Source organism: Sciurus carolinensis, chromosome 19 (assembly GCF_902686445.1).
Source record: "Sciurus carolinensis chromosome 19, mSciCar1.2, whole genome shotgun sequence".
In the NCBI taxonomy this organism is placed as follows: Eukaryota; Metazoa; Chordata; class Mammalia; order Rodentia; family Sciuridae; genus Sciurus; species Sciurus carolinensis.
In genome coordinates, this window is record NC_062231.1 from 3,162,224 (window position 1) to 3,234,129 (window position 71,906).

The window sequence follows — 71,906 nt, forward strand, 5'->3', positions numbered from 1 at the left end:
GATTTATGGGTGTTGATTTTATATCCTGCTACTTGCTGAATTCATTTATTCTAGAAGTTTTCTGGTGGAATTTTTTTGGATCTTCTAAATATAGAATCATGTCGATGGCAAATAGTGATAGTTTGAGTTCTTTTCCTATTCATATCCCTTTAATTTCTTTCATCTGTCTAATTGCTCGGGCTAGGGTTTCAAGGACAAGGTTGAATAGAAATGGTGAAAGAGGTCATCCTTGTCTTGTTCCAGTTTTTAGAGAGAATGGTTTCAATTTTTCTCCATTTAGAATGATGTTGGCCTTGGGTTTAGCATATATAGCTTTTACGATGTTGAGGTATGTTCTTCTGTTCCTAATTTTTCTAGTGTTTTGAACATGAAGGGGTATTCTGTCAAATGCTTTTTCTGCATCTATTGAGATGATCATATGATTCTTGTCTTTAAGTCTATTGACATGATGAACTATGTTTATTGATTTCCATATGTTGAACCAACCTTGCATTCCTGGGATGAACCCCATTTGATTGTGGTGCACTATCTTTTTTTATATGTTTTTGTATGCAATTTGACAGAATTTTATTGAGACTTTTTACATCTATGTTTATCAGGAAGTTTACTTTCCTTGATGTGTCTCTGTCTGGTTTTGGTATGGGATAATCAATATCTTATTGTTTGATTTGCCCTTACCACTCTTATGTGTTGCTTGAGGTTTTTTGTTTTTTCTTTTTGAAAAAAAAAAAGCACAAAGCATGCGTTATTTTGCGATATAAATCTTTATTTTATAAAAGGAAACAAAAGATAAATGGGGGTTGGGGTTGTAGCTCAGTGGTAGAGCCCTTGCCTTATATATGTGAGGCATTGGGTTCCATCCTCAGCATCACATTAAAAAAAAAGATAAATGGGTTAAATTCAACTTAAGGAATGGGAAAAATGCAAATGACTCCAAGAAAATAAAACAAAGGAACTACCAGTTAAAAGCAGAAATTTGTAAGTTAGAAAACCTGTGGATTTGATCAATAAAGTGGAAAAAAATTCCCTGAAAAAGATAAATAAAAGACAACTCTCTGGTACACAATGATTAAGAGACAAGATACCAATACCTAACAATACGAGAAAGAAATGGGAAGCTCTCTGGCCTCCCACCCAAATAATGGACATAGGATTCTTCTTCTGGCAGGCTGGTTTTAGAGTCTCCAGAATTCTATGCAGTTGGGAAGTGAGGGGTTTTCGGAACTTCATCTTAATACTGCATTACGATAGGATAGGCAGTGATTTTGTGTGTGATTCAAACTTTAAAAAATACCAGTCTTTCCTAAAGATGGGTTTATTCAAACTTCCCAAAGTGAAATAGAGTCATCTGTCCTTCCTGTAGACTATGTACTATATTAAGGTCGCTGGAGGAGGCAGGTGGAGAGTATTAGAAGGAAAGGTTCTGCACAGAGGCCATCTCTCGGTGGCATCACCCAAACCCGGCGGTCCCGGGATGCGCACACATCAAGACAGTAGGAGGACAAAGACTTCAACCAGCGCATTCATCAAGGGCTGCAGACTTGCGCCCCGGCTGACAGGCGGCCTACTCCGCATGCGCAGGTCAGGAGCGGGGCGGGGCGGGGCGGGGCGGACCCGGGAGGAGGGGCGAGGGCGGCCCCTGGCTGGTGGCCTAGTCCGCATGCGCAGGCCAGGGGCGGGGTGGGCCGGGAGGCAGGCCAGGCCTGGGGGCGGGGCGAGAGCGGCCAGGGGGCGGGGCGAACGGCCGACCCTGGGGCTAGTGGTCACAGCGGGGCTTGTGGCGCTCTGGCCTCGTTCGCCGCAGTTCGGCTACCGCCGCCGCCTTCGTCCAGGTTCCTAAGCAGGCCTGGCCCGGCCCAGCCGGGAGTAGAACGAGGCCCTGGAGCAGCCACGGTCCCCGCCGCCGCCGGCATCGGCCAAGGCGCAGATGTCGCCGAGGATGGGGAAAGTGGGAGCCGCCCCCAACCGTCGCCTAGCCAGCGTCCGCGGTGTGCCCGCGTCCTCGCCTCCCGGGCGCCGCGCTCGTCTGTCGTCTCCTGGGACCAGCCACCAGCCCTCGGAGGCGCGGGAGGAGATGCGGCGCCGCCTCCGGAACCTCATCGAGGGAAACCGGGTGATGATCTTCAGCAAGACCTACTGTCCTCACAGCACGCGGGTAGGCGGGCGGGCGAGGGTCCCGCTCCCCGGAGCCGCCCTGGAGCTCCGCCTGGTTCTTGCGCCCCACCTCCCCGCAGGGCCCGGGTCCTCAGGGCGACCCCGGGTGCGGGCACTCGGGCCTCCGGAGCAGGGTGCAAGGCGAGGCTGCGCCCGGGGACCTGGGACCTGGGACCTGGGACCTGGGACCTGGGACCCGGGACAGCCGACTGACCTTTAATCGGATGTTGGCTTGTTACAAAAAGTTTATCAAGGCAGAAAAAATAAATTTTTTGCAAGTTTCGTCTTTGATCAAACGGTAGTGCCAACATGGGCTACTGACTTCTTCGGAGTCGGTAGAACCGGATTCAGATCCCACTTCTTAACTGGGCGACCTTGACCAGCTTCCAGAACTGGGCAGCAGCTTCCTTTCCACATCTTATAAAAGGAAGGTAAAGGAAGGTTGTGAAGAGGGTTAGAAAGTCAGGGGTACTTTTAAACTCTTGTGCACGTTACCCTAACTTTGGAGGCTGGGTAGGCATTCAGCATTATTTCCAGAGATAAGTGTACTCTGAGTTTTAAGGGTAACCCACTCAGACATGGACCTTTGGAAGATAATTCACCTGTAAAATGGGGACTTTGAATACTTTGGAATTTATTTCACATTAGCAGAAAGATGAAATAATGAAACTTGGAAGATAATATGCAGAGCTATGAACTGTTGGGTCAGCTCATGAAATGATAGGCCGTTTTTCAAATTTGAGGCTACATTGAGATATTATAATATATAGATATTGTATATCTATAGTTTGTTAGACCCTGTATTCATACATATTAATTTTAAAGAGTAATAAAGTGATGTTAGTAGTTTGGTTAACCCATCCCCAGGTTAACCACTGTCCAAAATTGCTTACCCTTCTTTCTTGGCCTGTTTTGGGACCTTAAGTAAGCAGAATCACATGCCTATTCTTTTACAGTTCTTCTCTTTGAAGTGTCTTTTCAAGATTCATGCATGTTACTACCTGCACCTGTGATTCATTAATTTTTATTACTGATAGTCCATAGGGTGAATCATACCACAGAATTTGATTATGCTGTTTATGTTCTTAAAAACAATATGACTGTATGCCTCTTCTTGGTCATACCTCCTGTGCACATATGTAAGGCTTAACTCTAGGGTGTCTTGAAGCTGAATTGGAGAATGCATGAAATCAGCCATATTACCAAGATAATGTGCAATTGCTTTTCCAAGTGGTTATACCGGCTTGCCCTCTTGGTAGTGTATAATAGTTCCTTTCAGTCTATATCTTTGCTAACAAGTGATATTTAAGATTCTTGCTATTCCAGCAGTTATAAAGTAGCTTCAATTTTACATTTCCTTGATGAAGTTCATATGTTTATGGTTCATTTGAATTTCCTCTTCTAGGAAATAATCAGATCTTTTGTTTATTTTTCTATAGAATTGTTTTGTTGTGCAGATTTGTTGACATTTATTGTATATTTTGTATACTAATCCTTTGGTTGTATATATACGTATAAATATGACTTTTTATTTTTATCTCTTCATAGGATGTTTTGGTCAAGTGAAGTTTGCAAGTTTAATGTAGTTGAACCTATCACTCTTTTTCCCCGTTATAGTTTGTTCTTTTTGTGTCTTTTTATTTTGCTTTGTTTTTGTTTTTGGCACCAGGGATTGAACCCAGGGGTGCTTTTACCACTGAGCCCCAGCTCCAGCACTTTTATGTTTTATTTTGAAACAGGGTCTTGCTAAGTTACTTAGGGCCTCGCTGAGTTGCTGAGGCTGCCTTTGAACTTTAAATCCTCCTGCCTCAACCTCCCAACCCACTGGGATTGCAGGTGTGCACCACCAAAATCTTTCTATTCTCTCTTGTCATAAAGATCTTTTTTTTACTTAGCTCCTAAAAGTTTTATAAGCGTGCTTTTCACACTTTCTTATTCTTCTGTACTTTCTTTAGTCCAATGATATTGGTAATGTAAGTGAAAATTTAGTTTGTTTCTTTATGACCTAGTTGCCTGTGATCATTAATTCCTTTCCATCTGTCTTAAATGGTCATGTGTGATTGATCAGGCCCTTATACATGTATTGATCTGTTTCTGGGGTCTGTTTTCTATTTATATATTTTTAGAGTTGTCCTTTGGAGTTTGTAGAAGAATCAAGAGTTCAGATTCATGTCTGTCCACTGTATCACTGGGGTGTAGAATAGCATCACATAGGATAGGTTGAAGGAATAGATAGCCTTAGAGCATTCTAGCCAAATCTTTGCTGATGCAGAGAATCTTAGGGTACTTGAACCTCTATTCTGTGTGTGTCAATTCTTCTGGTAATATAAGTCACCACTTTGAGTCCCCTTACATAGTTGGACAGTTCAAATTATTGGAATTTTTAAAGTGAACCAAAATCAGCCTTCCTGAAACATTAACTCTCTCTTGTGGGTGAGCATTTCTGAAGTGGACAGATTTATGAACCTTTCTTCTTCTTCCTGGAGGGCAGATTTTCCAGTACTTTGCCAGAGTGTTTTTCTCACATGGCCAAGCAGTCTGCTTTCTTCTAAATCCAACTTTACACATGACCATTCACTGCCTTGATTTTGCCCATCATTTGCTCCTGAGCCACCTAAATGTGTCACCACAGTTAGATGTTATATTCCAAGTATGCCCTTGCAGAATCTAGAGTTTTCCTTGATCTGACTCCTAATATCATCAATAAGCATTCTTTATTGGTTGTTCAGCTTTTGGTATACCTTTGGTCTTGCCTCATAAGAACTTAGTCTACTTGAGTTGTACCAACCAGCTCAGTCGTATAGGAAGAAGAAACTACGAAAACCAAGTGCTGGGAACGAGGAATACCATAATGTCTCTTTGGAGGATCAGAACAGTCTAAGAAGATGATATGTTAGCTGGTCCTTGTGGGATGTCTGTAGGTGAGGAGGAGCATCTAGCTAAGGGATTCATATTCATATGAACAAAGGAGGTGATAATAAAAGGAAAATAGTATGGCTGAAACATAGGGTATGTGGAAAGAAACCACGACAGTTCATTGGAAGATAACTGGAAGTTTAGTTTTGGGAGTTGAACTGAGGAGGTCTTGAAATGCTCACTGATAAGTGTGAATTTAATAGTGTGGCAAAGAAAAGTCTTCTTAGGATCTGACCTGGGATTAAAAATCTGGCCCTTGGACAAATCTGGGCAGAGAGTACGGAGTCAGCTAGGCTAGTTGGGAACTCACCCTTATTAAAGGACACACTGAAGATAACAATCTAAACTAAATTGTGAAGAAAATTCCCTAAATTTTGAAACATCATTAATTTTTAGAAAAATTTTAGTTGTATGTATTTATTTATGTGGTGCTGAGTATGGAACCCAGTGCCACATGCATTCGAGGCAAATACTCTACCACCGAGCCACCACCTCAGCCCTCCTGCATTGATTTTTTTAAAAAATATTTTTAGTTGTAGATGGACACAATACCTTTATTTTATTTATTTTTTCATGTGGTGCTGAAGATCAAACTCAGGGCCTCACATAGTGCTTAGCAAGTGCTCTACCACTGAGCTACCACCCCAGCCCTCCTGCATGAATTTTAATCCATGTTTCTTTACTCTTGAATTCATACACTTTTTGATTAAATTTTTTTATTCTCTTAGTTAGCTTTTAAAACATATTGTGACAAAATGCGTGCTACATAAAATTTATAGTTGTAACCATTTTTAGGAGTCGAATTCAGTGACATTAAGAACAATGACTGCCTGCCAGGCACTGTGTCACACACCAGTAATCCCAGCAGCTTGGGAGGCTGAGACAGGAGGATGGCGAGTTGGAGGCCAAGCACAGCAACTCAGTGAGGCTGTAAGTGACTCAGCAAGACCCTGTGTCTAAATAAGATATTAAAAGGGCTGGGAATGTGGCTCAGTGGTTAAGCACCCCTGAGTTCAATACCAGGTACCAAAAAAAAAAAAAAAAAAATTCACATTGTTGTACAACGATCACCATCTCCATCTCCAACTTTCGTTACCTCATCTGACTGAATCATGCTGCATTTGTTTTGTGTCTGACTCACTTAGCGTAATATTCTCAATATGTCAGAATACCCAACCCACAAAACTCCACATCGTGTCCAATCACAAGAATGGGATCTTAATTAGGATAAATTATACTCCATATATGTATAATATGCCAAAATACACTCTGCTCTCATGGATATCTAGAAAGAGCAAACAAATTTTAAAATGAAATTTTCTTCCCTTTTTAAGACCGAATAATATTCCATTGTAAAAAATCACATTTTGTTTCTCCATTGAAGCATCAGTGGACAACCTAAGTTGCTTCCACCTTTTGGCTACAGTTGATAATGTGACAGTGAACATGAGTGTATAAATGCCTGTTTGAGTCACTACTTTCATTCTTTTAAGTATATGCCCAGAAATGGAATGGCGGAGTCCTAAGGTATTTTCATCTTCAATGAGCTGTTACTGTTTCCCACAGTGGCTACACTGTTTTGCATTCCTACCAACAGTGCAAACGGGTTCCAATCTTGACATATTTTCATTAACACTTGTCATTGTTTGCTTTTTAAAAAATAATAGTTCTCATGATATATGAGGTGGTACCTCATCGTGGTTTTGATTTTTATTTCCCTAAAGATCATCGATGTTGAACATTCTGTGCTTATTTTCTATTGGTATATTTTCTTGGGAGAGCTATCTATTCAAGTGCTTTGTTCAAGTGCTCCATATTTTTTTTTTTTTTTTTTTTTTTGGTGCTGGGGATTGAACCCAGGGCCTTGTGCATGCAAGGCAGGCACTCTACCAACTGAGCTATATCCCCAGCCCCAAAGTGCTCCATTTTTAATTGTGTTTTAAAGTTCTTTTTGTTATTGAATTTTAGAAGTTCTGTATATCATATAGGTTGAAATCCTTGAGGAATGTGATTTGCAAATGATTGGTCCTGTTCCTTGAAGTGCCTTTTTACTTAGTTGATAGTGTCCTTGGATGCACAAAACCTTTTGTGTTTGGCGACATCAAATTTGTCTGTTTTCTCTTTTGTTCCTTGTGCCTTTGATGTTCTATCCAAATCCAACATCATTGCCTTATGTCTTTTTTTTACTTTTATTTTTTTGTCACAGGGATTGAACCCAGGGGTGCTTCACCACTGAGCCACATCCCCAGCCCTTTTTATATTTCATTTAGAGACAGGGTCTCACTGAGTTGCTTAGGACCTTGCTAAGTTGCTGAGGCTGGCCTCCAACTTGTGATCCTCCTGCCTCAGCCTCCCTAGCTGCTGGGATTACAGGCGTGGGCCGTAATGCCCGGCCTTTAATGGTATTTTTAAACATACCTGTGTATTTGAAGCATAGTAAGGGGAGTTCGGTGTGCCCCTCCCTAATCCCATTATTCATGTTACATTAGTCACAAGGAGTGAACCAATAATGACCTGTTATTAATTATGAATTGCTCAAGTCTAGACTTGGTTCAATGTCCTCAGTTCTCCTAAGGTCCCTTCTCTGCTCCAGGTTCCATCTAGGATGTCACGTGACATTTAGTTGTTGGGTTGCCTTAGGACAACCTGAGTTGCTTCCACCTTTTGACTACAGTTGATAATGTGACTGAACATGAATGTATAAATGCCTTAGGACAACCCACAGTTTCTCAGGCCTTCTTTGATGACCTGGACAGTTGGAAGAGGACTGGCTAGGTGTTTTGAGGAGTGTTCCTCACGGGTTTGTAGAATGTTGTTCTCATGGTTAGATCACAGTTTCTGGGTTTGGAGGGGAGGCCCCCAGAGATGAAGTTTTTTTTTTTTTTTATTGTACCAGGGATTGAACCCAGGAGTACTTAACCACTGAGCTACACCCCCAGCCCCTTTTTATTTTTTATTTAGAGATAGGCTCTCCTGAGTTGCTTAGGGCCTTGCTAAGTTGCTGAGGCTGGCCTCCAACTCTCAATCCTCCTGCCTCAGCCTCCCAAGCCACTGGGATAACAGGCATATGCCACTGTGCCCAGCTGCCCTGTCTTTTTCTAAGAGTCATGGTTTTCAGGTCTTACATTTAGATCTTTGACCCATTTTGAGTTAGTTCCTGTGCACGGCTTTGACATGGGTCCAGTTTCATTGTTTTGTATGTGGATAGCCAGTTTTTCAGGCACCATTTGTCGATTGTTCTTTCCCTTTTAGGTGGTCTTAGCACCTTTGCCAAAAGTCAAGGCTCAGCCTGGGGCTGTAGCTCAGTGGCAGAGTGCTTACCTAACATGTACAAGGCCCTGGGTTCAATCCTTAACACCACATAAAAATATACAAAGAAAATAAAGGCATGCTATCCATCTATAAAAAAAAAATCAAGGCTCTATTTCAGAACTCTCCATTCTCTTCTATTTCTCTTTATATCTGTATTTATGCCAGTCATTTTCTGCTTACTGTAGCTTTGTAGTAAGTTTTGAAATCAAGAAGCACAAGATGTCCAATTTTGTTCATTTTCAAGATTTTTTTGGGGGGGGGCTATTTAGAACTCCCTGAGATTCCATCTGAATTTTAGGAAAGGTTTTTCAATTTCTGAAAAAAAATTATTGAATTTTGATAGGGATTGCTTTGAATCTGTAGATTGCTTTGTATATTATTGACAACAACATAAAGTTTTCTAATCCATGAACATAAGATGTCTTTCCACTTATTGGTATCCTCTTTTATTTCTTTCAGCAGTAGTTTGTAGTTTTTAGTGTTTAAGTCTTTACCTTCCTCTGTTCAGTTTATTCCTAAGCAATTTAATTCTTTTCATGCTATCATTAATGGAATTCTTTCTTAATTTCCTGTTGAATCATTCATCATTAGTATATGGAAAAGCAATTAATTTTCATGTGCTTTTTTGGTACTCTGCAACTTTGCCGATTTTGTACATTTTAACAGTTTTGATATGTATGTGTCTTTGAAATCTTCAGAGTTTTCTACATCTAAGATCATGCTGCCTGTGAACAGAGACAATTTTACTTCTTTTCCAATTTAGACAAGAGTTTGTCCAATTCCTTTTTCTTGTCTTATTGCTGTGGCTTGGATTTTCCATGCTATGTTGAAATGGAGTGGTGAAAACTGGCTTCCTTCCTGATCTTGAAGGAAAAATTATCAATATTAAGTATGATGCTGCTCATGGGAAGAGATCTGGCTTCTAAGGTCTTGTTTAAGAGCTGGAAGTGGAGATAGTGACCTGATGAGCAGGGCTCTGTGTGGGGATGTCTTTTTGACTTGCCTTTCTCAGCCTGGAACTTGGCCTTACAGGTTGGGGTGATGGTGGTCATGGTCCCATTATTTTCCACCTGCTGCAGCTGGGGTATTTAGCTTTTGACCTAACTGGGGCTGGGTGGAGCTCGGGAGCCTCAGTGACTCAGAGGGGGAGGTGGGAGGGTGAGAGATGCTGGTGGCCTGCCATTCTGAAAGATATTGTTTTAGGAGCTTGTTTTCTAGGCCACACTTTAAGTTGGGTTCCCTCCAGACTGATCTCAGGTAGGGGAGGGAGGGACGAGGGTGTATATAGCTCAGGGGCCAGACTGTTCCTGCTGTTACTGAGATCTAATTGATTTTCTTGCATAAATGTTTCTTCATTTGTTGAATGATCTTAGGAAATTTCCAGAACCTGTGAAAATAATGTTCACAGTTGCACATGTGTTACCAATAGGGTAAGAGCTCTTATGCTCAATTCAGATAGAAATCACAAACGGGCAAAGTACAGTTCCCTTACTTTTAGCAGCTCTGATCTTCAAGGGCCACTTTCTCTCGAAGTGTTAGCAGCTCTCCCCATTGCTCTTCTAGCAGCTGGAACTAACAGCTCCCCCTGCAGCCAGAGCTAGCAGCTCACCCAACAGCTTTACCTGCAGCTTCCAGAAGCTGTACTTCTGTTAGTGACCCTCAGTGTTACCAGTTCCTGCTTCTGGCCTTTTCCAATGGCAGCAGCCTTTAGTGTTAACAACTCTTACTGTAACTAGATCAGCCTACTCTGTTCAAGGTGGAAATCATGAATGGGCAAAATAAAACCATCTGAAAGATGTTTTGTTAGGACTTAGGCTACAGCATAAAGGGAAGCAGTACATAGACTGAGCCCATTAAGGGTGGGAGGAGGGCTGTGTATATGGACAAAAAGGACAAAGTCATGAATGTATACAGTGTCCTGCCTGCTATTTTTTGCTTAACCACGTGTAGGGGGACTGGCTGCTCTCAAACCAGAGTGAGGACATCGGAAGCAGCTGCAGAGGGGTGCAGTCATCCACAGTGTCCGCAGGGTCTCTAGAGCTGCCACCACCAAAGCATGTTCTTCTGGAACAGTCATGGGGCGTCTGATGTAGCATGACTACATCACAATAAAAAATATTGTATTTAGAGACAGGGTCTCACTGAGTTGCTTAGTGCCTTGCTTTCGCTGAGGCAGACTTTGAACTTGTGTTCCTCCTACGTTGGCCTCCTGAGCCGCTGGGATTATAGGCATGTACCACCACACCCAGCTGTACTAAAGGGTTGGAAAAGGCTACTTTGACTGCAATTTGGAGAACTGAAAGGGACAAAGTTGATGCAGGGAGAACTCTTGGGATGTTACTGAGAAATTCTGTTAGTAAATTGGTGTCTCAAATTTAAGGTGTCAACTGTGGGGAACTAGGTGGATTAACCAGTTCAAGACAAAGACTTAAGACTTAATAATTGCTATAATTGAATGGATGGGAGTTAGTTTGGGGCTGGAAGATATTGCCTGAGAGGGAAGTATTACAGTGACTCCTAGTCAGACCTTTGCAAAGTTATTACAGTGCCAGTTTTGCTCCAGGTCCTGATCCTGGGTGTCTAGGTGATACCCGAGCTGTTGCTCTTCTGTCCCCTGTTTCTGTAGCAAGGCTTTGGGGTTTCCTACTTAAACAAATGATGGACCATACTGTAGTGAAATGGTCAACGTGCCTGTTTCCCCTCCTGGAGGGCAGAGATGGTGTCTTGTTTGTCTGTTTATCTCGGTGACTTAGAACAGCAGATGTGAGCAAAAGTTTTAGATTTGGGACTTGTTATGGTTTGGATGTTCCACCCCCAAAGTCTCCCGCGGTGCAGGAAGGTTCAGAAGAGATGCGATCGGGTCCTGAGAGCCTCAACCTGGTCAGTGCCTTGCTCCCTGGGGGATCCGTTGGGGGCACCTGGAGGCAGGTGGTGTGGTGAGGAGGTGGCACTGGGGCCTGGCTGTGGGGACACATGTGCATCTGGGAATGGAGTCTCTCTCTGCCTCCTTGTCCCCAGGGGAGCTGCTTCCCTGCACCACACTCTTCCTTCATGATGTTCAGCCTCCCCTCAGGCCCGAGGAATGGAGCCGGCCGTCTGTGGACTGAGCCCTCTGCCGCCACGAGCCCCAAATGCTCTTCTCCTCCTGTACAATTGTTCTGGTCGAGTCTTTTAGTCATAGCTTTGAAAAACCTGACTAAAACAGGAGTCATAAGGAAACAGGTCAAAAGAAGACATAGGGAAGGTGGATTATTGTGGGAAATCATTTAGCAGTAAGGGTAAAAAACAGTAGATCAGATCCCATGTTCCTAAAGAACATTATTTTGAACATCCCTTATTATTCTGCCATATTGTGTAACTGTTGAAACTTTTGTGAGAGTGAAACAGGTGAATTTTTGTTACAGGTTAAAGAACTCTTTTCTTCTTTGGGAGTTGACTATAATGTCTTGGAACTTGATCGGGTTGGTAAGTAGACAGTTAGTATACAGTATTGTTTGTAGCAAATGCCAACAAGATTGACTTCTTCCCTTGCACTTTTGTTCAATTCAATTTACTCTTGTCTCTTCGGATTAGATGAACCATTTTTGTCTGTATTCAACCATGCAGAAAATGAACCCTTATGTGACAAATCATTTGGTGTAGATTTTCTTATTATATGTTTTTCATATTTGAGGAAAGGGAGTGGGAGGAAAATATATAAGCTGCTTACTTGGAATATTTGAAGTATTTCAGATGTATCTGCCAACTCGCTAGCAAAATAGCTGAAGCTGTAATGAATGAAAGAAACAGACTTCCTACTTCCTGATTGTGTTTCCCATGGAGGAGAGCATATTACGTTTTTAATTTTATACTTCAGACTCCTTGGCATCCATGCATCTGATGCATGGGACACTTTGCACATAGGTTGGGGACCACCATGATCAGAAAGTACTTGACACTGGCTGTTTCCTTCATGTCACTACAGGAAGCGAAATATTCTTGAATCTTTTTTTTTGGCGGTGCTGGGGATCGAACCCAGGACCCTGTACCTGCAAGGCAGGCACTTTACCAACCGAGCTATCTCCCCAGCCCTATTCTTGAATCTTTAGGCTCCTCTGCAGAGTTCACCAAATGTGACAATCTTAGGTGTCCAGTTTTATTTTCAGCATTGGAGAGTAAATTTTCCTTAATGCTTGTACACATTTCTCAAATATAATTATAGGAAGTGTTTCCCGAGTTGGAGTAATAGAGAAGATTCTTATAATTGTTGAATTATAAATCAAAAGATAATTTAGGGGCCGGGGTTGTAGCTCAGTGGTAGAGCACTTGCCTAGCACATGTGTGGCACTGGGTTCCATCCTCAGCACCACATAAAAATAAATCATGTTATTTTAAAAAAGAGTTAAAAAACAAAAGCTCATTTAGAAGGTTCTGTTTTGAAAGGAATCAGTAGATTGATCTTTAGTGTTTTAAGGTTTCTTCTGAAAGCAGGGGTGTTTTTCCATCTTGAGTCATTATTTCATAAAGGTATAAACACGTGACAGGTGTGTCGAGTATTCCAGGTGTGTCCATATGAGCATTGTAGTGTTGTAACACTTCAGTTTAACTTTCCAAAGACTTGGAGCCATTGACACAAGGCCTCTATTTAATTTTGTTTCTTTAGATGACGGGCCCCGTGTTCAAGACATGCTGACAGAAATCACTAATCAGAAAACTGTGCCCAATATTTTTGTGAATAAAGTGCATGTGGGGGGATGTGACCGAACTTTCCAGGTAATCGTAGTACCTGTTCTTCGATACCATTTCTTCATGTTTCGTTTTCAAAAGCATTTAAAAGAGGAGGAAATGATTTTCAGAAGTTATTTTTATTTGTCCTTTTGAAGTCAGAAAGTGGAAAATCATTTAGGATGGTTATCAGCTAATCTTGATTGCTTTACAGGAAATTAGCTTTTCTACCAACCTGAACTTCAGAAGTTAAGAAGGAGAACCTTTTTGAATGAGGTTACCAGGCCAAATAGGCCACTCTGGGGCCAAGACAGGTCTGTTCCTCCTAATGAGGAGAGAAAGGAAGGCTGTTCCCCAGTAAAATGAGGTCAGCACAAACATTCTCGTCTAGGGTAATTAGAATTCTTGTCAAGGTTGCTAACCCATTGATTTCGATTGATTTGTAGGGCTGAGGTTGTAGCTCAGTGGTAGAGCACTTGCCTCGCATGTGTGAGGCACTGGGTTTGATTCTCAACACCACATATAAGTAAATAAATAAAATAAAGGTATTGTGTCCATCTACAACTCAAAAATATATATAATATAAATTTTTTAATTTCTAAAATGCAAGAAATGAACAGGTAATAATAAATAAAAATTGATAGGTAATAATAATAAATAAAATATTAAATAAATAATAAATAAAAATCGATAGGTAATAATATTGATAAGTAATAATAAATAAAAAATTGATGTTTATGGTGCTGGGGTTGCGGCTCAGTGGTAGAGTGCTTGCCTCACATGCATGAGGCCCTGAATCTGATCCTCTACACCATGCACACACCCCAAATATTTTTTAAAAATAAAATCCCTGTTTTGTACTAAGTTCTTTAATTAAAATTCCCTTCCATTCTCTGTTATATATATGTATGCAAATGTTAGCAACCAGTGATTGACTAAATACTGATTTGAAATCTTAATTAAGATTATATATTGGTTGGGAAAGAAATGATTGTCTGTATTGCATGTCAACGAGTGAGCCATATCGTTACGTAACAGCATGCTTTATTAGTTCTAGAAGTTGCCACCCAGTGTGAAAGGTGGTAGGTGCTGTCATTACAACCCCTAAACACTTTCTGAGCTGACCTCAGTCCCCACCTGGAATCTGAGGTCAGAGAATGGGTCTGGAAGTACAAAGATGGCAGACCTATTTCAGGAGCAAAGGACTTTTTCTTGGGTAGCATGCCCTTAGGAGATGGATTTCCCTAAGGGCACTGAAAAGTACAGAGGCCAGTGGAGTTCTTTCTGGGATGTTCTCCAAGCCATCTGGGGCACCGTTTTTCAGTGGCCACACAGCATCTGACAAGTCCCTTAAGTTCTAAAACAAGCACCTGTTATTTTTTCCCAGGAGGGGCTGGTTTGAGCTCTTTCTTTTTCTTTTTTTTTTTTTTTTTTTTTTTTGGCCGTACTGGGGATCGAACTCAGGGCCTTGTGCTTGTGAGGCAAGCACTCTACCAGCTGAGCTATCTCCTCAGCTCAGAGCTTGCTCTTTCTAAAGCTAAGGTTATGGGCATTGACTTGGCATAAAAAAAGCTTGCTGAGCTACTTCTGATCACTACAAGGGCCACATGAGCAAGCGACTGGTACAGAACCAGTATCGTGGTCCTTACTGAAAGAAAAATCTGCAAGAGATTCGTTTTGACTCAGAAGTTCACAAGTATAGCTACAAAATTTAGACAGACTATAAGAAATCAAAAAATTGCTGGCCTTGTGTAACAATTGTTTTCAAAACAAAGACTAACACAGGCAGGGCGTGGTGGTGCATGCCTGTCATTGTAGTATCTTAGGAGGCTAAGGCAGGAGGATCGCAAGTTGGAGGCCAGCCTCAGCAACTTAGTGAGGCCCTGAGCAACTTAGCAAGATCCTGTGTCAAGATAAAAAGGACTGGGGATGTGGCTCATGGGTTAAGCACCCCTGGGTTCAATCCCCAGTACCCCTCCCTCCGCAAAAAAAAAAAAAAAAAAAAAAATGGAGACTATCACAGAGGAACAAGGATCTTGAAAAGTGATTCTTGATTATTCCCATGCATTCGACCTAATCTGCCATACATACAACCCCTCTTGGTCATTGGACACATGCTGCCTGTCCAGTAGTAGGTCAACACAGACAAAAATCTATGTACAGAGGCAAAATTCTAATTGACCCTGCTTGCACAGTGCATGGAGAAATTGACAATTATAGACCTGTTGGCCCTAGGATTTTTTTAGTAAAGGAAAACGAGGCTGATTGGACATAGGGTGCAAGTAAACAGTTTGGAAACCTGAAGTCACACAGTGTTCTTTCTCTTCTTGACGAACTTTAGGCTCATCACAATGGTTTATTACAGAAGCTCCTTCAGGAAAGCTCAGCAAATGATTACGATCTCATTGTCATCGGTGGTGGTTCTGGTGGCCTCTCTTGTGCAAAGGTAGGAACTCAAATGAAACTCATGGTCATTACCATAAGTATCTCTTCTGCTTATTTTTTCAAACAAAAAAATCTAATTTTGGGGCGAAGTAGAGGCAGGTACCAGGGATTGAACTCAGGGGCACTGGACCACTGAGCCACCTCCCCAGCCCTATTTTGTGTTTTATTTAGAGACAGGGTCTCACTGAGTTGCTTAGGGCCTTGCTAAGTTTCAGAGGCTGGCCTCCAACTTGCGATCCTCCTGCCTCAGCCTCCCGAGCGACTGGAATTACAGGCATATACCACCACGTCTGGCACAAAAAATCTAATTTTGACATTACAATCTAAGTTTTTATTTTAATAACCAATTTATTTTATTTAATTTTTTAAAATATTTTTTAGATGTTGCTAGATCTTTATTTTATTCATTTATTTCTGTGTGGTGCTGATTATAGAGCCCAGTGTGTCATACGTGGTAGGCAAGTGCTCTACCACTGAGCCACAACCCCAGCCCAATAGCCAGTTTAATTCAGGGAAAAGACCATGTTAATACAGAAAAACAGACTTTTTATTTAAGGGAGAGAAAATTTGGGGAGTGAGAAGATAACTAGATTTTTAAATACAGGGTTTTTTATGTTCCTTTGTTTTGTTTTGTTTTTTAATAGGAAGCTGCCATTTTGGGAAAGAAGGTTATGGTTCTAGACTTTGTGGTTCCCTCACCTCAAGGCACATCCTGGGGTAAGTGCTGTTCTTTGTTCTTCTCTGATCTTTAGACGCATTGCTTTTTTAAATATATATATATGTATGATTTCATCTAATCCCCACAGCAGACTTGAGAGATTAAGGAGCCTGATCCATAATTGGGGCGACTGAGTCTCAGGTCATGCATCACTGCAAAGATAATACACAAGTCATTGAGGAAAATTTTGCAAATCAAAAAGAATTCCATGACCTGAGGATTGTAGCACTTACATTTTCACACTGATCATCCTGGTGGCCTGAGGTTGCCAGAAACATTGATGTGGGTGTTTCTGCCCCAATTTCATAATTGAGTCGAGTGGCCGCACAATAAGAAATTAGGATCTGTAGTCATCCCAGGTTAGTTAAATAAGGAACATGGTGTGGTCCCAGCCCTGTGACTGTGTACGGCAGACCAGTGGTCACCTTGCCAGGTTATTTTTCTTCTCGGTAAAATAGAACACATAGATTTTGTGCTGGATTGTTCCTGCTTATACTTGCGTTCTTCTTCCATCTCTGTCCTGTTCTGTGCCCGGGAGATTAATCAGTTGTCACCCTGGCCCTCTGGCTTGTGGTCAGGGTTGGCCAGTTTGGTGTGATGAGGGAGAGCAGAGTAGAGTGGAGCTAGATCCTCATTCCTCTGGCTCCCTTCAGGCCAGATGACTGGGGGCTGCCTTCCTGCTTCCCCTGAAGGCCACCTTGGTCAGTCAGTGGCCTCCTCTGGGTCAGGCACACACTCGGGCTCTTGCCCTCCAGTGGGGTTGCCACGAGCCCCTGCTTTCCCTGGTTTAGAGTATATGCTGTTCCTTCTTGCTCTTCCTGCCCACATCTTGTAATAAGTTCTTGATGAACATTCTAGAATTTTCTAGAACCCTGATGCTAAAACGCAAAGTTCACTTTTAACATTCAAGCTGACTCCATTCAAGCCTACAATTTCTATAGTAAAACAAGAGACCTTATTTTTTCCTCGAATACTCTTGTGCTCTCAGTACTGTTTTCTTTTTTCCCTCTTGTTCCCTGTGTCTTTGCGTTCTCTCTTTTCCATCCAGAAATCATTCTACTTATCTAGCATACAAGAAGGGACTGCGGTTAAAGAGGGGGTCCCCGACCTGTGCCCTTGAAGGGGCCTTCAGGTGTGATCCGTCTGTGGTGTTCCATTTCAGAGTAGATGTCGCCAGGCAACTTGGGGTGGACTGTGACTGTTGGCTCAGAGTCGCAGAGAAGAAGCCTGGAAGCTGAGAGTCTGACCCTTCACGGGACACTCCTTAACCCAGTATATTTCTCAGCCCTTTGTAGATTAGACTTAAGTGAAAGTTTTAGAGTCCATCCCCAGGGAACTTCACATGCACATTTATGTTTTTGTTCATCGTTGAGTCTTTTCCAGGACACTGAGTTATTCAGAAAGTTAGACTCGGTCACTCTTGTCTTCTTATGGATGGGTGTTGTCCCCACCATCCTTAGAGCTTGTTTTTCTCATGTTTTAATACCACTGTGCAGGTGTTAGAAACCACATGTGTGTGCACACATGCACACATGCATACACACGCACATACACTGCAACTGTTACTTTCCTTCTCAGGCCTTGGTGGTACTTGTGTGAATGTTGGCTGTATTCCTAAGAAATTAATGCATCAAGCTGCCCTTCTAGGACAGGCCTTACAAGATTCAAGGAAATTTGGCTGGGAATATAATCAACAAGGTGAGTAAAATTATAAAATTACAAAATATAGATCAGGAGAAAAAAGAACAAATGAGTTTCTTAGATACATGCTATTTTTATAGTTGAGTTTGAAAATCATTTGATAAGCATTCATTAGGAGCCACACACCTGTCATCCCAGCATCTTGGGAGGCTGAGGCAGGAGGATTGCAAGTTCAAGGCCAGCCTCAGCCACTTAGCAAGGACCTCAGCAACTCAGCGAGACCCTGTCTCCAAATAAAATATAGAAAGGGCTGGGGATGTGGCTAAGTGGTTAAGCACCCCTGGGTTCAATCCCTGGTACCAAAAAGGAAAAAAAAAAAGGAAAGAAAAAGAAAAATAGAAGCCCACTGTATACTAGGCAGGTACAGAGACTATAAAGATGGCCCCACTCTTGTGGATCTCCTGCATAGAGAGGGGATTGTTTCAGCTCTTGCAATTCCAGGCCCTTCGCCAAATGTCAGAGTTAATGATCACTATTTTCAGATTTTGTTCAAGCATGAGGAAATTAGAATAGTACCAGTAATTGATTGAATTTGACCTATTACTCTGATAACATTTTCTGTTTTATCAGTTGTTATATATCCTTTGATTAATGAAAGATGGAAAGCAAATTCATCCAATAGCCACTTATTGGCTGGGCTCTGAGGTGCAGATATGAGGAAAATGTAGTTCCTGCACGTAAGTCTGTTGGACAGGATAGTCAAGGGAATCTGTTCGGTGCACTCTAATTGACTGTGCTGGTTTGCTCATTGACCCGGGGGCACCTAATGCAGCCTTGAGGTGGGGGAGAGTCAAGACATTCTTCTGGGACAAGGTGACCCTTGATCTTTGCCCCAGAGGGCATGAAGGAGCAGCGCAGTTTGAGGAAAACCATGAAGATGTTCTAAAACAGGGCACAGATAAAACCTGGGTAAGGGTTAGGGTGAAGTAAGGAACAGGTGAGTGATGCTGGAAGAATCGAGATCAGAGAGATCAGCATGTCATAAGGCCCTTAAATGCTCTTATACGGGGTTAAATTTTGCCCCTATGTTAATATAGGGGCAAATACAGCCTTTGAGGAGTTTGTTAAGCAGAAGAGAAACAAGATCTGTGGTTTGGATGTGGGATCCCTCTGATGGTACCGAGGAATTTAGAAAGGGAAGAAGGAAATTGGATAGGGTGGCAAGAAATGACAGAGGTCCGAGAAAAGACTAAAGTCTGGCTGGAGTGTGTAGGAGATGGATTTAGAGAAATGGAGCCTGTAGAATTGATTGGACGTGGTGACCAGCTAAATGTGGATTGTGACTGTCCTTCTTGGCTACGTATCAGAATATGTTATGGAATTTTTAAAAAATTAAAAATGACTTGTCTTTGTTCTGACAGATTCTGGTCCAGTACATGTGAGCATACTTTTTTTTGTACCAGGGATTGAACCCAGGGACACTAGACCACTGAGCCACATCCCCAACCCTTTTTATTTTTTACTTAGAGACAGGGTCTCACTGAGTTGCTTAGGGCCTTGCTAAGTTGCTGAGGCTGGCCTTCAACTTGTGATCCTCCTGCCTCAGCCTCCTGAGCCATTGGGATGACAGGCATGCACCATGGCGCCTAGCTCCCTCTTTTCTTTTCAGAACATGCTTTGTGATATAAGATAGGAAGAGATATACACTGCAGCAGGCATAAGAAAGATTTAAGTTGCTAATTTTCTTCTGTCCACCCTTGATTTTTAAATCAATAGATAGAAATTCGTGCGTAGCTGTATATAATTTACCATTACAAGTAAAAGTCACTTGGTGCCTTCACTCTGGTTGTTGCAGTAAAACACAACTGGGAGACCATGACAGAAGCAGTCCAGAATCACATTGGCTCTCTTAATTGGAGCTACAGGTTGTCTTTGAGGGAAAACGGTGTGGCCTATGTCAACGCCTACGGAGAATTTGTGGACCTTCATAAAATCAAGGTAGCGTCTGGGTTTCTTGCCCTTCTCTCGACCTTTCCATAGTCCTGTTTGCACTCGCCCTAACCTTGCACGGACACAGTTCACCCATGGCTGTGCAGAACTGTGTTTCCCCATTGTTTGTTGATTGCACGTCTGGGCAAATGGAAAGAGACTGCTTAAGAGAAATTAGGAAAACTACCCCATTCACAATAGCCTCGAAAAAAATAAAATACTTGGGAATCAATCTCAAGTGAAAAGAGGTGAAAGACCTCTACAATGAGAACTACAGAACACTAAAGAAAGAAATTAAAGAAAACCTTAGAAGATGGAAAGATCTCGCATGTTCTTGGATAGGCAGAATTAATATTGTCAAAATAGCCATACTACCTAAAGTGCTATACAGATTCAATGCAATTCCAATTAAAATCCCAATGATGTACCTTACAGAAATAGAGCAAGCAACTATGAACTTCAAAGAACTCTTCATTTAAAACTATTGTTTGCCTTGGATCTATTGCCATCCTAACAGAAAATGTTCAGACCAGAGTTCAAAGTTCAAAAGACTAAAAAGATCAACATTTTAGCAGTGGAATCCTTCCTAAAAGTGAAACCTTACCTAAAAGTCCTATATGTATTATTCATAAAAGCACTGGTAAAAGTAATATCATCATATATGTAATAATAGCTATTATACATGTACATGAATGTACTATGTGAATATGTAAAATTATTTCATGTAATATACTATTTATGTAATATAATCTAATATTATTTTATATATTAATTTGTAATGTTTATATACTATAAGATCAATACACAGGAAAATGAGATCATTTTAATGAACACCAAAATTTTCCATTGGAGTTAAGAAAGATAGCCAGATATGACCCTCAGCATCTGCTTTATTCTATACTTTGCTTTGATAATACAGTGTATGATCATCTTGACAAGATTTCACATTATTTTGTAGTCAGGTGTTATCTGAGAAAGATCTGAGTTGAGGTGGTCCGTTTAAAGCTGTTCCTTAAAACCTTACTTGGGGACCTAGGGTGTAGCGCAGTGGTAGAACACTTGGCTAGCCTGTTTAAGGCCCTGGATTTCATCCCCAGTACCAGGTTAAAAACTAACAAGCAAAAAAAAGAAACCTTCCATGGACCAATTTGAATCATATCATTATATGAAACACTGTAGAAATAGTGTTACTGTTATTTCTCAAATAATAATATGCCTGGTACAGATGGTTGAATAGCTGTTTTAGTCAACTTTTTCACTGCTGTGACTGAAAGACCTGACCAGAATAATTTTAGGGGAGTAAAAGTGTATTGGGGCTCAGGGTGGCAGAGGGCTCAGTCCACAGACGGCCGGCTCCATTCCTCGGGCCTGAGGGGAGGCTGAACATCATGGAGGAAGAGTGTGGTGCAGGGAAGCAGCTCCCCTGGGGACCAGGAGGCAGAGAGAGACTCCACTCCCAGATGCACATGTGTCCCCACAGCCAGGCCCCAGTGCCACCTCCTCACCACACCACCCGCCTCCAGGTGCCCCCAGTGGATCCCCCAGGGAGCCAGGCACTGACTAGGTTGAGGCTCTCAGGACCCGATCGTGTCCCCTCTGAACCTTCCTGCAGTGTCTCCACGGGGGCTTCTGGGGACACCCACACTCTAACAGTGTCCAAAGCTGCCAATTATGTCAGCATCTGCATCTGCTCCAGTGAGAGACTTCAGGTTCTTGCCCTCTACCCTACAGCCTGTGCTTGCTTGTCTTTCAGGACCCTCCTAAGCAGGCTGCCCACCCTCCTTCCCACAGATCATACCATCCCACTCATTCAAACCTCCATTAGCATTTTGAATTTTTTGACATGAAAATACATTTTGAATTATTTGTATAAATGCAAATGATCAACAACATTGCTGATTCCCCATGGCCGACATTTCTAGAATGGCTGTGGGGGCCTTTGCATTTGACGCCTGTCTGTCTGTTTCATTTCGCCCCCGACACAAGCCTGCTGTGCCCACTCACTTCTGGCCACTTGCTTTCCTCGCGACCCCCAGCCCTTGCTGGTGGGCTCTTCGTTCCAGGGTTCCATTTCTCTCAGATCATCTCACTTTCTTACCTTTACGTGGGGTTGGGACTATTTTGTGAAGACCTCATTGTCTGTGGCGGTGCTGACCACATTGCTGACCATATGGTTTCCTGCACATCGGTCCATCCTTTTGAATGAGAAGCCCCTCTCAGTGTGGAGACTGTTTTGTCCAATGCACTTTATAGTGTGCATGGAATAAATGAAGTTTACTTTCTTTTTTTTTTCAAGGCAACCAATAAAAAAGGACAGGAAACTTATTTTTCTGCTTCAAAATTTGTCATTGCAACGGGTGAAAGGCCACGGTACTTAGGAATCCAAGGAGATAAAGAATACTGTATTACTAGGTAAGATTAAATGGATCATTTTAAATTGAATAAATTGCATCACGTCTATGTTTCCAATTTATTTACTCTTATTCCACAAAAGATTTGAATTGGTGACCAATAAAAGTACATACAATGTAAGAAGCTAAATCAAGTAATAAGACAAAGAAAATAAGATCAAGTAAACAATGTCCTTGGTAAAATGTACACACACACAAATATGCTATGCTCCTAAGTGTTTGCTGGAAATGGCCTAGGAATTTGAGTCTAAGCTTCAAACAAATACAGTTGGTGTTTGGGTTTAGTGTTCATGGGCTAAATAGGAACCAGATGGTCAGGAGCAACTCAGCTCTCCTCAGCACAGAGAGGAAATGGGAGTTTCCTATGTATCCCAAAAGAAGGTTTTGCATACTACCATTCAGTGACTTGTGAACTCTTTTAGCAGATTCGTGTTAAGGAATACATTTTTGGACTGGGGATGTAGGTCAGTGGTAGAGTTAATTGCCCAGTATGCCCAAGTTTCCATCCCCAGCACTACAAGATAGATAGAAGATAGATAGATAGATGGATGCACTACAAGATAGAGAGATAGACTACAAGGTAGATAGATAAATACATGCACTACTAGATAGATAGATAGATAGATAGATGCACTATAAGATAGACAGACTACTAGATAGATAAGTACGTAGACTACTAGACTGATAGATATATGCACTACAAGATAGCTAGCTAGCTAGCTAGCTAGACTACATGACAGATAGATAAATACATAGATTACTAGATTGATAGATACATGAACTACAAGATAGGTAGACTACAAGACAGATACATAGATTACTAGATAGATACATGCACTACAAGATAGATTCATGCACTATAAGATAGACTACAAGACGATAGATAAATACATAGATTACTAGATAGATAGATGTACTACAAGATAAATAGACTACAAGACAGATAAATACATAGACTACTAGATAGATATATGCACTACTAGATAGATAGATAGATAGATAGATTATAAGACAAATAAATACATAGACTACTAGATAGATAGATGGATAGATAGATGCACTACAAGATAGACTACTAGATAGACTATTAGATAGCTAGATAGATGACTAGATATATTGATGGACTACAAGACAGACTTCTAGATGATAGATACAAGATAGACTACTAGATAGATAGAATATTAGATAACTAGATAGACTACTAGATAGAATATTAGATAGCTAGATACACTATAGATAGAATATTAGATAGCTAGATAGACTACTAGATATATAGATGCACTACAAGATAGATAGATAGATAGACTACAAGACAAATAAATACATAGACTACTAGATAGATAGATGGATAGATGCACTACAAGGTAGACTACTAGATAGAATATTAGATAGCTAGATAGATGACTAGATACATTGATGGACTACAAGACAGACTTCTAGATGATAGATACAAGATAGACTACTAGATAGATAGAATATTAGATAGCTAGATAGACTACTAGATAGAATATTAGATAGCTAGATACACTATAGATAGAATATTAGATAGCGAGATAGACTACTAGATATATAGATGCACTACAAGATAGATAGATAGATATGGAGGGAGGTAGGGAAAAGAAATACATTTTTATTGCACTGTCATTCAGTGACTTACATACACACACACACACACACACACACACACACACACACTGCCAAAACAACCATTTTCTTTTCAGTGCAGTCTAATATTTTCTATTTTTGTTTTTTTAAAACTTTGCTTATGATCTTATTTGATGTTGAAAAATAACCAAGTATACTTACCCCTCCACGTTCTCCCCATAGTGGACCCAGATACAAACATCCCAAGGCTGTTTCCGGTGGAGTTTCTTCGTTCAAGCCCACATGGCTGGTTGGCCAGCTCGCGGTCATTACACATGGACACTTCTGCACCTTATTTCACTGGGTGTTCTCTCTCTCTTGTTTTCTCCATTTTTCTTTTCCAGTGATGACCTCTTTTCCCTGCCTTACTGCCCTGGCAAAACGTTAGTGGTGGGTGCCTCTTACGTCGCCCTGGAATGTGCGGGATTTCTTGCTGGCTTTGGCTTAGATGTCACAGTCATGGTGCGTTCCGTCCTCCTTCGCGGCTTTGATCAAGAAATGGCAGAGAAAGTGGGTTCCTACATGGAGAAACATGGCGTTAAGTTCTTAAGAAGATTCGTACCTCTGATGGTAAGTCTGGATGACGTTTGGAACCCCTTTGTTTTCTTTCTAACTCTCTAACTTTTAAATTTTATCCCTTCCTACTTGATTTCATTAAATAAATTACTCTGCACTCAAATAGTGTACCCACCCTCACAAAAAAACTACAAAACGGATGTCCTTTGCCCCTACATTGGAGAAGGTGTCCTTGATCTTCTCGAAGGCTCTTTCCAGGACACCCCATCGTCAGTTAGTTGTTTTCTTTTCCCTTATTCTCAGCATGTCCCATCTTAAATAAGCCCTCCACTCCTGGTGGGATCCCCAGTTTTCCTTTTCTCATCACAAAAAGAGCTTCTGTACATGCTACTTGTAATTTCTTGCCTCCTTTTCACAGTTAGTTGACTCCCAACTGCTTCTGTCTCTACCATTCCTTTGAAGCTGCTCCTTGGGAGATCCAGTGGTCACATCTCTGTCCTCACCTTACTGGGCCTCCTGACAGCATGTGGCGAAGCTGACATTCCTTTTGTTTGCCATTCCTATTGTTTGAAGCGCTCTCCTTCCTGCCTTTGGTGGCTCCTTGCTCTGTGGTTCTTTCTGTCCGCATCTCCTCAGCCTCTTAACACCAGAATCTGGTTTGCTTGCTTTAGTTTTGTGTTCTGTGTCACTGGGGTTTGAACCCCAGGGCTTCATCCCTGCTGGGAAAGAGCGCTACCACTGAGCTACACACCCAGTCCCTGACTCAGCCTGTAATTACCAGCATCCGTTATTTCTCATCCTGTCTCCTCTTCTCTGCATTTTTTCTTTTTTTTTTTTTTTTTTGAACCTGGATGATCTGGCTGCGCTTTAGTTTCAAACATTTACATCTCATGACTCAGATTGGTAGCTCCTGTTCCAGCCTGTTCCCTGAACTCTGCACTCATACCTAACAATTGCCGGCTGGTTGTCACCACTTGGGTCCTTCATTTCTCCATTTTTCTTTGTCTTTTTGGTACCAGGGATTGAACTCAGGGGTGCTCAACCACTGAGCCACATCCCCAGCCCTATTTTGTATTTTATTTAGAGACAGGGCCCCGCTGAGTTGCTTAGGGCCTTGCTAAGTTGCTGAGGCTGCCTTTGAATGCAGTTCTCCTGCCTCAGCCTCCTGAGCTGCTGGGACTACAGGCGTGTGCCACCACGCCTGGCTCATTTCTCCTTTTATGCTGCCAATAATCTCAGCTAATTCCTTTCAGCCTCCAATATGGAACATGGACAGTGTTCTTTTCTGTATCTCTGCCTAGTCCAAAGACTTCAGATACACTCAAACACGCATAGACCATGATAGACACACAAGTCTGCCCCCTGGGATCCATTGGTTTCCTGTCACCTTAGATGGAATCATGACATTACTTATCCTTGATAGGTTCAGCAGTTGGAGAAAGGTTCACCTGGAAAGCTGAAAGTATTGGCTAAATCCACCGAAGGACCAGAAACTATCGAAGATGTTTATAACACAGTAAGTACTTATTTTATAAGCAGTAAGTGGTTGAACATGTTCATAAATTACCAGAGATGAAACATGGTAAAATTATACTATGATTAATGTTTCTAAAATTCTTCGTAAGAGTGGAATAAATGTGGAGGATAGTAGAGCTTCTCACCTTTGAGTTTTTATGATAAGTGTACCATTAGTGTGCCTTTTTTCCCACATCCACGCCAACACTTATTATTGCTTGTGTTCTTGATAATAGCCATTCTCATTGGAGTTAGATGAAATCTTAGGGTGCTTTTGATTTGTATTTCTCTAATTACTAGAGATGATGAGCATTTTTTCATATATTTGTTGATCACCTGTATATCTTCTGTGAAGTATCTGCCCATTTCCTTGGCCCATTCATTGATTGGGTTCTTTGTATTTTTGGTGTAAAGTTTTTTAAGTTCTTTATACATTTTGGAGATGAGTGCTCTATCTGAAGTGCGTATGGGAAAGATTTTCTCCCACTCTGTGGGCTCTCTTTTCACATTATTGATTGTTTCCTTTGCTGAGCAAAAGCTTTTTAGTTTGAATCCATCCCATTTATTGATTCTTGGTTTTATTTCTTCTGCTCTGAGGGTCTTGTTAAGGAAGTCAGGTTCTAAGCCAACATGATGAAGATTCGGGCCTATTTTTTCTTATATTTGGTGAAGGGTTTCAGGTCTAAGTCCTAGGTTCTTAATAAGTGGATGATGATATATAATTGTGTGGGGGGGTGGAGAGGTAAGAGAAGAATAGAGGCACTGTGGATTTTGTAGAGAGAAATGGGGCGAGAGGGGGTGGGGGAAGGAAAGATAGTAGACTAGACCGAGACAGATAATATTACCCTATGTACATGTGCGATTACATGAATGGTATAAATGTACATTGTGCACAGCCATAGAAATGAAAAGTTGTACCCCATTTGTGTACAATGAATCAAAACGCAGCCTGTAAAAATTAAAAAAACATAGTTAAAAAAAAGAATACCATGGTACAGTATATGTAATTGTAACTGCATAGAACAAACTTTTAAAAAAATATTTATTTATTTATTTATAGTTGTAGATGGACAGAATGCCTTTATTTTATCTGTTTATTTCGATGGAGTGCTGAGAATCTAACCCAGTGCCTCACATGTGCTAGGCAAGCGTTCCACCACCCCTAGAACAAAATCTTGAAGCAATATATGGAAATGTTATTGTTGCTCACTTCTGGGGAATTAGGTATTTTATATATATCTTCATTTGCAAATTTTGGCAGTAAACACTGAATGTATTTTATAGTTAAAAATAGCAGTAAACAATTTTTTTTTCTGAAGAATAAACAATACAAAATTCTGAAACATTTTGACTTACCTGTGGAATATTTTAGATGCAAACAGTCCTTATATGATTACAGTTTTGACAGAAACTATACATTTTTTTTACGAACTGTTATATACAAGATTTTTTAGCATAATTTTAACGTAAAAGGGATCAAAAAATACATTAAAAAATGAAAAAACAAAAACCAAGAGATTTTGATTAGGATTACATTGGATCCATAAATCATTTAGAAACACACTTGACTTCTTGGCAATATTCAGTCTTTTCTTTTTTTTTTTTTTTTGGTGCTGGGGATCAAACCCAGGGCCTTGTGCTTACAAGGCAAGCACTCTACCAACTGAGCTATCTCTCCAGCCAATATTCAGTCTTCTAATCATCCGTGAACATGGCATAGATTTCCAACAAAGTTAATATATTTCTATTAAATTAATTTTATTAAATGTATTTTATTTCTAACAAATTTATTTAATTATTATTACTTTATTATTTTAAATTAAATTAGTTCTATGGAGATCAAGAGAACATCTGTTAAATTCATTCCTACGCATATATCTGTATGTAATTGCAAGTGTTTTTTGGAAAAAATATACTAATTTAACTATGGCTGGTATGTAGAAATGGTGATTTTTGTGTTTAAATTTAGTATTCAGTATTCTTGCTAAACTCATTTAATAATTTATTCTTAGGTGATTTTAGATTTACTGTATACAAGTTCGTTTAACTGGTGAATATTTAAAGTTTTGCTTCCTGCTTTCCTACTGTAATACTTTTTCTCCTGAGTATGTGCATGAGCAAGGACCTCCAGTACCATATTAGTAAGAAATGGCAATTGCAACAGTCTTGACTTATTCTCAGTATCCACAGGAAAGTTTTCAGTGTTTCATTATTGGAGAAGTAATGTTTTCTGCAAGGTTTCAGCAGATTATCAAGTTAAAGACATTGTTTCCTATTTGTTTCTTGATGTTGTGGTTTGGATATGAGGTGTCCCCCAAGGTGCACAGGTTGCAGGGTCGGTCCCTGGTGTAGCGTTGGGAGGTGGGATTGGGGAAGAGATGAGGCTTTGACCTCATCTGTGGGTTCATCCATTCAGGGTTTAGACAAACAGATTATTTGGAGGAGGGTCTTGGGGCTGCCTGTTAGGACTTCCTCCTTTCGGCTGCTTTTCTAGGTATTTTACCCATGAGGCAAAGCTGACTAAAATACTTTATTTTAAAATTAGGAATGGGTGTGCAGTTGTAATAATGGCTGTTTTCCAGCTGTTGACGATCTTTTCATTCTTTAATCTCATAATGTATTTGATGGCATTGATATTCTCATGTTTAGTCAGCTTTGGGTGATGCTAGGTTGGGTTTAGATTTTTTGCCTCTCTATATATGAATCATATGGGCATATGATTTTTCTTTCACATATTGAACTTTTTTCTAGTTAAGTTTCAAGGTGATTGTAGCCCATAAAAGAAGTCAGGAGTATCTTTCTTTCTTTTCTATTTCTGGCAACATCTGTGTGATATTAGAATGGGTTTTTATGTTTGATGGAATTCTCTAATGTGACCATATAGATCTAGAATTTTCTAGGAGATATATTTTAACACTGATTCTGTTTGTTTAATGATCAAATAATTTTTTTTTTTTTTTTTGGTACTGGGGATTAAACTCAGGGGACCTTGACCACTGAGCCACATCACCAGCCCTATTTTGTATTTTTTTATTTAGAGACAGGATCTCATTGAGTTGCTTAGCACCTCACTTTTGCTGAGGCTGGCTTTGAACTCGAGATCCTCCTACCTCAGCCTCCTGAGCCACTGGAATTATAGGCATGCTCCATTGTGCCCGGCAAATGATCAAAGAATTTTTAAAGATGTTACATTTTTTTTCCTGAGTTACTTTCAGTAGATTATATTTTTCTAGGATTAGTCCATTTCATCTAAGTTTTCAAATGTATCTGTATAAAGTTGTTCAGGATATCTAACTTTTAAAAGTTATTGATATTTGAAATGAGGCATAATTTACATGTGAAAATGCACACATCTTAGATACACAGTCTAAATGGTTTGGACACGTATACCTGTTCACACAGTCCACACTCCTTCAAAGGCAGCAAAACATGACCGTGAGTCCAGAATCCTCTCCTGAGCCCCTTCCTAGTCCCCACCCCTCACCAACCACTGCTTGGATTCTGTTACCATGGTGCTATTGCCCATCCTCGACATCCCATAAACAGAACCAGACACCATGTGCTCTTCTTCTCAGTACATGGTACTCATTCAGGTTGATGATTTTAGGATTCATCCACGTTGCGTGCACATTCTTTGTTCTCTTACTGCATCCATTAGATGAGTAGAGCACAGTTCATTTCCTTTCCTGTGTTTGGAAACCCTTGTTCTTTTCATCTTGGGCTATTGTGATTAAAACTACTGAGAATATTTCCTGTTTAAAACTTTTTGTGGGCTGGGCACGGTGGTGCATGCCTGTCATCCCAGCGACTCAGGAGGCTGAGGCAGGAGTTCAAAGCCAGCCTCAGCAACTTAGCGAGTCCCTAAGCAACTTAGTGAGACCCTGTATGTAAATAAAATATTAAAAAGGGCTGAAGATATGAGTCAGTGGTTGAGTGTCCCTGGGTTCAATCCCCCCCCAAAAAAAGTTTTTTGTGTTCTTGTACTAATTTCTCTTGGATGAATATCCAGGAACGATATGGCTTGATCATAGGATATTTCTACACTTTGTGAATTTTTAAAATTATTTTTGTAGTGCAGGGATAAACCTGCACTCAACCTACAATGAAAGCACTCAACACTCTCAGCCAGATTTTGTTTTTGCTTCAACCAGGGTGGGGTTTGTGGGTTTTATATGTTTCACCAATCTTCCATGTTCTCCAACGTTCGTGTTAGTCATTCTAGTGGTGGGTAGTGGAATCTCGCCCTGGTTTTAATTTGCATTTTCCTGATGACCAGTGACGTATAGCACTTTTTCTGGTTCTGTCTGGACATTCGTATATCTTCCCTTATGAAGTGTCCACTCAAGTCTTTGGCCATTGTTGTTGGATTATTTGAATTCTTGTTCCTGTATTTCAGGAACCCTGTAAACATCTTGGGTAATATTCATTCTTCAGATACACATATTACGAATAGTTTCTTCCCATCTGTGACTTGCCTATTTATTTTTAATAGTATCTTTTGATGAGCAGTGGTTTTTAAATTTTTATGAAGCCTGGTTTCTGCTTTTTCTTTTATGGTTAGTGTTCTCTGTAGTTCTGAGAAATCTTTGCTTCCCCAAAGGTCATGAAGATATCTCTGTGCTTTCTTTCTGAAGCTTTACTGTTTTATTTTTTATGTCTGAAGTCCTCTTGAATTAATTTTTATGTATGGTGTGATGTAAGAATCGAGGTTCTTTTTCTTCCATATCTGGTACCATTTGTTGAACAGTCTTTCCTTTCTCCATTGAATTATGCTTGATGCTTGAAATCATTCGACCATTTAACTGGGCGGTGGGTGTCTCTGTACTCTTCAGCCACAGACCATTTGTCTTTTTGTACTTTTCCCCAAGGACCACATGGGTTAGATTGCTGAAATTTTGTTTTGTTTTGTTTTGGTACCTGGGAATTGAACCCAGGGGTGCTAACCACTGAGCCACATCCCCAACCCTTTTTATATTTTATTAGAAACAGAGTCTTGCTGACTTGCTTAGGGCCTCGCGAAGTTGCTGTGGCTGGGTTTGAACTCTCGATCCTCCTGTCTCAGCCTCCTGAGTCGCTGGGTTTATGGGCATGTGCTCCACCACACCAACTTACTGACGCTTTGCAGTAAGTTTTAGATCAGGCAGAGAAAAAACTCCAATTTTCTTTATGGGCTTTACATTTCCCTGTGTTTTAAAAGCAGCCTTTCAGCTTCTAAAAGGGTCTGCTTGGATTTTGATTGGGATTATATTTATTTTATAGATCAGGTTGGAAGGACTGACAGGTTTTGATTTGTTGGTGCTGGGGACTGAACCCCGGGCCTCATGCAAGTCAAGCATGTGTCTACCACGGAGCCACACTCTGGTCCCGGATGAACTGCCACCTTAACAGGGCTGACTTTTCAAGGACACAGACCTCACATATCTTTCCATGTATTTATTTATTCCTTTGTTTCTTTTCATGATGCTTATCATTGTGTTCTAGAACTCTTTCGCACATTTTGCTAGACTTCTTTTAGTATTTCATGATTTTCAAGCTACTGTAAATGATGTTTTAAAAAATTTTAATTTTCAATGGTTTGTTGGTAGTATACAGAAATGCGAATATGGGGGGCTTATTGACCTGGTAGTAAGTAGCCACTTAGGATTTATGTCTACAAGTGAAAATAGCTTTTTTTAGTCCTTTCTAATCTGCAAGCTTTTTGTGTATTTCTTTCCTCATTGCAGGGGTTAAGAACCTCTAGGCCAGGGTTAACTAGGAATTGTGAGAGACTCCCTTGTCTGATTCCCAATCTTAGGAGTGAAGCATTCAATCTTCCGTCATTGCTAGGAGGTGACCTGTAAGTTTTTACACGTGCCTTTTATTCAGTTGAAGAACTTTCTAAAAATTCTTCATGTCTGAGAAGTTTGTTTTCATTATGAAGGAGTGTTGAATTTCATCAAATGCAGCTATTAGGATGATTATTGTTTTCTTCTTTATCCTGTTAAGGATGAATTTTATTGATGGATTTTGTATGTTAAATTTGCATTCAGGGGACAAATTCCACTTGGTCATGATATTCTTTTTATATGTGTTTCTGTGTTCAGTTTGCTAACATTTCATTAAGAATTCTACATCTATGTTTGTGAAGAGTAGGGACTTATGTGATTTTCTTTTCTTTTAATGTCCTTATCTGTTTTGTTCTTGATTTTGCAATAGTGGGGGTGGAACCCAGGGCTTCACACGTGATAGGCAAGCATTCTACCCCTGAAATATGTCCCTGGCACTTTTTATCTTTTATTTAGAGCTGTTGGTCTCACTAAGTTGTCCAGACTAGCCTCAAAGATTGTAAAATATTAGTATTGTTTCTTAAGCATGCCAAAGACTGTAAGCAGAAAAGCCATCTGGGTTTGGAGTTAATTTATAGGAACTTTATATATTGTAAATTTTGTCATTTTAATGCATACAGGGTATATCAGTTTGCTAGGTCGATGAATGGTTTGGATCTGAAATGTCCCCCAGAAGCCTATGTATTAAAGGCTTGACTTCTAGCTTGGTGCTCTTAGAAGGTGGTAGAATATTGAAGTGGTGGAGCCTAGTAGAAGGAAGTTAGGTCATTGTGACCTTGACTTCCTGTTTGTCTTTTTGCTTCCTGGCCACCGTGAGGTGAACAGGCCTCCCCCACTGTGTGTTCCCTCAATGATGTATTGGGTCACCAGAGACCCAGAGTAACAGGACCAAGTGACCATGAAATGAAACCTCTGAAACTGCCAGCCAAAATAAACCTTTCCTTCTCTTAAGTCATCTGTCTCAGGTATTTTGTCATAGTAATGGAAAGCACGGGCCATAGTAACCAAAACTCCAAACCGACTGGCTTAATCAACATACCTTTATTTTATCTCAGTTCCAGAGACTGTAAGTTCAAGATCAAGTAGTCATGGCATTTGTTTTCGCTTGTGATTCTCTTTGGCTTGCAGATGACTGTCATCTTACTGTGTCCTCTCCTGTTTGATGGTTTTCTGTGTCCTAATTTCTTCCTCTAAGGACATTACTCCTACTGGATTAAGATTGTGTTAGTCAGTTTTCCGTTACTGTAACAGAATATCTGAGATAATTCAACTTAAAAGGAGGAAAAGTTTTGCAAGTTTCATTACATGGTCTCTTGACCTCATTACTTTGGTGCCTGTGACCAGGTAGAACATCATGGCAGAAGCATATGGTGGAAGAAGCTGCTCACCTCATGGTGATCAGAAAGCAAAAAGAGTAGAGGAAGAGACCAAAGTCCTACAATTTCCTTGGAGGGCATGTCCCCACCTCTCAAAGGCTCTATCTACTCCCTCTCAATAGTGCCAGAGACTGGGACCAAGCCTTTAACACAAGGGCCTTTGGGAGATCCATATCCAAACCTCAGAAGGGACAAACCTGTGTGATCTTATTTTACCTTAATTACTTCTTTATAGGCCCTGTCTCCAAGTATTGCCACCATCTAAGACACTTGGATTAAGACTTCAGCATGTAGACACGGTTCAGCCCACAACATAGACTTACCCAGACTTTTGTGTGTAAGATTAATAAGTTGTACTTGGAAGAACTCCTTCCCCTAAGCTAACCAATATACCGGCATAGATTGCTCATACTTCATTATTGTCCTTTGAATGTCTGAAGAAGTTTTAGCGATGTGCCCTATTATGGACAATTTGTTTTTTTGATCTTCCTCTAAATAAGGTTTTGCTCGCCATTGGTCGTGACTCGTGTACAAGGAAATTAGGCTTGGAGAAGATTGGTGTCAAAATCAACGAGAAGTAAGTGTCTGGGATCATGGCCCTGTTGCCACACAAAGCAAAATTGATTGTAGGTTCCCTCTTGGAAATTCTCAAATAATTGCTAAGATATAAAATTTTAATGCTTTCAGTTTATCTCCCAATAAGTACCATGCCTGCTCTGTGTTAATTCCTTCATCAATCAATCAGTTACTCTTATTATTGTCTTAAAGAGTTCAGGCATTCAACAACAATTAAAAAACTGAAAAGATATTCACCTGTAATTTGAGATTTTGATGAATTTTTACGTCCTTAGGGAAGGAGAAAAATTCCAGAGCTCTAAGTCTGCCTGTGGAGGAAGTCTGGAGACAGTCACAGAGCAGGGTGCACGACTTAAGGACCAGAGACATTTTCTTATTATTTGAAACCACTTATTTTATAGATTATTGATAACCTGAGGTGCACAAGTTCTTAGAGGGAAGACTTTGCTCTGTGTATTCAGTCTTTTGAAATAGTGTTATTCAGCCCATAACTGTCAGTCACTATAATTTTTTTTTTCCTTTTCAAACACTATGAGGAATGGCAAGATACCAGTAAATGATATGGAACAGACCAACGTGCCTCACATCTACGCCATTGGCGATGTGTTGGAGGGTAAACCGGAGCTGACTCCTCTTGCTATCCAGGCTGGCAAGCTGCTAGCTCGAAGACTCTTTGGGGCCTCTTTAGAAAAAGTAAGTTTCCTGTAATCCCAGCGACTTGGGAAGCGAGAGGCAAAAGATCCCAAGTTCAAGGCCAGTCTTAGTAACTCAGTGAAAACCCAAACAACTTGGGGAGACCCTGTCTCAACAAAATCAACAGGGCTGAGGGTGAAGCTCAGTGGTAAAATACCCCTGGATTAAATCCCTAAGGTAAGTTTCTTACTAATATAAGTTTCTTATTGTCATTGTGTGTGTGTGTGTGTGTGTGTGTGTGTGTGTGTGCGCGCGCACGCGTGCGCGCTGGGGATTGACTCCCAAGCCTCGTGTATGCCAGGCACCTGCTGTACCACAGAACCTCATTCCCAGCCTTAATAATATCTTGATCAAAATTTTGATTTCAAAAATCAGCATACATAACTGATACCTTGTGTGCTTGTTTTCCAAGTAAAGGGATCCTCAGAGATATAATTTGCAATCCACTTACTATGTAATAAGTATTAAAAACAAACATTTTTTGACTTTTCACTGTGCACAAGGTGTCGTTCTGGATGATACACAGAACAGCCCCCGGGGCTTGCCAGGTGGGTGGAGGTCATGAGTCAGACAGGCACAGCTGAATCATAAGACAAAATATGATCAGGTGCCAGAGAGGGCTGAGTCAGTCGCTTGGGGGCCAGTGAAAGGATTCCTGAATTCTAATGGAAGGATGGGAAAGGGCTTCATAAAGGAACAGTTGCTTGGAACTGACCAGAAGCAGCCCTCAGCTGCCAGGATTCTCTCCGTGGCTTTAGTGCCTACTTGGTGCATGAACTTGGTCAGCTCCTCTCACTTCTCAGGACCTCAGGTTCGCCATATGTAAAGCCAGTTCACATCCTGTGATCCCATATCCTGGGTAGTCTTTGTAGGATGAGTAATCCAGAGGCGAAGCAAAGGCCTTTTCTGGTAGGTAAGCTGGTAACTCAGATGAGAGCGCAGCAGGCTGCAGTGCTCTGTTTGTGCTGAGGCGTGAGGAGTGCTAAAGGTGCTGTCCCCACAGAGAACTGTCCCACCCACAGTGCATACAGCACTCTCAGGTGTCCACGCACAGAACGGCTGGGGATAGCAGAGTCCGTTCGGGAAGGACCCTGGAAGATTGATAGGGTGTCAGATCATCAGAAACCCCTGAAGCTCCTGTGGAGAATCATAAAGCCTTCTCTAGGCCATGGGGAACCAACAAAGACCTTACTTCCGCCAAGCTTTCTTCTAGAAAGATGACAGACCACAGAGAGAATACTAGAACAACCACCTGCATAAACCTGTCACCCCGACTCCACGGTAACTCATGCGCCATGTTTGCTCTCTCTCCTGAATGTGTGGATCTGTCGTGTGGACCCCTCCGGGAGGGCATCTCCCTCCCGGGCAGCAGGGCCACCTGAGGTACCCCTCTCTTTCCACAGTGGGTCCACAGGAGCTGCTGGAAGACTACTCAGTGTCCACAGTCTCCCTGAAATGTCCACTTTTCTCTCACTCAGTGTGATAAGGGCTCCGAAGATGGTTCTGTCCTGACCACATGACTTCAGAGATGACCACACTCCTCCTGGCCCTTGATGTTTGGGGACAGTCACTCACTCCAGCACTGTTGAGCTACCTGTTGACTTAGCCTCCCTATGACATACGCAGTGGCTGAGGGGTGGTCTCAGCTTCCGGTGCAGTAGCGTAGTTCAAGGTCACCAGGAATCCAGGAGGGCAGGTCTAGATCACGGGGTTGGGAAAAAACAGACATCGTGGAGCATTACTTTCTAGGGACAACTGAGCAGCGCCCACCTCTACCCCTTGGTCTTCATATTTCCAGGTCTGGCCTTTGGGAGAGCGAGTCCCGGTCACTGGTGGCCACCCAGTGTGTGGGCTCGGCCCTCGGGTCAGAGGCTCATGCCTGTCCTCTGTTAGTAACAGACTGTCACTGGAATTTGTCAATGTTGTCAGAATCAGTTACCTTTAACTGGACTCATTTATTATCCTTTTATAAATATTTGCAGTATAGATTTTTGCTGAAAAAGTGTCACCAACTAAGAGTATCATGTGCTTATCTTTCAGTGTGATTACATTAACGTTCCAACTACCGTGTTCACACCTCTGGAATATGGTTGCTGTGGATTTTCTGAAGAAAAGGCTATTGAAGTATATAAGAAAGAGAATCTGGAAGTAAGATTGGGTTTTTATTATTTCCTTTTGTAAGCATTTCCCTCCTAATCAACCCGTTTATCTTTGCAGTCACTTTTTATTTTGTTATTTTGCAAGTTGCTATAGTGGTTTTATTTTAGGAAATCATGTTCCTATTGGAGGTGAATTAGAAATTAATTTAAACTTTCTAGCAAACTAATAAGAATACAACTGGGGGAAGAAGGGAGCTGAATATGTAAATTAGGACTTTTGAGTTACAAGTATCAAAGTTCTACTTGAGCAAGCTCGTTCAGTGAAGTGCAAGGTCATCTTAAGATCTTTGGGGAGCTGGGCATGGTGGCACATGCCTGTCATCCCAGTGGCTCAGGAGGCTGAGGCAGAATGATCTTGAGTTCAAAGCCAGCCTCAGCAGCAGCGAGACCCTGTCTCTAAATAAAATACAAAATAGGGCTATAGATGGGGTTCAGTGGCCAAGTGCCCCTGGGTTCAGTCCCCCGCAAAACAGAAAGATCTTTGGGGAATTCTAGGCTAGAAGTGAATCAAGGCATTGGAAGACCATCTCAACTTTTTCTTTTACTTCCTTGGGATCTGTGTGCATGTATGTATGTGTGCACACAGTTATTCTGTTTTTACAGAGAGATTGTTTTTGTTTTTGAAACTGGAAATTGAACTCAGGGGTGCTTAACCACTGAGCCAGATCCCCAGCCCTTTTTATATTTTATTTAGACAGGGTCTCGCTCAGTTGTTTAGGGCCTCACTAAGTTGCTGAGGCTGGCCTCCAACTTGCGATCCTCCTGCCTCAGCCTCCCAAGCTGCTCAGATGACAGGCATGTGCCACTGCGCCTGGCTGTGGATAGATTTTATTGCCCCTGGAATGCACGTAGCAGTGAGAATATGGCCTTTCTTCTGCTCCTTTGTTCATCCTGTAGTTCTGATCTTAGGAGACCCTGATCTGATAGACTGTTTTTCGGTCATAATTGCACATCACGGGGGAGGACATTTGGCTGCCTGCCTTGGGCCAGGCATCCCTGCACTCCGTTGGGAGCCTGCACTACTGATGGCCTTGGGGCAAGTCAGATGAGCAGCCCCAGGGTGGTCTGCTGGCTGTGCACCGTTCAGATTCCTCAGAAGATATTTTCCAGCTATAACAACTTTAACAACATTTGATTGCATAGAATTTTGGTATGTAGCTGAATTCACCTTCTACTGCATACCCTCTAACATAGGAAGGAGAAGCAGAAATAAAAAGACTCTAAAGATCATTACTATTTGCTATTTTAAGAAAAAAGTATTTAAAATCTTAGTCCCTTTCCTTGATGGCATTTTAATTGTATAATTTAATTTATTACTAGGAATTTTCTTTAAATCATAACACTGCTATTCCCTAGTTCACTGGCCTAAGGACATACTTCTGTTTACATTTCCAGGGGTGGGAAAATGTATGATTAAAACTTGAGCCTGTAATCCCAGCGACTTGGGAGGCTGAGGCAGGAGGATTGCAAGTTGGAGGCCGGCCTCAGCAACTTAGTAAGGCCCTGAGCAACTTAGTGAGACCCTGTTTCTAAATAAAACATTAATAGGGCATCCCTAGTACCAAAAACAACAACAAAAAATCTTTATAACATTATTTTAGATAGATGCTTTGAGAATTTGTATTTTACTTTCAGTATTTGCAGTAATGAGCCATCCTGTTAGGTGTTGGGTTGTAGAAAATTAATGATCATCATTATGGATTTAATGCTTTTAAAAATCATTTGCAGTCAGTGAGAAATTAAGATAGAAAGGCAGGCACGAGAGTAGATGGATGTGGAAAGAAAGCCACACCCCAGATAAAGGAAGGATTTCATCAGAAATAAGTTCTCCAAGTCTGTGGGCTTACTTTTAGATATTTCCCCTCAGGCAAATTCACTCACCTATTTTATTCACTCAGATTTTGCATTTTTACAGAACCAACAATTTGATCGATTTAGGTTTTTAATTCCTATTATGGAAGCATTTGGGGAACCTCCAATGTAGTATTCAGAAAACTAACAGAAGAAAACATCCCTAGTACTAAATAAGATCTTCACCTAAAGATTGAAATAGCATACCTTCTTCCAGAGAAATCGATGGAGCATGATTGACCCAAACATACCCTTTGTTGAAGCTATTGATCCTTCAGAATCCAGGCAGAGAAAGCTGGTCATCCCCCGTGGGACAGAGAACCAGGCAGACCTCAGACTTTTTCATAACAACATGCTGTGCCAAAGACACGAGTGATGAGGGAAAAGTATAGACTTTAAAAAACTGTCGAGGATGATGTCTAATCTGTTCAGGCTGCTCCAACAAGCTACCAAAACTTGGTAGCTCATAAACAATAGAGATTTATTTCTTACAGTTCTGGAGGCTGAGGATCCGAGATCAAGGCAGATTTGGTGTCTGGGGAGGGACCTCCTTTTGGTTCATAGATGGCTGTCTTTTCAATGTGTCCTCAGCTGGTGGCGGGAACAAGGCGGCCCTCTGTGACCTCTTTTATGGAGGCGCTCATCATGTTGATCAGGGCTCCCCATCACCCCAAGACCTCCAAAGGGCCCACCTCCCTGCCCTGGAGGTTAGTATTTCAACATAGGAATTTGGGAAGGACGCACCATTAAGGCTATAGTAGATGAACAGCAAAAACAAAGAACAACAAATGGCTGAGTAGCAAGTCACCCAGAGATTTAAAAAATAGTCAAGCAGGCGAAGGGGAAGGCAAGACACCAGTCTCATGTTACAACAAAGTATGAAAATCTCAACAATGGCTGACACCCTGCTCCTCTGGAGGGGGACCTGGACAGACGGGTGTGGGGGTGGTCAGCCAGAGGAAGTGGACTGTTCGAAAGTCCACTTAAGAGACAGTGAGATCTGTGCCTGTCACCACTCTGCAGGGCACTGTCCCCAGGCTGGCAAATATCTGGAAGGGCGTGCTTTGGAGAGGGTGAAGACCCAGGGTCTCTTGACTAGGGCCACCAGGAAGGACAGGAGGCCTGGGGGCTGGAGCAGCACATCTCAATAAACAAACATCACTGTCACCGCAGACCTCCCTCCACTCAGATCCCAGGAGTCCGCCACCAGCCCTTCATCCTGTTCTGCCCAGAGATTGATGGAGCTTATTTCTATGGAGGCTCTAAGAAGCCCTGAGGCAACATGAATGGGGTCCCCATGTAAACCCTCCCACTTAGATCATCCGACAGTAAAGCTCAAATCCAGTGAACCCTGAATGTAAGATCAGAGCTTAGGACCTCTTTTGTCTTCAATTTTTAAAAACGTGTTATAATTTGCTTAAAGTAAAATTCAGTTTTTTTGAGTGTACTGGGAATTGACTCAGCGGCAGTCTACCACTGAGCTATATCCCCAGCCCTTTTTATTTTGAGACAGGGTCTCACTAAATGACCGAGGCTGGCCTTGGACTTGAGATCCTCCTGCCTCAGCCTCTGAAGTGACTGGATGCCAGGCATACGCCACCACTCTCAGCCTACTGATACCTTTTTAATAAAAATTTCACTTAGATGTACATGTGCACCAGCAATGGGTACTTCCCTAACATTTAAAATGACTGTATAGTTGGATTTTTTTTTTTTTTTTTTGGTACTCGGAATTGAGCTCAGGGGTACTCAACCACTGAGCCACATCCCCAGCCCTATTTTGTATTTTATTTAGAGACAGGGTCTCACTGAGTTGCTGAGGGCCTCCCTTCTGCTGAGGCTGGCTTTGACCTTGCGATCCTCCTGCCTCAGCCTCCTGAGCCACTGGGATTATAGGTGTGCGCCATCGCGCCCAGTTGAATTTTTTTTTTCGATTTAAATTCATCCAATGTGAATCATAATTCAGAATACATTTCTTTTGTCCCCAAACATTAATTTTTTACCTTTGGTGTGGAGTGATTCACAGGAGCCACACAGGGAGAAGGTAGCCATCCTGAGCAAGCGGAGAGGCAGGTGAGGTTTGTTCTGCCTTTTGGAGAACTGAGTCAGATTGAGGACGCTAGAGGCTCCCCCAGGGCCCTTGTGTGAGGTCTCAGGGGATGGGAACGTGAAGGACGAGGTCCCTGCTTTCAAGTGACACAGGTTACACACTTCATTTCTTCAAATGGCTGGAACTATCTTATTTCATCTAGCATTCCTAGATTTTGTTTGAATATGAACGCTGTAGGTAGAGTCTCAAAGTCTTTTCAGCCCACACCCGTATGGTATGTTGGCTTAGTACTCTGTAAATGTCTGAAAATTGACTTTAGTTAGTAGGACATTTATTTTTTTGGCTAACAGTGGAACAAAAACAAAGTCAACACACTTACGTTTTAGCTGATATTTCAGGCGTTCTGGCCCAAATGCTCTCATCCGCTCTGTCAGGTTGGGATCATCAAACTGGAAATTTCTGAATGCTATTATAGAGACTTATCCTTATAGAATGAAAGAGCATACCAAGGAGTGGTTTTTGTGTAGGCTAATCTGGTGATGTCTCTGTTCTCATCCTCTAGGTATACCATACTTTGTTCTGGCCTCTTGAATGGACCGTGGCTGGCAGAGACAACAATACTTGTTATGCAAAGATAATTTGCAACAAATTTGACAGTGTACGTATCATGACTGGCAGCGGAAGTACTGTCATTTGATTGATGGATCGATTTTGTGGCACTGGCGATCAAACCTAGGATTCATACATGCCTGAGCTAGACCCCGAGCCCTAAATGCTTTAATTTCAAAATGTAGCTTTTATTCTTAGGGTCTGAATTTCTATGATCTCTTCAGCGATAGCTTTCTTGGCACAAGTGAGCACCTTCACGGTGTCCTCCTGTTAATGTGTCTGCAGAGGGCCAGCAGCGACAGGGTATGCTCGGAGGTTAGCAGTGCCCTCTCAGAATACATCAGTGACACTTGTCCCTGTCCAGAGCCTTCCCGATCACTTGATGGTTTAGAACTGCATGCATGTGAAAATTGGTGGTGTCACCTGCACAGGATGAGGTGTGTTGGGTGCATTTTCTGAACAGACCGACGTACGTTGGAGCCTTTGGAAGGGAAAGCTCGCACAAAGCGGGACTCTGGGGACAGAGCCCAGTGCGGGCAGTTTTGCATTAAAGAGGCAGCAGGTCCCATCACTAGGGGGCCCTCTGCCCCATGGCCCAGGGGGAGAGTGTCCCTCCTGTGTCAGCTAAGAACTCAGCTTGCCAATGACTTGCTCCTTAAAGAATATCAAATGTAGGCCTGGGGTTGTGGCTCAGTGGCAGAGCACTCGCCTATCACGTGTGAGGCACTGGGTTCTGTTCTCTGCACCACATGACAAAGGCTTTCTGGCCATCTGCAACTATATAAAAAAAATTAAAAAAAGAAAAGAAAAAATGCAGTTCAGAATCTGCTGAGCAAATATTGACCAAGAACAGCCTATGCTGCACGCTGACCTTGGAAGTTGACTCTGAATCTTGCTTCTGACCTCAGAGCGCTGCTCCTCCGCGCACCCCAGACCTCGGGGCATGCAGACCTGGGCGACAGCCTTGTGTTGGCTGTTCCTTGCTTTCTGCTTCAGGAGGCGCAGGGGCACCTTGCTTCCTGGGCTGGCTGTCTCTTGCCTTTGCAGCAACATCCAGTGCCTTAGAATTATCCCAGTGTCGGACTTTAATTCAGATTTGTTATGTTGTTGTTTAGCCCTATCTCAGCATAATTCAGAAATTTACATCATACTAATGAACTCCTTCATGCAGTGGGTAAATTGCTTGTTCTAGTAAATTTGAGTGCAAATTAACTCTGGATGTGCATTTACTGGCTCATTTAACAGATTCTTACAGAGGCTCCCTTTCACTGTAATGTTCTCTGCTCAGTTCAACATTAGAGTCCTCCTGTAGGAGAGGCTGTAAATTTTAACTGAACTTGGAGTGAATAGATTCCTTTTCAGACCATTAACCTCTTAGGATTCTCTTTGTTTTGTTCCTGTATTAAAGGATCGAGTGATAGGATTTCATATTCTTGGACCAAATGCCGGTGAGATTACCCAAGGATTTGCCGCTGCAATGAAATGTGGGCTCACCAAACAGCTGCTCGATAACACCATCGGAATTCACCCCACATGTGGGGAGGTAGGACACAGGGGAGTTATGAATTGACTTTAATCAGTGTACTTTGAAAAACTGTTATGGAATGGATTGTCGCACTGGTCGCGGTGGCCACGCCTGTAATCCCCGTGGCTCAGGAGGCTGAGGCAGGAGGATCACAAGTTGGAGGCCAGCCTCAGTCACTTATCGAGGCCCTAAGCAATTCAGCAAGACCTTGTCTCTAAATAAAATATATAAAGGGCTGTGGAGGTGGCTCGGGAGTTTAGTTCCCCTGGGTTCAATCCCTGGTACATATATATATGTACATTGTCAGGATTTTTCATCCGTCACTACCTTGTATATTTTAAAGACTCATGTGGTATTCAGAATGTGTTCTTTAAAAGCAGTGATGACGTCTAAACATCTGTGTGTTTTGCTCCTTCTTGCAAACAGGTGTTCACGACTTTGGAAATCACCAAGTCCTCGGGACTGGACGTCACTCAGAAAGGCTGCTGAGGGTAGCCCTGCTGCTGTTGGGTTCTCCTTGTCGTGTGGTCCTTTCCTTCAAGGACAGTAACCCTCTGTGCCCACGACACCTGCTCTGCTGCTGGGAGACCAGTACAGGGTCTTCACAGCACAGAGATGCACAGGGAGACAGGGAGACGGGACAGCAGCAGGGGCCTGTGGTCGTCTTGACTGACGTGAGTGGCAGTTAGGCTGCATCCTTGACGCCCTGGCTCGGAACCCTCTGGCGAGGTGAGCCACGGCCGACCCTCTCGTGCGTCAGACTTGACCTTCCCTCCTGGACATCTTGGGCAGCACAGTTAACCTAAGCTAACTTTCAGTTGCTACTGTTTTTATTCCCACTTTGTTGCTTCTATGAAGAAATTTTTCTCAACAGTGAAACTGGCTAGGAAAAGCCAGTTTTCCAGTGTGCAGGCCTGGAATGCACACGCGCTCCTGGGTTGGTGGCATTTGGTTAATGCACGAGTCGCGGACTGTAGAGGACGGGGTACAGCAGCCGAGGACTCTGCACCAGCTGTGGGTCTCAGTCAGCTGTCCTCGAAGGTGCAGTTCAGCCTGCTGGCCACACCCAGACTCAAGCTCCACCCTCGTGTGCAATGGCCTTGAAGTTATTCTCTCTTGTTAGTATCTCTAGACTGGTGTGACTTCTCATGCAAGAGAAAGATACTTGAATTTCTTCTTGTTGATTTTTAAGAGTAATATTAAAAGATGTTTTCAGTACTATATTATGTGAAATCTGTTTTCAAACTGGTGAAAATTAGTCAATCATAATCTGTTTAATGATAGACAAGTTCAGACCAACAGTGATATTTAGTGATTTTATTTGAACTTACACACGTCTGCACCTAAAAGGCCCTTGAAGAGAGAGGCCTACCCAAGGTCAAAGGACAACCTCTATGTTCCTGAGGAAACACAGTGACCCAATTCTGCAAGAGGCTCCTGCAGGCCTCTAGCTCTCTTGAGAGGTATACTAGCCATTTAGCCCAGGGCTACGTGATTACGTACTTTTGTGGTCAGAATTTCTGGGCATAAATTTTAAAAGTAAATTCTAGAACCAGCAAGCAAGTACAGAACACCACCTGCAGTCAGGCATTGTGCTGCCAATGTGGTAGGCCACGGAGTCTAGGCTTCTCAAAAGTCAAATGTCTGGTGTCATATTGGAAGGGGGCGAGAGGATTCCAGCTGTTGGATAACACTGGGAACCCAGAGGCCTTAAAATTCACGTTGCTTGGTGGTAAGTGGAGTATGGGGTAGTCTGAGCTGAATGGGGGATCAAGATGGAAATGTGCCTGAAAACCAGGAGCCAGTTCACAAGAAGGAGGGAGCTATGGAAAGATCCTGGGCTTTGAAGAATGATAGGCTTGGGAATGCCTGGTCCCACGGCTCACCAGGTGTGTGCCAGAATATGCTGCTGAGATTTTCCCGATCTTCATTTATTAAGTGCAGACAACACTGCCTGTCTCACAGACTTAGAGTTGAGCAACTTTTATGAAGTTCTCATTACATAGTGCGTTGGTGTAGAGGATCTTGGCTTTGGGGCTGATGAAGAGGAGTCCTAATAAGGAAAGTTATTGTAGATGCATAGAAGTATAGCCAGTAGGTGGGCAGATAGGCAGCTGGGTCTTTTGCAGATTTTTACTGCAGGAGGCAGCCTCCCAAGTTGGATCCCCAACATGGTAATCACATCCCCTTGTCCTGTTCCACATTTTGCCAATGTAGGTCTGTGTGACCATTAGCATATGGCAGAAGTGAAGGTATATCACTTCTAAGACGAGATCATAAAAGGACTGCAATTCAAGTTTTGGTCCTGCTTGGACACTCCCTCTCACTCTGGGAGAAGAGAGTTTAACGTCATGAAGACACTCAGGAAATTCATGAAGAGGCCCTTGTGGTGAAGAACTGATCTCCAGCCAACAGCTAGATAACTGAGGTCTGGAAACATCCAGGTGAATGAGCTCAGAGATGGATACTGCTGCAGTCAAGTCTTCCCTGGGCCAGAAACTTGACTGCAACCTTTTGAGAGATTTGGGGGCCAAATCCATCTAGTTTAGCCACTTCCAGTCTTTTGACCCTCAGAAACTGTGAAAGAATAACTATTCATAATTTAAGCTGCTAATTTTTAAAGTGATTTTTTATCCAGCAAGAGATAATCAACATATTCATGAAGGAAAACTAAAATTAGTACAGATCTGATCAGATAAGGATCTTAGGGTCAGTTATCCTTAGAACACATAAAGTAAAACTCATGGGCCAGACATGGTGGCACATGCCTGTAATCCCAATGGCTTGGGAGGCTGAGGCAGGAGGATTGCAAGTTGGAGGCCAGCCTCAACAACTCAGCGAGGCCCTGAGCAACTCAGTGAGACCCGGTTTCAAATTATTAAAAAAAGGGCTGGGAATGTGACTCAGTGTTGAGTACCTCTGAATTCAATCCCTGGTACCCCCCCCAAAATAAAATAAATAAAACTCATGGATTTAAAAGTCCAACAGAACAATATTGGAATTCACACTTAGCACTGACTGAGTTTACCTCATTATCATGAACAGCAGGGAAGTTCAGGAGATGTCTAGGTCAGTGGTTCTGAGCTGTAGCTGTGGTAGGTTCTTGCTAAATTTCCATGGAACATCCATGATTGTCAAAGCTCACCTAAAAGATTACTAAGAAAACCTGGTCATCATATAAATCTATGTTTATTCAACATATCAAGGAAGAGGATGTCCTTGACAGAGTTTTAGTATCACCTAAATGGGAGTTGAAGAAAGCTATTTAAAGGGCTTGTGGGGCTAAGGTTAGTTACAAGCTAGTTATAGGGCAGAGATTAGTAAATAGAGCTGGGCAGCAATTGGTCAGAATTTGTAAACTAGCCTAACTTCTGGAATGGCCTGTCAGTGATCTTATCATTAGAATTTGGGGTATTTGAGAGCATGTTCAGTTGTTTTTCTAAATATTATCAACAAAACATTATAAACTGGAAATACAGTTATAATACCATAATACCACATACAACAGCATATAAATATGAAATACTTAGGAATAGCATAAACAAAGTATGTGTAACACCTGTATGCCCAAATCTATACAACATTGCTGAGAAAAACTTTTAAATGTAATAAATATGAAAGTATACCATGTTCATGGATTGGAAGAGTCAACATTATTAAGATGTTTCTTCCTCCCCAAATGGATTTTTAAGAGTCCATGCAACCCTAATCAAAATTACAGCAGGTTACTGGCAACAAATTCTCTTAATTTTCTTTCATTTGAGAAATTTTAAAATTTCAATTCCTATTCCCAATAGATTTTTTTTTCTGGATACAGAGTTTTAGGGTTAACAGTTCTTTCCGCAATTATAAAATGTACTTCCACTTCCATTTGGTTCCTCTGACTTCTTAAGAGAAATTGGATGCCAATTGTTCTGTTCCTTCATAAGTAATGTGTTTATTTTCTCTGGATTTAGTGTGTTGATTTTCTCTGACTGCTTTTAAGACTTGTTTGTAGCAGTTTTATTGTGATGAATTTATTGGGATTTATCTTACTTGAGATTCATGGAGTTTCTTGAATCTGTAGATTCATGTCCTATGTTGAAATTAGGATCTTTTCAGCCACTAGTTCTTCAAATATATTTTCATCTCCGCACCCTCTCCCCTTTTCTTCTGGGACCTTGAGCCATCAAATGTTAGTTGTTTTATTATTGTCCCTCAGTTACCCTAGGCTGTGTTAATTTTATAATTTTTTTCTTAGTTATTTATATTAGCTAGTTCCAACTTGTCCTCTCCATTCTGCTGTTGGGTTCATTGGATTTTTAATAACACTGGTTATTACTTTTTTGGTTTTAAACCTTCCATTGGGCTATTCTTTATATCTTCTATTTCTCTTCTGAGATTTTCTATCATTCATTTCAAGAGTATTTTCTCTTACTTCTCGGGGACATTTTGTAAAAGCTGTTTTAACATTTTGTCGGCTGATGCTGCTACCTGCATCTTTCACGTGTTGGCATGTATTGAGTGACTTTCCTCATGCTAGTAGAGATTTCCTTGGTCTTTCATATGCTGAATTATTTTGTATTGTATCCCAGACATTTGGAATATCATAAGTCTGTGCCTTATTTAAGTCTTTCAGAGAAGGTCAAAGTCTTTCCTCTGTGACTTGGGGTGTGCCGTAGCTCAGTTCTCAAAGTCTGTGGTATGCTGTTTAGGGTCATGTTCATGAATATGCATTTTGGAGTGAACCCAGTTGTTTACAAACAACTGTATGGAGTTGTGTTCCGAAGCCTCTCTGTGATCTCGCTCATATTTTCCATTTCCTTGTTTTTTTTTCTGGCTAACATTCTATGCAACTCACTTGCATCAAAGGCTTAGTAGCAGGAGGACAGAGAAAAGAAACAATGGACTTTTCCCTACTTTCTTGAGATGAGGGTCCCCCTTTTTCAGAGTCTTAGCTTCTTGCTGTCTCTGCTGTCATTGCTACTTCTTTCAGTAACACAAAGTTGTTTGGGGCCTAGGGCATGAGCAAACTGAGAAAAGAAAGAAAAAAGTTGGTTCGGTAGTGCACGCCTGTAATCCCAGTTTCTCTGGAGCCTAAGGCAGGAGGATCAAAATTTAAGAGACCAGCCTCAACCATTTAGCAACACACTGTTTCACAATGAAGTTTTTAGAAAGTTCGGGGGATGTAGCTCAGTATGTGAGGCCCTGTGTTTGATCTTCAGTAAAAGAAAGAAAAGAAAAATAAAGATTTCCCCTGACTCTGAGCACCAGGAGACCCTTTTTCCATTCCTAAAGTCAGGAACCCCAGACTCCTCTTCTTCCTCTTTTGCTTCCTGGCCATGTTGTGAGCAGCTTACTCTGCCTTGCACTCTTTGCCATTGCTCTTTGGGTCTCCCCAGTCTTGGACTGGAACCTCCAAAACCATGAGGCAGAGTTAACCTTTTTTCTTTATAAGTTAATTATCTCAGGTATTTCGATGTGGGGACGGAAAGCTGACTGGAAGTGCGTCTTATCGTATGTTAGGTATACTTCCAAATTAATTTTAAATCAATGTTCAAAATACTTATTGGACAACTACTAAATGATAGGCACTGTTTAGGTAAGAAGAGTGTATGTAGCCAGAGGAACTGAAGCTGAGAAAAGACTGAATAAAGGCAGACAAGAATCCAGGCAGAGGAGCAGGTCAGAGCAGGGTGTGTGACGTCTGTCACAGCCTGAGTGTCCCGTGCCTTAGAATTTGCCCATTAGTAGACTGATCTTATTAACTCTCCCAATTAATCTATAATGGGTGCTGTTAGCACTGACAGGCTACTGGGGTGTCAGCCTTTGGTCTCTGTGTGATTCTCCGCTGTGTACGGAGCTTCTAGAAATGGATGTGTGAGAACTAGCTCCTGGCCTCATGGGTAGCTTTATTTGTGTCACTTCAACCACCCGCTGTGGCTCCTCTGGGCTGTGTCAGGTCTCCTGTCCCCCTAGGCCACCCAGATAAAGAAATTCTTTCCCCCAAACTCGTAAGACGGAACGTGATTATTGCAATTTGGAAAGCAATGAGCTGGGTTTCATCTCTCTGTTCTCAGGTTCCTTACCCGATGAAGTGGGGGGGATTTTCAATTTCTCACAGTCTTCTCAGGAAGAAGCTTCTACGCCGGGAGGTAAATGCAGAATGGCAATGTTTTACTTGTTTCCCAGGTACTGCGAATCTTCGGGTGAGATCGCTGCTAGGTGTGCGGATGCTGAGCTGTTTACATGGGGTGCGTTCATTGCACCCACTGATGGCAGACATGCTGGACTCTATTGCCCCAAATTGTCCTCTTAAAACACAAGCAGCTCCTCAATAGGTTTCCTCTGTGTGATATTAATGGCCGTAGATTATTGAATCAGCCCTTCCCTGGAGGTTGCCTGATTTTACTGGGTAGGGAAACTTTTCCACACCGTTTAACTTGCCTCTCTGCCCCCACCAAAGCCCGTGATGATAAAGTGATCTGCACAGGACTTTTTTGACTCATGCTAGGAGTCTCCTAGTTCATTTAATATCAGCACGAGCCTTAGCTACTCCCATGGACTAGGAAAGCTAAGCGAAATTTGTTAAAGCTAGTGTTCTTCAGTCACTTCTTTTTGTGGGGGGGTACTGGGGATTGAACTCAGAGGCACTTGACCACTGAGCTGTCCCCAGCCCTGTTTTTTTTTTTATTTTTAAATTTTTTTTAGTTGTTACTGAACCTTTCTTTTCTTTATTTATTTGTGTATGGTACTGAGGATTGAACCCAGTGCCTCACACATGCTAAGCAAGTGCTCTACCACTGAACCACATCCCTAGCCCTATTTTGTATTTTACTTAGAGCTAGGTTCTCACTGAGTTGCTTAGGGCCTTGCTAAGTTGCTGAGGCTGGCCTCCAACTTGTGATCCTCCTGCCTCAGCCTCCCGAGCCACTGGGATGACAGGTGTGCTCCACCCTGTCCAGCTCTTCAGTCATTCTTATTTGTTCAGCCTTTGTGGGGACACTTGGTGCCTTCAGACTCCACCCCACACGGGGTTACCTAGGTTCTATGCCCTCAAAGACTTTACAATCAAGTGGAAGTCCCAGATACAGGTAAATAGCTTTACAAATTGTTTTCTGCCTTGTACAGGAAGGAGAATGAACATCAGATTCTATAATTAGCCGGAGTTATGCTCAGTTCATAACTTTTTTTATTTGTCTCACAAACACTACAAAGTGCAGATGAGGAAGCTGTGTCCGTGTGGAGCTGGATTTCCCGTTGACCCAAAGTTCATTCATTTTTTGTTTTTTGGGTCATTAAGACAGCAGGAAAGAATGTTAATATGTAAGAGCCAGGACACGGTTTATATTTAGTGTGATCAGGGAACTTTACTGTTTCGAGGAGGAAACTTTTATTTGGGGGCTCGACGGCGGTGTCAGAGGCCTCAGTCCATAGACAGCTGACTCCATTCCTTGGAGCCTGAGGAAGAGTGTGGAGGAGGAAAGCAGCTCAGGACATGTCACCAGGAAGCAGAGAATCTAAGCTCAGCTCACAAAATATAAACCCCAAAGACATGCCCCCAGCCACCCACCTCCTCCAGCCACACCTTACTTACCTGCCCACAGTCATGACTCAGTCAATCCCTATCAAGGGATTAATGCTCCGAGTAGATCAACGTTCTCACGACCCGATCATTTCACCTCCAAACCTCCTTGTATGTTCTCACACACGAGCTTTTGAGGGACACCTCAGACTGAAAACAAGGCTGCCGGCTGGCACTGCCGGTGGTCAGTCAGTCCAGCTGGGCTGGGCCTCCTCACAACTCTGGTTACATCCAGCCCTTCCATATTTGGACGGTATAGGGCTAAGGCTCTAGTGTAACTCCAGCTGTTTCCTTGTCCTTCAGACTCTGCCCGTTTCCTGAGCTGCCAGAGAGCTTTGGCTGCCTCACAAGCTGCCTTTTAGCATCAGAGTTGTTCTTCACCTCTACGTCTGACACCCCAGGAGTCCCTTTCTGCCCTGTGGCATAGTGTCCAGCCTTCCTGGGCCACGCAGGGAGTTCGGTGGCATAGCATCCTGGTTGTGGTGCCTGGGTGGTGCTGCCCTACTCCACAGGTTGGGGTCCTGGGGTTCAGTCCCTCACCCCCTCGGCCCCAGCTGGTGTGGTGTCCTTGCAGCGGGAATCTCCTTCCCCACCAAGCTCCTCCACCTCCCGCCATCTCTCCTGCAGGAAAGCAGCCTTGGGTCTCTTCTAGCAGGCCGATCCGTTTCTGGCATTGATTTTGGTTAGGTTTGATGCTGTTTACTCTCTCAGTTCTCAGGCAGCTTACCCACCATCAGTTTGTACCTTAAGCAGATCGTTGCTGTCATCTGGTGATTTTGTGTGGCTCCCTCCATTCCACAAATATTTATTTGCCGTAAATTCCCTGGTTCACACAAGTCGTTCCTTAGCGCTGGAGTTGGTAGCAGGACAACCGATGTGAACCAGGGTCTTTCTGCTCTGCCGGAGCCGTGTCCATGGCACCTCACCTCACTTCTCTAGAACCATCTCCCCTTCTGAGGAGCAGGCGGGAAGGCACCCTCGATGACCTGGTCAGGGTCCCCACTACCTCACTTGGGAAGGGTCACAGAACTTGTTCTCTTATCATGGCTAAAACAATGAATCTTAAGAGTTAATATGTTTTATGACCAGACAGGGATTCCTAATAAAATCAACAGCAGCAATAACGGCTAGTGCTTAGTGAGCTCCAGGCCTGGCACTTTTCTTTGTTTTTATTTTTGGTTCCAGGGATTGAACCCAGGGGTGCTTAACCACTGAGCCACATCCCCAGCCCTTTTTATTTTTTATTTAGAGACAGGGTCTCGCTGAGTTGCTTAGGGTTTCGCTAAGTTGCTGAGGCTGGCCTCCAACTTGTGATCCTCCTGCCTCAGCCTCCTGAGCCACTGGGATCGCAGGTGGGCACTAAGGAGCCCAGCTATGCCAGGCACGTTTTATGCTCATCTCACTTAACCACCGTGGCTCTACAAGGCAGGCACTGTGTCTGTTAAGTCCATGGGACACAAGGAAATCAGACTCAAGTTTGTAATCCTAGGGCATGGCTCAGAATTGGTGAGTGGTGGAACAGGGATTTGGAACCCACACTGCCAACCCTTGATCAAGGACTCCCTGCCTCAGCTCTGGCTGCTGGTTTGGGGAGGACAATGGAGTGACCAGGAGAAAGGGTTCTGTGTGACCCGCTGCTGACCACGGGGCCCAGATCCCCTGGGACTACAAAGGGGGAGAGTCAGGAGCACCAGATGGGGGCACCACCCTACCGGGGTTAGCACAGAGGTAGCGCACAACAAAGGAGGTACACGTGGGCAGAATCCAAAAGCCAGAGGGGGCTCCGGGTGACCTGCAGAAGCGGGCAGTGTGTGGGCAGGAAGGGAGGTAAGTCTCCCCAAACCCATTCTCTTGTGGATGGTCCTTTCTCAACGTGTCTGAAAAGGTAAGAGACCGACGCCCTTGATAAGACCTTGAAGAAGAAGTCTTAGAGGCAGCGCCTGGAAGCCCCGCCCACAGCACCTGGAAGCCCCGCCCACAGCGCCTGGAAGCCACGCCCACAGCCCCTGGAAGCCACGCCCCTTCCCAGGAGACCCGCGGGGGCTGCCCTCAGGTAGCCCTTCTTCCCCCTGTGTTCTGCCCCACGAGAGTGACTGATGGAGCAGGCTCTTGTCTCCCTCAGCCCCACAACAGCCCTCAAGGTGGCATAACTTGTTCCCCAGCTCCAGCTGAGGAAACCAAGGCTTGGGCAGGTGAGGGACTTGACCACAGGTACACAGCAGGTGGGTCTCAGACCCAATTCGGGCTTCCCTCATCCTCCAGGTGTCCCCCTCCAGGGACATGCCCAGGAGGCCTGTCTGGCCCAAGAGCTGGATATTGTGATGTTGAATTCTATGGGGATCTTTTGCCTCTGATAAGAACCTCTCAGAGAAAGCCAGGCTCGCCCAGGTCCTGGTGGGTTGGGGTTGGGGTATGTTTTAGTGGGATTTTCTTCTGTTGAGTCTAGAAGATCAGAACAACCTAGAGGAAGAGAAGCTGATTTGGGGCTCACGGTGGCAGAGGGCTCAGGCTGGCTCTGTTCCTCAGGGCCTGAGGGGAGGCTGAACATCATGGAGGAAGAGTGTGGTGCAGGGAAGCAGCTCCCCTGGGGACCAGGAGGCAGAGAGAGACTCCACTCCCAGATGCACATGTGTCCCCACAGCCAGGCCCCAGTGCCACCTCCTCACCACACCACCTGCCTCCAGGTGCCCCCAGCGGATCCCCCAGGGAGCAAGGCACTGACCGGGTTGAGGCTCTCAGGACCCAATCGTGTCTCCTCTGAACCTTACTGCACCGTCTCCCATGGGGGCTTCTGGGGACACCCACACCCACACCTTAATAGGGTGACTGGGAGAAAAGGCAGATGACGTGACAGCTGCCTTCTGTGGAGCAGTGGTTCCAGGACATAGTGAAAGGATTAGGGATGGGGGACAAGGCAAAGCAGATCGTCAGGGATGGGGGACGGGGGCAGACTAATAGTGGACTGGTACTTTGGGCACCTCCTTCTGAAAACCAGGCCCGGAGGCTGATGGCATCAGATCAGGGTGTGTGTGTTGGGGGGGAGCCTAGTGCTGCACCTGGGTCGGGGCCATGCTTCTTAACTACAGGGGAGGGGAGCTGTGAGTCCCCCCACCCCAGGGGTGCATTTGGCAATGCCCGGAGGCATTTGGTCACCGCAGCGGGAGAGCGGGACCTACACTGGATTTGGGTGGTACAGGTCAATGTCACTGCCTGTATTAATCAGGGTTCTCTAGAGGAACAGAATCAACAGGAAGTATGACGATAAAAAGGGGATCTACAGATTGACCTCCACCACCAGAACCTGGATCGTCCACAAGGGCCGTCTGCAGCTGGAGAGCTGGAAGAACCAGGCACTGGGCAGTCCAAGAGGCTGAAGCCTCAGAACAAAAGGGATCCACAGTGCAACCTCAGCCCTAGACCGAAGGCTCTGGAAACTCCCTGGAGAATCACTGGCCGAGTCCGCTTGGGGAGAGTGAAGGCTGAGAGTCTGACATCGCCAGGGGATCGCAGCAATCAAGAACCCACTCAGGAAGAATGGAGCTTGCACCTGCATCTGCTTCCGCCTTCCTGCATTTATTCCATCCAAACCACCATCCTATTGGGCGGTGCTGCCAATGCTTGGGGAGGGGCTCCACTTCGGTTGGCTCTCCCACATGCCAATCATTCCTAGACCCACCCTCTTGATCTTCTGTTTGTCTTAATCCAATCGACTGGATGATTCAGATGAACTATTAGCTGCTCAAGAACCACAAGCCGCAGTAAGGCCACCAGTGCTGAGGCAGTGACCCTGGCCCCGCTGTGCTCGGTTCCCCCTGCATGATTCTCCCTAGACCACCACCCGGGCCACAGCTCCTACCCTCACCAGCCTCCCCCGCACACCACAGCCTGGACTCGGGACACCCAAGACCACGGCCCCATGCAGACCCTTAGGGATCACCTTGACCTTCTCTCTGCCTCCGCCTCCACATCCAGCTGTCTCATCCCTCTGTCTTTCCAAGTCTGCCGTCCTTTCCGACCCCCTCCTCTCTGTCCTCCTGCTATCCACACATCCAGTGGTGGCATCCTCTCGCGCCCAGTGTCTGATGGACACCATTTCTCCAGGGACGCATGGGAACAGCAAATGCCCACCCGGCACTTCCCGTGGGCAGCCTGAGGGCTTCCACGGTTGCTCAGTTCCCTTCATAGTGAGCATCACCTCCGTTTTACAGAGGAGGCCACAGACATGGAGGAAATGACGAGTCCAAGGTCACACGCTGGTTCTTAATGGGTCTCGACTTTGAACCTGTGTAGTGACCAAGCCAGGGTGGTCACTCTGAGGCCCAGGGGAAGCTGTCCCCCTTCCATCCCTAGCCACCTACCTACTCATAACTAGTGTACCCAACTCACCAGCACCCCATGCTCTCTGCTTGGGGTTATTTTCCTTGCCTTTTAATCTCTACTTGCTTGCTCAACGCTGGAGAATTTTCTCCTGGTTATTTTGTTCCAATAACCTGGCAAGGGCCCTGAGATCCAGGTATTGTACCAACCATTTGGCCTGCACAGTCTAAAGGAACTGTCCCAGCAACCTGTGAGGGAGGGTCCACCATCTGGAATCCTGCAGAAAGCAGCCTGAACCACACATCCCCAGCCCTCTGACTTTGGGACCTTGCTATTCTCTGTCCCACCAGGGTGCTGCTAGTTTCCTTATTCATTTCGAATATTCTATACTGTCCAAAATTTCTCCATCAAGTCTGAGTCACCTCTGGGAAGCTCTTCATACACCTGTCCTGTAGCTTTCCGTTCCGTTGAGGTCTGCTGCCCCCTGGTGGTGGTGTGCGCAATGGCGCTTCCTCCGCTTTCCTGGTAGCCCTCGAGACACCAGCTGACCTCACTTGTTACCTTGTTACCATCAAAATAGACCTTTTATTTAGGCAAGGTGAATTTTATATCCAAGTTGGTATTTCTGAAGTGAAAATAAGAATCGCGATCATTTTATGCAGGTAGAATTTGCATGCTGTGAAATTTAACTTGTTACTTGTGGACAATTCAATGAATTTTTTTTTTTAGTGAATTTACACTGCTTTGCAATCACCACTATGACCCAGTGTTAGGAAAATTCCACCATCTCCAAAAGAATCCTCGTGCCCATTGACATTCCATCTGTTTCAACCCCAGTGCCAGGAAACTGATGCTGTTTCTTATCTATAAAGATTTGCCCATTCTGCTGGGTACCATGGTGCATGCCTGGGATCCTGGTTCAGGAGGCTGAGGCAGGAGGATCGCAAGTTGGAGGCCAGCCTCAGCCACTTAGCGAGGCCCTAAGCAACTCAGTAAGATCCTGTCTCCAAATAAAATACAAAATAGGGCTGGGGATGGGTCTCAGTGGTCAAGTGCCCCTGAGTTCAATCCCTGGTACCCTCCCCTGCCAAATATTTGCTTATTCTGGACATTTCATATAGATGGAATCATAAATGTGTAATATTATGGTTTGGATGTAAGGTGTCCCTCAAGAGCTCAGGTGTGAGACAATGCAAGAAGGTTTAGAGGAAAAATGATTGGATTATGAGAGTTTTAACCTAATCAGTAAATTGATCCCCTGACAGGAATTAACTGGGTGGTGACTGCAGGCAGGGGGGTGTGGCTGGAGGAGGTGAGTCACTGGGGCATGGCTTTGGGGTATATATTTGTCCCTGGTGGGAGGAGAAGTCTTGCTCCGCTTCCTGGTGATCATGTGTTGAGCTGCTTTCCTCCCCCATGTTCTTCTGCCATGATCTGCCTCACGTCGAGCCCAGAGCTATGGAGTTGACCACCTCTGAAACCATGAGCCCCAAATAACCTTTCCCTCTTTCTTGTCAGGTCTTTTGGTCATGTGGGCAAAAGGCTGAAGGGTTGACCATGTGGTTCCAGGGTCCCGAGTGCTGGTACCATGAAGCAGGGCCCTATACACCAACCCCAAAGCAGATCCTTCTAGCATCCCAGTGGACGGCTGAAGTCAGCCAGGGCCCTCAGCCAGGGACCGGGAGCTGCCTAAAGAGCTAGTGTGTGTCACAGCTCATGGGTCGAGTCTGCTTCCATTGCCCCAATCTGGTCTCAGGACCTGATGCCTTGGTGGCAGAGTACTGCTCCCTGACCCCCACCCCCCACTGCCGCCCAGTCCCTTCCAGGACACCAGGAGCTCAGGTGCCTGAGGGAGAAATGAGTGCCTATGTCCAGGCTTCCCCGCCCCCTCCCCCCATCCATGTGTCCCTCCAATCCATATAACCATGGCTGAGAGCCCATCACACTCAAAGACTAGATTTTTCTTTTTTCTTGGTACCAGGGACTGAACCCACCTCCCCAGCCCATTTTACATTTTATTTAGAGACAGAGTCTCGCTGAGTTGCTGAGGGTCTTGCAAAATTGTTGAGGCTGGCCTCCAACTTTTGATCCTCCTGCCTCAGCCTCCTGAGCCACTGGGATGACAGATGTGCCCAGCCACACTTAGTTTGTTCGGCCTGAATCATGAGCCCAACGGGCCAGTGCTCTGGTGCTTTCTGGTCACCCTAGCTGCGGGTTCTGTGGGGGAGAGCCGGCCGCTTTGCCTCGTATTCTGTCTCCCAGGTTGGCATCCCTCGCTGGCAGCACCTCAGGTTTGGACTCCAGGGGGCAGAGACCTGAGCTTGCCAGACACCTTGGAGCCACTCTGCCACCGCTTCTCCTGGGACCAGGGCTTGGACGCAGTGCCTGGTCTTGGTGTGCCAGTTTGAGGGTGTGAGACTGGTTAAGGAGGCTGAGGCAGGAGGATCACAAGTTGGAGGCCAGCCTCAGCCACTTAGCGAGGCCCTAAGCAACTCAGTGAGATCCTGTCTCCAAATAAAATACAAAATAGGGCTGGGGATGTGGATGCAGGCACTTGAACTACTGGCTTCAGTTAAGCAGTCGGCTTTGTTCCAGTAGCACCTTGGACGCCTCTGTGGGCGCCGGGGACTCTTTTTCTCTTAAACTTCCTGATGAGTTAGTACCTGGGCACAGTGATTGGCTCCGACGCCTGCATGACTACTTTGCTATACACTTTCTCCCTGAAGTCGGTGGCTTCTTGAACACTCCACGTAGGAGCAGAGATGGCCCAAATGTCCAGGGAGCACAGCTGCCCTGAGAAACACCAGCAGTATCATTGTCCCTGTCTCAGCCCTGAAAAGGTCCTGGCCCCCTTTCCCTGCGGTGTTTGGGGGAAGAGCTTGACCTCATGTCTTCCTGCGCGGCTGGTCCTGGTTCTCATCCCCACCATAGTGAGGAGGCTAGCGCTGGGGACCACCTCTACCTCCAGGGCACAGAGCGCCCACCGCGGGTCTTGGGACGGGTCCGGCGCCAGTCATTGAAAACACAGAGCACAGCTTTGAGGTCACACAAAAGAAGTCAACCGTACCGAGTCACCCAGCAACTGCGGTCACAAGCCAAACCTTGGTCTTGGAGGGGTTCTGTCATTGGCCAGCCGGCTGCCTGGCTGGTCCCAACTCTTTCCCTGACTACAAACACAGCAGTCTACCGCCAACGTTGAATTTGGGTTTCTATGTGTGACAATATGCAATTTGAGTTTGCTTTTCTTTTCTTTCTTTTTTTATTTTTGGTACTGGGGATTGAACCCAGGGGCACTAAACCACTGAGCCACATCCCTAGCCCTTCTTATACTTTTTATTCAGCGACAGAGTCTTACTAAGTTGCTTAGGACCTCGCTAAAATTTGCAGAGGCTGGCCTCGAACTCACGATCCTCCTGCCTCAGCCTCCCGAGCTACCAGGATTACAGACGTGTGTCACTGCACCCTGCTGAGTTTACCCTTTAAAAGACTCAAGGCCTCAGACTTTTGGACAGGATTTGAAATCCCAAGATGTCCTTCCAGTAGCTCCATCCACAGTGGGAAGAGAGGATGCTTCAACTAGCTATTGCTTTTCTCAGAACAAAACCCACGGCCCAGGCAGAAGCCTGAGTCACAGTCATAAGAGCAGGGAAAGGAATGCGAAGTTCAAATACTGGGCAGGACAAAGGCGGTCGTTTTGTTTGTTCTAGGAACATCCTGATGCTTCTTGCTGCTCTCTGCTGGGAATGACGTTTCTGAAACTCTGAGAGCAAATGTGGTTCAGCTCCTGCTTACCGGGTTCTTCCCTCCAGCCGGCACATGCCTTAGAAACCTCAGATCTCCAGGGTTTCCGCCTCTCTGCCATATGCAAAACCTCAAGAGGCGGTGAAGTCCCAAGCCTGACTCCGCCAGTCTTCCTGAGGGACTGCGATGCCTGAATCCATCCTGCTGCAGTTCCCTCTTTCTACCACACGATGGCACCAGAGAGAGAGAGAGCGGTATCCGCTCCTTAGGTTGGGAGGGAAGTTTCTAGAGAGTGAAGAGGATGCTCTTTCTGCAGGACACTGCATGCAACTCCAGTATTACGTCACTCCTTTTCTGTCTTGTTATACATTTAGAAGTCAGGAAAAATTTCTTATCATACGCTTGGAGTCAGATGCTAATAGAAATGAGTGAACCAGCCTAGGTGTCAGGAAAGTACATGGACCACGAAAAGGACAGGCTCCACTGACTGTGGTCCCCTAGGGCCACCTGGTCATGTGGTTCTGTGGGGACCCAATCTCCGAATAGTTATAGACAGTCTTTTTTATTTGTATTTTTTTGGTACTAGGGATTGAACCCAGGAGTGCTTAACCACTGAACCACATCCCCAGCCCTTTTTATATTTTATTTAGAGACAGGGTCTCGCTGAGTTGCTGAAGACCTTGCTCATGTTGAGGCTGGCCTCCAACTTGTGATCCTCCTGCCTCAGCCTCCTGTGCTCCTATATCTGGCTAAACTTGCAATTCTTATGGCATCTTTTGGTTTCGCAGGCCTGCCAAAATTCAAGCAGGGAGGGCACAGAGCAACCCCTCCCAATGGAAGGAGTGTCTGATTATTTGCCTCCCTCACTCGCTCCAAGAGGAAGGACGCTTGCTTTCTGTTGCCTTGTGTCCACGGTGCCCAGCCTGGTGCAGGGCAGAGGGCTCTTGTGCAATGTAAGTGCGTGAACATCGGGTTCCAGGGAAGTGTGTGTGTGTGTGTGTGTGTGTGTGCGTGGTTTAGAAAGGCAATCCTAACAGGCAGACAAGCCTGGGAGTCGGTCTAGGGGGTGGGGAAAATAAGGGATTTGTTTTTTAGAATTGGGGACCTCGTTTCCAAACTGGCTCTGCCACTCACTGACTGGTGACTTTGGGAAAACACTCTCACCTCCATGAGTTTCAGTTTCATAAAGTGTAACTTTAAGAATATCCTTTAGCTCCCTGCATTGGGGTGTGTATCAAGTGAAGCATCAAGTGAAGCAGTCAACACCTCCGTTGAGTAAGGACCCAAAATCCTGTTTCAATGAGCAAGTCCGGGCTGCACTACCCGCCGCGCCCACCAGATGTCGCCATAAGAGCGCTCTGAGTGGCCAATAGACTTAGGGAGACTGTCTGAAAATAAATGCTAAGAGCTGGGAAGTAGCTCAGTACCTGGTTTCAATCCCCAGTGTCAATCAATCAATCAATCAATCAATCAGATATATAGGTGGAGATGTAGCTCATTGGTAGAGTTCTCGTTTAGCAAGTGAAGGCTTGGGCTTGATATTCAGCAATACACACACACACACACACACACACACACGAATAGAAATAAACCTAAATCTTCATTTCTCTGCGACATGTGCCTATTCATTGGGTTTTAATTTCTGTTCTCAAAACTTATGTTTTCAATAATTATCTTTTGGCTCGCTGTCTTATTCTGGATCATGTATTCTATGCTCAGTTCCTGATTATAATGCACCGTTTCTGAGTATATCCACCTAGTCCCTGTTTCCCTCAAGCCTGATAACATTTGATCACCTGATCACATAGAATACTGGAGATTAAGAATCTATTTCGACTGTGTTCTTTATCTTGAGTCTAATGGTAGTTTTATAAATGTGCTTTCTAAACTCAAAACTGCAAACTGTAAGGAAATTATAACTCAATTAAAAAATTATAAAAGGAGAACAAAGTTCAAAAGCTCTGATCTTGTGTTCAGTTCTTTTTGAGTTGGAGCTTCACTCTCAGATGATCTAACTGGGGAATTTCCTTGGGCCCCTCCCTATTCAATATCTTTAGATGTTTCTATGGGGGCTTCTCAGAGTCCTGGAGAAATAAGCTCCATCAATCCTGGGATCTGAGTGGAGGGAGGTCTGCGGTGACAGTGATGTTTGTTTATTGAGATGTGCTGCTCCAGCCCCCAGGCCTCCTGTCTCTCCTGGTGGCCCTAGTCAAGAGACCCTGGGTCTTCACCCTCTCCAAAGCACGCCCTTCCAGATATTCGCCAGTCTGGGGACAGCGCTCTGCAGAGTGGTGGCAGGCACAGATCTCACTGTCTCTTAAGTGGACTTTCGGACAGTCCACTTCCTCTGGCTGACCACCCCCACACCCGTCTGTCCAGGTCCCCCTCCAGAGGAGCAGGGTGTCAGCTATATTTGAGCATGTGATTGTTTTGACATAAAGTTACATTTGTTTCTGGACTTTACTTACACTTCTTTAGAAAAAAATTGAATATGCTGGACTATTTACTTTTCTTTCCAAATCACTGTACTGTTTTCTCCCTCTCCTATCCTGAAAGAAATTAAAGAGTGCCTAAGAAAACGGAGGTGTTATGGGGTGCAACTTAGGAACAGACCCATCACCACTGAGAAGTCCAAATTTGAGAGCTTTATTAAGCCGGTGGCTGACTGTCTCACACAATGCCCCCAAAAATGGCTATTGGGAGAACAGCCCCGACCACAGGGTTGTAGGGTTCTTATACCAAAAATCACATCAATAATAAGTGTCTGTTGCTGTGATTCAAAATCACACATTAACATCTTGAGATCATTGACAGGGGCAAGTGGGTCAGAATGACACTTACCTAGGTACAAACTAAAGAATGGTCACTAACATCCACACAATCACCGTTCACATGGTACATTGTTTAGGAGCAACAGGAATCGAAAGAGAGCAATTTTTCTTTACATAGGAATTGTCATTCTGTATTGTTAAACATGTCACACTAAGTAACTGATAATGGCACAGAGGTGGGGTGTTCTCATGGGAGAAACTTATTTCCTACATAATGTGGAACTTCAGCAAAATGGAGTCTGTTTAGTCATTTCCCTTAGAGTCTGGCCTAGAACATTCTCATGGAGCCAGATCTATCAGCCCATCGCAGGAGGGACAACCTGTGTGTGTGGATTAGGAGGTGAAGAGGGTGACGCTACCCACTACAGATTCAGCGCCATCCCTGTGTGCCACGCAGGAGGTGGGCCTTGCCCCGCCTGGTGGTTCAGCCCTGGGGAGGGTGTGGCGGGGTGGGAAGGGCTCAAGCTCAGCGGCTCCCTCTTCCCACCGCTAGGGCCCCATGGACTCCCCCGCTGCGTGGACAACCCTGTGCGTGAACAGGGGCAGGAGCAGAGAGGAGGAAGGGTGTTGAGACCGGCCATCCACCGATGGGCCACTGAATCCCAAGGCAGGTCCAAGAGGCTCCCGGGACACGTGACAGCCAGCGGCAGAGGCAGAGATGAAATACTGCCGAGGTCACAGTGGCAAATGCCTCAGCCTCGTGCTGTGTGATCTTGGGAAAATGATGAACCTCTCTGAGCCTTGGCTTCCTCATCTGTATGGGGATGGCAGTAAAGTGTCCCCCTGGGCTCCAGACAGTCCTCTAGGTAAAGCATTTAGTAGTCAGCGCATGTCATGCCTCCAGCCCAGGGTCGCTAGTGATTTTGATGATCATGATGATGTTCTGGAATTCAGACCTGGAGGGTCAGAAGAAATCCAAAAGCTCCTCCGGGACAGTGAGTGTCCAGCTTTTGTGTGACCTGGTCACAGATACAGAGGCCAGATCCCTCTGCAGCCCTCCCAGGCTGGGTTTCCTGCAGAAGCTGCCCAGGTGCCAGTCAAGATAGGCCTCATGGGACCGCAGAGCTTAGGGGTCCTGCTGGGGCCCAGTCCCCAGATCTACTCCGTGCCATCCCCACTGGGCAGTGCCCAAACCCCTCAGGGAGAGCTGCCCCCTACTTCCTGGATTGTCCCCTTGCGTGTGGGGACAATCATGGCTGGGACACCGTTCTCCACAGCAATGAACAATTGGCAGGTGGAAGTCGGAGGGAGCAGAGAGGGAAAGGCAGGCCTGGCTGTTTGGAGGCCTTGATTTGAGCAGGTCAGAACCGGGCCAGGTGGACCAGCCTGAGCCTGTCTTACCAGAAGGGGTTGGCAGGCCCTGAGGATTCCAGAAAGGTACACTCGAACCTCAAGAATGAAAAAAATATAAATTTTGTTTTCAGCTTAACATGAGCCCAACATTTAAAAAAATGTTTTAACCTGGAACCTGTTGAATTTAGAATAGCATAAAAGATGCAGGAAGTTTTATGATAATGGATATGTAGGCAATGGTATCATAAATGGTATGTAAAGCACCACTGCGTGCTAAGGGAGCAGGCTCAAACCGATTTCCCCTCAAGGAGCCTGACCCCCACATTTGAGAAATAAATCCCTGCTAATTGTGTAGGATCTGGTGTCCTCTTGTGAGCCCCTCAATGGGCCACCAGATGAACGGGATTTTCCAGTGAACTTGAGGTTGAGATCATTGTGTGGCCATTTTACACTGAATAACTACTGTGTGTGTGTGTGTGTGTGTGTGTGTGCACACGCACATTCCTATGTGGGGGTTTGCTGGCACCAGCATCCCTAGGAGAAGGCCTTGTTAACATCCACAGGGCTCCCCACTCCCCCAGTTCAGATGCAGCCCATCTGGGGTGTTCCCTGAGCATGTGTATTTCTAACAAGTGTCCAGGGGATGGTGACGGCCTTCCTTAGAGCTGATGGGAAGCGGGAGTGAGATCAAGTGTATCAGGGGTCAACCTGCTCTGGAATCCGGGTAAGTGCTTTGCTCTTTCTGGTCTCCGAACCCCCTCCCCCCAGGATGAGAAGTTTGAGGAAGTCTAAAGCCTCATCCCAGAGCAAAGATCGGACCCGAGTCCCCGCATGCCATGAGGAGTCTAGACCCTGGTGCTGCCTGTGTGAAGCCTCATGTGCAGGAAGCACCCTGGGGGGTGGGTAGGGACCACAGTGACAGGCTTCACTTCCTGCTTTGGGGACGCAACTGGCAGCAGAAGAAAGGCAGATTCCCCACTTCATCTCCCATCTCTACCCCGGTGACCTTGAGCAAGGGACTCCTCTCCAAGTCCATTCTGGTGTGGGAGGGTCACTGACATGTCAGTGAGAAGCACTGTTGTCTGCCTGTCAGGCTTAGCAAGGGGAGCCTGGTGGAGCCGAAGTGATGCGGGGTGGGGCCAGGGGAGCAGGTGGAGTCCAGAGATGGGCGGAGCTGGAGGGGCGGGGCCGAGTGAATGGGCGGAGCTGGTGGGGCGGAGCCAAGCGATTGGGCGGAGCCAAGAGGGGAGAGTGGAGCCCGTGAATGGGTGGAGCTTGTGGGGCGGGGCCCAGCGCGATGAGTGGAGCCCAACGTAAGAGCAGCGGGCAGGGTGGGGCTGGCGGAAGCACGTGGGTGTCGCCCCGCCCAGGGCTCCTCAGGTGAGCTCAGAGCGGGAAAGAGGAGTCTCAGGTAAGCGAGGGCAGGTGGGTGCATCCTCAGGAGGCTGAGGGAGCCGGGAGAGGCGCGTGAGTCTGGAAATTCTGTCCGAAGTCGCAGTGTGACCTCCGAGGCTGCTCCGTCGGGCCTCAGTTTCCCCACTTAAAAAAGGAGGCCATGGAGGGAGGCTGAGGACGGGGGCAGCCTCCTGAGTCCCTCCCTCTCACGGGATATCGTGGACTCCCGTGAATTCAGGTGGGCTGGGGTCCGTGAGGCTTCTGGGAGGGGTCCTGGGATGTCACCTTAGAGTCTTTGGTTTTGGAAGCGACCCTTGTCCAGGAGTGTTCACAGAGACTCATCCCGGTGCCTGCTGTGTAGACGGTGTGACGTGTTCACAAAGACTCATCCCGGTGCCTGCTGTGTAGACGGTGTGATGGGTTCACAGAGACTCATCCTGGTGCCGGCTGTGTAGATGGTGAAGTCTGGAGTCCAGAGTGTAAGCGTGTGGCCGGCTGTGTAGACGGTGAGGCCTGGAGTCAGAGTGTAAGCGTGTGGCTGGTCCGGATCCCTCAGGGCCCCTCACTCACCCAAGGGCAGGGGCTTCCTGGCGCCTGGGCAGGAGAGAAGCATGGGTGGGGAGGCGGCCTTGTCCCACCAGGGGCGACCTTGGGGACTGGCTGCATGTGTTAAGCGGGACAAGGAGAGAGGCCTGCCTCTCAGGCTGGTGTGAGGCTGAGCCGAGCTTCGTGATTCTCTAAAAGACGATCGGGCAATGGGTGGGGTGGGACCAGGGTTTTGACAGTGTCTCATGAAGACGTACATGTGGGAAAACATTCTCCTTTCTGTTTTAATTAATTAGAATTATTATGAAGCAGTCTGGGTTCTAAACATTCAGGACATAAATTTTAAAAAATCAGCCAGGAACCCCTGCTGCCCTTCTGGAAGGGGCTGCAGTTCCCTTGGTCTGGCCCAAGAATTCCGCCCCGAACAGACATTAGACACTAGGTGGCGCCAGAACTGCACAGGCACTAAGCAGGCCTGGCCCCTTTAGGCCTCTGATCTGATGCCATCCGTGGTGAAGTTCCCACCGCTGAATTATTAAGACACACCTCTCATCATGTCACTCAGCTGCCCCAAGCCCTTCCTACCTGTGCGATAAGGGTCCCTTCAGGAGCTGGTCCTCACCTACTCCTCCAGGTGCATCTCCGCATGAATCCCCCAGTTTCAAGAGCACCTGTCAACCCCCGTCACAGTACTGCCTGGGCTTTACTGTGATGTTTTCCTTGTTAGAAGGGCTGCTCTTTATTCGACACTAGATGGCGGCAGAACTGTACTTAAAACTTCCCTGAAGTCCACCAGCCTTGGCTACCTATCCCTGGCTTCCTTACTGGAACTTTTAGAAAGCCTTTAGTACCTGTTATAATAGTGGGCTGCCCCGCGGGTGGTCGCAGCCGGCAAGTCCGCAGTGAACCCACCGGGCGTAGGCTTCCCCTGGCAGGCAGCAGGCAGGCACTAGGTTTGCCCTGCAGCTTGGCTGTCGCCTGGGGCCTGGGCTGCCTGACCAGCACACTGTAAGACCTCCAGGGGCTCCTACCTGGGCGCTCAGGTGCAGGACACGCCTGTGGGGGAAGGCATGGGGGGCATGATAACACCCCCTGTCAGTCTGCGATCCTAGCCAGCCATTGATCCACTTGTCAGCCTGTGCTCAGCAGCCGTTGGTCTGATCCCTAGCCAGGGACTTTAACTGCTCCGCAATTGGCCCCGTCTTCATTAGCCCCCAAATCCAACTACTTAAGACAAGTTCCCCCGCCATGTTCCCTCCCCCCCTCATTTCTCTCCTCTCTCCCTCTCTCTCTTCTCTCTCCTCTTTCTCTCCTCTCTCTGTTCTCCCTCCTCTCTATCTCTCCTCCTTCTCTCCTCTCCTTTCTCTCTCCTCTCTCTTCTCTCTCTCTCCTTTCTCTTCTCTCTCTCTCCTTTCTCTTCTCTCTCTCTCCTTTCTCTTCTCTCTCCTCTTTTTCTCTCTCCTCTCTGTCCTCTCTCCTCTTTCTCTCTCCCTCTCTCTTCTCTCTCTCCTCTCTCTCTCCTTTCTCTGTCCTCTCCTCTTTCTTTCTCCTATTTCCTCTTTCTCCTCTCTCTCTATCCTCTCTCTCCCCTCTTTCCTCTCTCTCCTCTCTCTCTATTCTCTCTCCCCTCTCTTTCCTCTTTCTCCCCTCTCTCTCTCTATCCTCTCTCTCTCCCCTATCTTTCCTCTTTCTCCTCTCTCTCTATCCTCTCTCTCCCCTCTCTTTCCTCTTTCTCCTCTCTCTCTCCTCTCTCTCCTTTCTCTCCCGCCTCTCTCTCCTCTTTCCTCTTTCTCCTCTCTCTCTCTATCCTCTCTCTCCCCCCTTCTCTCTCTCTCCTCTTTCTCTCTCCTCTCTCTCCCCTCTCTCCTCTTTCTCTCTCTCCTCTCTCTCTCCTCTTTATCTCTCCCTCTCTCTTCTCTCTCTCCTTTCTCTGTCCTCTCCTCTTTCTCTCTCCTCTTTCTCTCTCTTCTCTCTCTCCTTTCTCTGTCCTCTCCTCTTTCTCTCTCTCTCCTTTCTCTTCTCTCTCTCTTTTCTCTTATCTCTCTCCTCTCTCCCTCCTCTCTCTCTCCTCTGCTCCTCCCTCCTCTCTCTCTCCTCTTTCTCCCTCCCTCTCTTCTCTCTCTCCTTTCTCTGTCCTCTCCTCTTTCTCTCCTCTCTCTCTCTTTCTTCAGGGCACACACTGTTCATCTGCCTAATAAAATCTCTTGAGTGAATTCCCGCATCTGGAATGGTTTGGGTGCCTTTTCACTTGTCACTTGTATTAAAAGCAGTAACTCTTTTTAGCATAACTCAATGAATTATGTAAGTATTATAAGTATTATATAAGTATTATATTCACTACCCAGAGCATTTTATATCTATCATCTCCTTGGAGAGGAAACCTCACAATTACATTCCCAAGGAAGATAAGGGTCTGAATTCAGTCATGGCCTCCTTTCTGCAACTATCATTACTGGGATGCTTCTGGAATCTTTGCCAATGTTGGGGGTATTTCCTTCTCTGTTTTGGGCTCTGATTTTTATAAGCCAAGGAATAGAATTCAATAAGAAGGATTTCCCCCCCTAAGAAGTTCCATTTATCTCAATCTAATACTGTGAAAAAATCAAATATTCTACTCTGGTTTCTCAGCAAAATTGCTTGTAATTCAAATGAACCTGCATACTCCTGCCTATATTAGGAGTGGTCATAAAATGAAAGTGCATCCAAAATCAAAATAGTGAATGTCACCTTGTCTCTGCTAGCAGGATGCAAGGGAGCATGCCGCATTTCATAGATGAGTTTTCTAAAAAGACAACTATTAGGGTGAGGAAACTATTGGGGTGATTAAAATCATGTTTTTTTTTTTTAAAACTCACCTTTTTCTCCCCATAGCTGTATTGAGTTAAAATTGAAGTACAATAAAATGTACATATTTGAAGTATGCATTGCTAAGTTTTGACATGTATGTAACCAAAACAATATAAAAAGAATTTCCATTTTTAAATAGTTTTTAAATATAAAAACTATTTCCTGCATGATTTGTTACATTAGAAATCAATTACCTTAAGGTAGATAGAATCCCACCCTCATGTCAGGTATTTCAAAAATAAATGGCACACTTATAAATATCTCTGAAGTCAGGGAAGAAAGCACAAGAAAAATAAATAAAAAGTGCTTTGAACTTTAATAAAAGCTTAAAATATCAGGATATCTGGGATTGAACAGTACTCAGATGTACATTTACAACTTAAAGTACTTGTATCAGAAAAAAGCTAAAATAACAAATTATTTTCAAGTTAATGAGTAAGAAGGAAAAAAGAGTAGGAGCAGAACTATATGAAACAGAGAAGACATAATACAGCTAAAATTTGATAAAGAAACAAGTCTAAACAAGACAAAAGCAAGAACAAAAAAATTATTAATGGAAAGGGTGCTATCCAAATAACCCTACAGATTCTAAATATATATTAAGGTAATATTACAATTGTATGCTGACATATGCAATTGCTTACATAACATGGTCTATATTAGACAGGGATCTGTGTGCTGCTGAGAGGAAAGTGTTTTCAGTCATTGATGGATGAAATAGTCTCTGTCTATTAAGTCTCAATTATTGATTGTATTATTTAGTTCTATAGTTTCTTTATTTAGTTTTTGTTTGCAAGATCTATCCATTAGTGAGAGAGGTGTGTTAAAGTCACCCAGGATTATTATGTTATGGTCTTTTGGATTCTTGAAGTTGAAAAGCGTTTGCTTGACATATGTAGATGCTCCATTGTTTTGGGCATAAGTATTTATGATTGTTATGCCTCCTTGATGTATAATTCTCATAAGCAGTATGGACTATCCTTCTTTGTCCCTTTTGATTAACTTTGACTTGAAGTCCACTTTATCTGATATGAGGATAGAAAACCCTGATCAGTGTGAGTGGTATTTTTTACCCATCCTTTCACATTCAGTCTGGGTATCTTAGCCTATAAGGTGAGCCTCTTGGAGACAGTATATTTTGAGTCTTGTTTTTCAATCCAATCTGCCAGTCTCTGCCTTTTGTTTGATGGGTTTAGGCCATTAATGTTCAAGGTTATTGTTGAGATATGATTTGTGTTCCTGGTCATTTTGGTTTATTTCTAGTTTTTAATTGGAAGTAGTTTCTCCTTTGATTAACTGTTCCTTTAGTATAGTTCCTCCTTTCACTGGTTTTCACTTTTTTTTCATATCATCTTTTTATAAAAAATATTTTTTAGGTATAAATGGACACAATACCTTTATTTTACTTATTTATTTTTATGTGATGCTACAGCCCCACATAAAACATTTCTATGTGAGCTACAGCCCCAGTCCTGATTTCATCTTTGTGGAATATTTTGTTGAGAATATTCTGAAGTGCAGGGCTTCTGATTGCAAATTATTTTAACACTTGTTTATAATGGAAGGTTTTATTTCATCTTCAAATCTGAAGGTTAATTTTGCTGGATATAAAGTTCTTGATTGGCATTCATTTTCTTTCAGAGCTTGATATATATTATTCTAGGACCTCCTAGCTTTGAGGGTCTGGGTTGAGAAATCAGCTGAGATCTATATTGGTTTTCCCCTATAGGTAATCTGATATTTTTCTCTCATAGCCTTTAAAATCCTATCATTCTGTATGCTAGGTATTTTCATTATAATGTGCTTTGGTGTGGGTCTGTTGCATATTCAGGATTCTGTAAGCCTCTTGCATTTGATTTTCCATCTCATTCTTTAGATTTGGGAAATTTTTTGATATTATTTCATTGAAAAGTTTGTGCATTCCTTTGGTTTGTATCTCCATGCCTTCATCTATCTGGATGAATCTTAAATATAACATCTTCATGTTACCTCATAATTCTTGGAGTTCTGTTCATGGGTTCTTAACATCTTCTGTCTGTGGTCCACTTTATTTTCAAGATTACATGTTTTGTCTTCATTGCCTGAGGTTCTGTCTTCCAAGTGGTCTAGTCTGTTGGTGATGATTTCTATGAATTTTTAATTTGGTTTATTGTTTCCTTCACTTCAATATTTGTTTGTTTGCTTTTTCGGAATCTCTGTCTCTTTATTGAAGTGATCTTTTGGTACCTGTATTTGCTCTCTGACATCATCCTTTACCTCAAAGATCAGTTTAACTATGTACACTCTAAACTCCTTCTCTCACATTTCTTCCACTGTGGTGTGGATGGATTCTGTTACTGGAGTATCTTGGTGTGCTTGGGGTTATTTGTTGTCTTGCTTTTTCATGTTGTTTGTATATCTTCCCATCTAACAGTATGAATCTGAGGCAGTAGGGTTTCTACCCTGTGGACTTACAGTGTCCCTGAATGTTTCCAGTATCTCACTGTTTAGGGGAAGAAAAATAATTACAAAAATGCAAACAATTTACAACATTAAACCAAATAGTTCCTACTATGACATCTATGATGTTAATTATCACAATAGAAGTGATATGATCAGTTATTGCCTATAATAAAAACAGAAGTTTGCAAAAGTATTTATATTTTCAAATGGTGAATAGGGAAAGAACAGAAGTGATAGGGTGTGATGATTAAAAGGAAGGAGGGGAGAAGACAGAAGAAAAAGATTAAAGGAATAGTCAAAGAGAACAATATGGATTGGCTGTTAGCAGAAGAAAAAAGAATCAAGGGAAACAGGTAGGAGAAAAAATATATAAAAAGCAAAAATGTAAACAAAAAGAAAAATAAAAGAATGTAGAACAAAACTAAAATATATTATTCAAACATCCTAGGTCCAAAAAGGTAATCCATATAAAATAACTGGCTTCAAAAATGCTAGAGATGAGAAGAAAAAAAGGAAACTGTATAAATGTTCATACACTATTAAGGTCACAATTAGATAGTGAAAAAGAGTTAAAAGAAAAATAATTCTTGATGAAAACTTAATTCTTTCCATTGGAGTTCAAAATATTCTCAGCTTCTCTTCTCAGCAGCTTTGGATGGGGTCTTCTAGTGTGTGATGCTCCATCCTCTGGGTCGCTGGAGTGACAGAGGTGTTCCTGGAGGCAGGGTTTAGGACTAGTTGGGCTCAGGGGTCTTTGCTGAATGCCAATTGGTCTGGAAATTTTAAATCAGTGCATCTCCAATGCCTAGTACTTGCTGGTCCATGATGGAAGACTCTCCCCTGGGCTCCACTTCTGCGGTGGGGGACCCAATTCTTAGTCCCCCACGTCACCTGTGGACCCCACATTTCCTGGTCTCAGGTTTGGTTTCCAATTTCTCCTGCCCCAGCCCTTCCAAGATTCCCAACCACATGCATCTTTCCCAGCTGGTCCTGCAAGTAGTCAGATTGGAAGGGGAGGGATAGAGCCAGGTGGGTTTCCATGACCAGTTGTCCCCTGTGTAAACCTCTCTCCATGTTTGATTTCCTCCTGGTCACTTAGGCACTCTCTGTGTCTTGCTGTGTGTGTTTATTGGGTCTGTAATTCAGGTCAAACGGGTCTGTCTGGAATTGGCTTCCTCCTTTGCTGGCCCCTGTGTGGCAACTGCAAAATGGTTCCTTCCTTGGTCCTCCACCTGCCACCTGGAGAGATGGTGGCTTCTTCTCCCCCCCACAGATATCATGCAGTGTCTCTTTCAAGTTTGTTAGGCAATGTCCTTGGTCTGTAAACACTCCATACCCAGACATGCCTCCGGCCTCCAAAAAGTGTGGGTTCCTATAATTCCCTTATCCCTTCACTATGCTCACAGAGGGACCGCTCTGGCTGGAGTTTCTGGTTTGGTTGTGGCAGCAGCTGAGCTGTGGGGATTTCTTTCTTATTTTATTATATACAAAGTCCTGAGTACCCGATCTGCTTTGAACATCCAGTTTTAAATTCCCCCCCACACACTTCTTTTTGTTCACCCACCTTGCTGAGAAACTGCCTATTTGTTTTCTTGGTTTCACTCCATGGAGTAGACAGAAATTTGAACTTCTCCATTCTGCCATCTTCTTAATCTTTTTACTTCACCTTTTTAAGATTATTTTTTCTTTTTTGTACTGGGGATTGAACACTGGGGCATATAGCCATTGTACCACATTTCCAGCACTTTTTAAACAGTTAGTTTTTGGAGACAGGTTCTAGCAAATTTACTGGGGCTGGCTTTGAACTTGTGATCATCTTCCCTTATGCTACCAAGCTCTTGGGATAAAGTTATGTACCACCTCACTGGACTGACCTTACCTTTTAAAATATAAATTTGTGGTCGTGTGATGTAATGTGTCCACAGCAAGTCATTTGTATATATCAAGTCTCTGTTTTTCCACATGAATAAAGGATTGTGCTAGGGCAGATGCCTATGAGTCTTGTTGGGTCTTTCCAGAAACCCCAGGTCCAAAGGAAATCTCTGGGACCCAAGAGTTTCTTCTGGGAGTGTCTCCTGCAGGGTTTTGTCTTTTCCCACATCTCAGCCTCAGTTTCTTTATTTGTAAAATGGCGCTCATGATCTCTGCTTCATGGTGTTGTGAGGATTCAGCCAGATGATGTATATAAAAGGCTTTGAAAGCTGTGCTGATGTGGGTAGGAGAGCAGGGCTCCTGTTAGACCACATAGCACACTGGGGAGGAGCCTGCCCAGACTCCCTGTCCATCCCCCTCCATCCCACC

General features: G+C 44.0%; 1 protein-coding gene across 1 annotated transcript; it reads left to right on the plus strand.

Moving 5' to 3' along the window:
* Window positions 1-1,744: 1,744 nt before the first annotated feature.
* Txnrd3 (thioredoxin reductase 3) lies at window positions 1,745-43,850 on the plus strand. Its single transcript, XM_047534922.1, has 16 exons — window positions 1,745-2,155; window positions 11,787-11,847; window positions 13,025-13,134; window positions 15,428-15,532; window positions 16,176-16,248; window positions 17,828-17,947; window positions 19,746-19,888; window positions 22,176-22,291; window positions 24,279-24,504; window positions 25,874-25,966; window positions 33,667-33,743; window positions 34,279-34,435; window positions 36,476-36,583; window positions 41,058-41,153; window positions 42,513-42,647; window positions 43,056-43,850. Exons 1-16 carry the CDS (start codon window positions 1,928-1,930, stop codon window positions 43,116-43,118), a joined length of 1,911 nt encoding a protein of 636 aa, XP_047390878.1. The 5' UTR covers window positions 1,745-1,927; the 3' UTR covers window positions 43,119-43,850.
* Window positions 43,851-71,906: the final 28,056 nt, after the last annotated feature.

Excerpts from the sequence above, each read along its gene's own strand:
- Txnrd3 (XM_047534922.1), top strand. The coding sequence starts at position 1,928 with ATGTCGCCGAGGATGGGGAAAGTGGGAGCCGCCCCCAACCGTCGCCTA. Across the intron at positions 25,967-33,666 it reads TCGAAGATGTTTATAACACA|GTTTTGCTCGCCATTGGTCG; the intron begins GTAAGTACTTAT and ends CCTCTAAATAAG. Across the intron at positions 42,648-43,055 it reads TTCACCCCACATGTGGGGAG|GTGTTCACGACTTTGGAAAT; the intron begins GTAGGACACAGG and ends TCTTGCAAACAG.